The following is a 70,575-nucleotide window of genomic DNA, read 5'->3' as shown; positions in this document are numbered from 1 at the left end:
GTGGTTGCAGATGCTCTGAGTAGAAATTAGATGTTTGCTTTACGAGCAATGAATACCCGATTTTCATTGTTAGATGATGGTTCAATCTTATCTAAGCTAAAAGCTAAGCCGATGTTTCTGCAACAGATCTGTGAAGCTTAGAAAAGTGATAATGAGTTGCAAGCTAAACGGGTACAATGTGAGTTAACTTCTAATTTAGAATTTCAAATAGGGCTTGATGATTTCCTGTTATTCAGAGGTAGAGTATGTGTACCGAAGAACTTAGAACTTGTATAGAGAATTTTACATGAAGCTCATAATGGTATTATGGCAGTTCATCCGGGGAGTAATAAAATGCATAATGATTTGAAAAAGATGTACTGGTGGTCGAGAATGAAGCATGATATTTCTGAATTCTTATCTAGATGTTTGATATGTCAACAAGTTAAAGGTGAACATCAGATACCTTTAGAACTGTTATAGCCAGTGACGATACCGGAATAGAAATGGGAAAGAGTTACCATAGACTTTGTATTAGGATTACCCCTATCTCCGAAAAAGAAAGATGTCAATTGGGTAATCGTTGATTGTTTGACAAAGTCTACACACTTTATTCCAGTACGTATGGATTTCTCCCTAGACAAATTAGCAGAGTTATATGTTTCTGAGATTGTTAGGCTATATGGAGTGCTAGTTTCCATTATTTCAGACAGAGATCTACGGTTCACATCCCGATTCTGGGAAAAGTTACAGGAAGCTCTAGGTACGTAGTTGTATTTTAGTACCGTATTTCACCCTCAAACTGATGGCCAACCAGAGTGTGTAGTTCAGGTTCTTGAAGATATGCTTCGGTGCTGTCTACTAGAATTTGAAGGTGATTGGGTCTGCCTTTAATTGAATTCGCATATAATAATTATCAGTTAAGTATTAAAATGGCACCGTATGAAGCTTTGTATGGTCATAAATGTATAACTCCATTGTATTGGACTGAAATCAGTGAGAAAAAGATGCATGAAGTTGATTTGATTCGAGAAACCGAAGAAAATGTGAAAGTGAACCAAGATAGCTTGAAAGCAGCTTCTAATAATCAGAAATCCTATTCGGATCTTAAACAGAAAGAAATAGATTTCAAGTTAGCGACAAGGTATTCTTGAAAGTTTCACCTTGGAAGAAAGTCTTCGGTTTGGTCGTAAAGGAAAATTAAGTCCATAGTTTATCGGGCCATATGAGATCACTGAAAGAATTGGATCTATTGTGTACCGATTAGCTCTGACACCAAAACTTGACAGAATTCACAATTTTTTGCATGTATCCATGTTACAACAATATCAATCAAACCCTTCACATGTTATCTCTCCAACGAAGGTTGAGATTCAGCCTGATATGACTTATAGTGAGAAACAGATCAAAATTTTGGCATGTGAGGCGAAAGAACTGAGAAATAAAAAGGTAGCTTTAGTAAAAGTCCTCTGGCAACGACATGGAATCGAAGAAGCTACTTGGGAACCTGCGGAAACAATGAGAAAGTAGTATCCGAACCTCTTTATTGGTAAGATTTTCGAGGACGGAAATTTTTTAAGGGGGAGAGTTATAACAACCTGTTTTCAGTGAAATCAGAACAATGGTTTCGGGACCACAAATCCGAGTTCAAAAGAAAAATTATTTTAATATTATTGCATGGTCTGCATTATGATGGGAATGTCGTATGAAAATTTGTTAAGAAAATTTTACTGATTACATGTTTAATTGATAAAAGGACTAAATTGAATGAAATGCAAAAATTGAGCTCTAGTAGCTATAAGTATCAAATAGCTATGGAATTCAAAATTAGAGGTCTTTATATGGCAAATAGACCATTAATAGGAGTTAGTAGATAAGTATGATGATTCATCATTGGAAAATTTAATAAATAAAAGGACTAAATTGGAAAGTAAAAATAATAAATGATGATAAATGATTAAATAGGTATGTATTAATAGGAGTTAGTAGATAAGTATGATGATCATCTTATTTTATCATCTTTCCCAAATTAAAAACATGGAAACCCTAGCCATGAGAACTTGAGTTCTAGCAAACTTATCTAGCTCAAATAGGTATGTATTCTTGTCCTGTTTTTAATGACTTTTATATTTCTGAGATCGTAATAGCTTAATCTAGCTATCTCGGGGATTAATTTGTAAAGTTATTAAAGTAATATGGTTTTTCCATGGATGAATATAGTTGAATTATGAAGTTTTATGGTATAAAATGAAAGGTTGTTGATAGATAAATAACTTTTGTAAAGGAAATTTTGATAGAATTGTGATTTAGGGACTAAATTATAAAGATGTAAAATTGATGAAAAAATTTTGAATTTTATGAAATACATGGGTTTTTATTGTTACATGTAAAAATCGACTAGGCTTGGAACAAATATTAAATTGCATGAATTTTATTTTCTGAGTCTAGGGATAAAATGGTAATTAATCTAAAGTATAGGAGCAAAATGGAAATTTTTCCTAAGATGTGAATTGGATTGAATTGAATATGAATTGTATTAAATTGAGCTAAATTTATTCATATAGATCCGGATAGATCAAATATGGAGTTAAATCGAGGAAAAGAGAAAGTAGCGGATTAGTAACTTTTGCGTATACAAACATTATCGAGGTAAGTTCGTGTAACTATATTGTATAATTATATGATTGAATTGAATGTTATGTATGTGAATTATGTAATTGTCATATATGAAAATCAATCACATATCCGACAATGGACATGTATGAAAATCAATCACATATCCGACAATGTTCGATAAATATTAAGTCTCATTGGAACAAATGAAATTCAATGGATACAGGGTTCCTGAATTGGTTGTGGTCCTGCATATGTTGCAGACACACCACAGCTCGAAAGAGTGTCCCGTTATTAGCTCTTATGAGCTTCCTGTTATATGGTTCTTGCGAGTTACCCGTTAATAACTCTTCGGAGCATCCCGATCGGTTGTGATCCTGCATATGTTGTCTCATACCGCATCTCTTATGAGCATCCCGATATATAGCTCATCAGAGCTTTTCGATTAAAGGCTCTTTGTGAGCTTCCTAATCAATTGCTCCTTAGAGCTTCCCGATATTGGCTCGCTTAAACTTCGCGATATATGGCTATCCAGAGCTTCCTGATTAATAACTCTTCAGAGCTACCTGTTATTGGCACGCATGAGCTTCCTGATTATGGCTTTTATGAGCTTTCCGTTATACAGCCTGGATAAGCTTCCCATTATGTGGCTCACATAAGCTTCCTATTATATGGCTCGAGAGAGTGCTTCCCGTTTATGTGCTCGTATGAGCATTCTTGAATATGAATTGATGAATTACAGTTTTGTACACTTCAAGTGTACTACCTGTGTATCCATCGATATTTCAAATAAATTCAACAGGTAAAGTTCTGACATGGAATAATCTGAACTTGAAATGAATTATTATGTAAATGTATATGTTTTATGAATATATGATGTGGAAAACATATGTATATGAAAATTTTTACATGATGAGCTCATCCTTGTTTCTTGATATTCACATGAAGTACATGACTAACATGTTTCTTGAGGTTATATGTGTTTCGAAAACTTTCCAAATTTCTTTGGATGAATTTTGCATGTTTACTTTAAATGTAAATGAATGGTAAGTTAATTTCCCATTATATGAACTTACTAAGTATAATATACTTTCCCTGTTTTATTTACCTCTGTTTTATAGTAATTCGGAAGCTCGTTGGGTTGAAGCTTGGTCGAGATATCATCACACTATTAATTGACTTATCTCAGTATATTTAGTAAATCAACTTTGGTTATAATAACATGTATAGGTTAATTTCGCCAATGTTGGCATATAAATATTTTGGTTGTAACTAGCCATTGGAATGGCTTGTGATGGACATCTTTTGATGTAAATATAAGAGGCTATATCATGTTTGATATGTGTTTGAAATGGTTGATTGATTGAATCAGATTGGTATATTAATGAGTAAATTGAGTTAGCATATTTGGTAAAATATGCATATATGCGAATTTGGTAAGTTTGTATACTTAGTTATAAAAGGTATTATATCATGTATAAGACTTGATTTCAAATGGATTCGAATGTCTTATATTGACTTGAGACTATGTTTAAGTGTTTATGTAGGTGGAAGGCAAATTTGGGTGAGAAATATGGCTTAAAAATGACTTTATTTTGTCCATACAGGTAGAGACACGGGCTTGTGTCTCAGCTGTGTGTGACAACAGCCTAGCACATTGGCGTGTGACTTGGCCGTGCATCCCTGGTATCTTTAAAATTTCAAAACAGAATGCTCAGAATTTATCACACTGCCTAACACATGGACGTGTGGCTTGGCCATGTAACCCCTGCATCTATTTAATGAAAATTATTATGTTCACACAGCCTAGTACACGGGCGTGTAGACTTCGCCATATGACTTAAGTCAGAGAGTTATACAGGTATGAACACGGCTTGGGATACGGTCGTGTGCCCTACGTTGAATGCCCACACGACTTGAGACACGTGCAAGCCTCTTGACTATGTGAGTCACACGGCCTGACCACATGGGTGTGTGTCCCTTGTATCTTGGAAAAATTTTGAGATTTTGCGAAAAATTCTCTGAGTTCCCGATTTAGTGCTGACTTGATTCGAAGGTGTAATTTCGAGTCTCGAGGGCTCATATAAGGGACAATATGATTGATTTATGATTGATTTCTGAAATGAATGTCAGGTGATTTGAAATGTCTGTATTTGATCTGTAAATTTCGGTAATGCTCTGTAACCCTGTTTCGACAACAGATATGGGTTAAGCATGTTATGAGTTCGTAACTTGATTAAATTAATTAGTTGATGTTTTTTTAATTTACTATATATTTATGTATGTTAAGATCAATTTCATTGGCTTGAAAAATGAATAAGATCATAGTTGAAAGACACTATAGCATTATAACGGGAGTGAATAAGACTACAGTTGAAAGATACTATGGCATTATTGTAACACCCTTAACCCGTATCCGTCGCCGGACTGGGGTTACGAGGCATTACTAAACATAAGTACAATTCTGAACATTCTCAAATTAACACAGGTCATACTCATATATATACATGTAAACCATGTAAATAATTATATATTAAACATGCATTATAAATATATTGTAAAATCAAACTTTACATTTCTTAATTCTAAACGTGCACATATTTAACCAAATAATATTATCACAAGGCGTTTATTCCTTAGCAAATACATATATACATATATCATTATAAATTTCACAATTTATACCAACCACATAAGTATCATATATATATATACACACACGTATACACTTTCATTATAAACCAAACCATAATGACAAGCATATTTCGCTTACATTCTCATATACATGTGCATATATATATAATCAACATCTTGCTAAAACTCATATAATTCTTATAGTTTACTATTGCACAAATTACTATTCATTTGGTCATTTATCATTGTCTCATTTACAAACCATATTAAACAAAACAATCACAATAGATATTCATTATTTAACTTAATTAACCATACCTATATATTTAAACATTTAACTACTTTAAGTACACATGCATTTCCATGCAAACCGAACCAAACTAATCTATGCATATTCGAACATACACATGCCTCATTAACATTTTTAATCTGTTATTAACCAAACCAAGTTTCATTCATTAATATATATCATATCCTATATCATGCATATCTAAATATACATTAAACAAGTTTAACATCTGAACTCATGTTTATAAATGACTAAACATACACCAAATTCGAATCATCTAACCATTTTTATTCAAATTTATACACACCATAACCGAATTATCAACCACAACCAAGTCCACCAATCATTTTCAAACTATTTTCAATACATATAGCACCAATCAAACAAACACCATTCGTTCATTTCATATAACGTTATAATCAAAACGGAATAAACCATTACCAAACATAACCATATCCAAACTTAGAAGTTAATCCATATTCGCATGGCTCAAATTATACATACCAAGGTTGAACAAAATACATATTAGCCTATACATGCCATAAGTTCAAAAATAGACTTTTAAAAGTACCGAAGGTTGACGATAATGTGGATGACTTCGATAATGATCCCTGAGCTCGTAACTTACAACCAAAATCTATAAAACAGAGTAACAAAAACACACAGAGTAAGCTAACTAATCGCAGTAAGCCTTAAGCAAATTAAACAACTAAAATGATTAAATCAAACATTTCAAACAAGCCGAATTGTATCATTAATGTTATACTTTAACATAAAGAAGTTACCTTGGCCGAATGTTCAAGGTCAATTATAACACCATGTAAATACTTACCTATATAACCAAATATACAAGGTTCAATATATCATTTCATAAATACTTACATGTATGGCCGAATACAGAAGGTTCATTATATCATCACATATGGTCGAATATACAAGTTAGATAGAATATCACATGTAGCCAAAATTTACAAATTTAATATATATCATCACATATGTACATAACTATGTGGCCGAATATATATACAAGGTCATTTAGCTCAATTTTACTTGCTCACTTTCCATAACAACTTGAAATATTATAAGCATAGACTTGAAAATAATTCACCGGCATAAAACCTACTAGGCATAAGCCCGAATCACACACCTGCACAAGGCCTGTTAGACCCAAGGTCTGATATTTATTCACCGGCACTAAGCCTGCTAGGCACAAAGCCCGATCAAATTCACCAGCACAAGGCTTGCTAAGCTCAAAGCCCAAATATCACAATTATAAAATCATTCCATAACAGTTCATATATCGAATCGTCCAAATATTCCATGTAATTCATACAACTTTCAGAGGTTTTAACTCAGTCGAATTAAACTCAGCCACATTAATTCAATGTTAAACCACATTCGGCTATTGTACTATACAACTATAAAATTTGAATCATCATAGTAAACCATTATATATTCGAATTAAACTATGTTTAATTGCTTAAAGACTTACCTCGGATATCGACGGACGTTAAAAACAGGCTATTCAATTATTTTTGCTTTTCTCTGATCCAAGTCTGATTTTTTTTGTTCTTGATCTATATAATTCCAAAAAACCTCATTTAAAGACAATTTCATTCAATTTAACCTAACAACACATAATGGATAAATTACCATTTTACCCTTGATATTACATACTTTTACAAATTAATCCTAATTGCACAAAACACAAAACACACAAAATCTCACCACATCATAGTTAGGCCGAATCTTCCTTATACTCATACTAATCCATATATTTCATTTATTTTGCATTTTAGTCCTTTAATTTATTATTTTTGTAATTTAGTCCTAATAATTGAAAATCATCAAAAACTCCAATACAAAACATATTAATCCAAGCATATCTTTCATAATTTATCATCAAACATCACAAAACGCAATTATTCATCAATGGCATAACTCAAAATGTTCACCAAAATAAAAAATTCAAGCATGGGTCGAGTAGTACTCGAAGCAACGATATCAAAAACGTAAAAATTATCAAAAATCGAGCTAGATACATACCGTAATCAAGCTTGTTAATGGCTGAACATCACAAAGCTATATTTTCTTTCTTTCTTTCTCAAGTTTCGGTAAAAAAAAGAATTATGCATGCTTATTTAATTTTTATGTTTTATTATAACTTATTATAATAACCATTTTACTTAAATAACCTTTGTAATAAAATAATAAACCATGATTTATAAGGCTACTACCGTCCAATGCATATTATCATGGGCAATTTGCAACATAAATACTCCATATTAAAAAGCCACTAACAATTCAGCCTTTATGATTTAAACTATCAAGTTTTCATTTTACGCGATTAAGCCCTTTTATTTAATTAAGCACACAAACAATCAAATTTTTATACGAAACTTTCACACATGCTAATTCACATATAATAAACACAGAAAATAATATTTAAATATTTTTCTGACTTGGATTTGTGATCCTGAAACCACCATTCCGATTAGGGTCTAGATCGGACTGTTACAACTCTCCCCCCTTAGGGATTTTCGTTCTAAAAAATCTTACGGTAAATAAGTTCAGATAACGTTCTCTCATTACATCTTCTGGCTCCCACGTTGCTTCCTCAACTTCGTGTTTATGCCACAATACTTTAACCAACGAAATTTTCTTATTTCGTAATTCTTTAACCAAAACCGCGATGTAAACCTCGAATCTCTATCTAAAACAATAGATATAGGCACGTCATATAACCTCACGATCTGAGAAACATACAATTCAGCCAGTTTATCAAGCGAGTGATCTGTACAAGCCGGAACAAAGTGAGCAGATTTAGTTAATCTATCAACAATAACCTAGATTGCATTTTTCTTGCTCGGTGTCAACGGTAAACTGGATACAAAATCCATCGTGACTCTGTCCCATTTCCATTCAGGTATCATGATCGGTTGAAGTAATCCAGAAGGTACCTGATGCTCAGCTTTTACTTTCTAACAGACTAAACATTTCGATACAAAGTCAGAAATGTCTCGTTTCATACCTTGCCACAAATAATGCTGTTTCAGATCATTATGCATCTTCGTACTACCCGGATGAATAGATAATCAACTGTTGTGAGCTTCATTCAAGATCATCTAAATCAACTCTGTATTTCTCGAAACACATATTCGGTTTCTGAATCTTAAACAGTCATCAACATCAACTCGAAACTTTGAATCCACATTTGAATCACATTGAACCCCGTTCACTATCAAATCATTGTCGATTTTCTGGACTTCACAAATGTAACACCCCTACCCGTATTCCAGGCCTAGAATAGGGTACGAGGCATTACCAAACTTAATATGATCAATCATGTAAAAATCGGCCATAAAATTTCTTCTAAATTAAAAACTTTCATACATATGTTTAATGCCACTTATATGGGCCTACGGGGCCCAAAACATACATTCAGGGTCGTACACTTCATATAAATAACAAGAAACGTGTATGGGCTCAATTCTCATTAAATTTCTCATATATATACAGAATTTCACGTTATGTATTCATACAACATATATTAGCCATATCTCTATAATCTAAATATATTTTCATAACAACTTATCTTGATTTCATACTATTTCATATTTAAGCTTAAATAACCAAAGTATTTGAAATATCATCTTTATGCAAATAGTATACATGAGGTATATAATTCCATAATTATGAATAAACACATTTATCAAACATTTTCCATATTCATATATCAATGTCTCATGTCTCTATATATTAATAACCGTCATTTTCATGAATTCCAAGTTCAATTTCATTATTATTTGTCTCGTGTTCAATTTATTCCATGTCGGAACTTTATTCATTAAAACATTTGAACTATCAATACATATGGACAGTACATTCAAGATGAACAATTATATAATCACAAATGAATTCATTTATCAACCAAGTTCTATACTCATATCTTATCAACTCGTACTTCCTTGTATCATATAATTCCATGTAACACTTACCAAACTTTGTCAAATTAGTGAACGTCTTACAGAATTGAGTACTTCGTTTTCTCGATGCCATAGTTCAACTATGGTCTTACATAGTTCAACTATGGTCTTACACATCTTCACATAATGATGCCATAGCCCAGCTATGGTCTTACACATATTCATATATCGATGCTATAGCCCAGCTATTGTAACACCCCCTACCCGTATCCATTGCCGGAATAGGTACGAGGCATTACCGGAGTTTATTGAACATTTTTAGATAATTCTGAGTCATTTATTATTCATATTTTGAAATAATCATAACGTCTCTCTATTGGGCACTTGAAGCCCCAAACATGCATTAAAAACCAACCGGAATTAAATCGGGATCATAAAAAATTTCGTAAAATCTTAAATATTTTCATCTAAGTACTTATCATTTCAATGCTTCTTATAATTAAACATGTTACCATTCAATCAATAGCTTGACACTTGTCTAAGCGTCAAACAACATCATTGTTAGTATACTTGCACATATTTCATATAAATTCAACATTAATATACTTATTTTCTCGACATGTCATGCTTGAGTTTAATAATTGCCTTTACTTACATAATTTCCTTGTATCAACATATCAAAGATAATCATATATGTACATGTCATGAAACATATCATTCTCTTACCGTTTCTTCATAAGTATATATCAATCATTTCATTATATCAATATTTCATGCTCCATCATTTCCATTTATTTTATGTATATTTATTCCGGTAAAGTTTATATCAAACTTAATATAAATTATATCTTATTCTTATTTCGTTTATCTATCTTCATAATTATTTCATACAACTATTTTGTACATACATTTCCATATATGACCAGTTCTTGTAAACATTTTACACAACCATTTCATATAACCATTCGTCATCTGATACATACTACCTGAATATCAATTGTTCAATAGATGTCATCGCGTCTCCCATCCGTGGTCTTATTTATCTTTGACATGATGCCATAGTGTCTTTCAACTATGGTCTTACTCATTTTTTGTCAGGTTGCCATGGTATCTTTCAACCATGGTCTTGTTCATTTCATGTTACATTGCCATGGTATCTTTCAACCATGGTCTTACACATTTCATATCATGTTGCCATGGTATCTTTCAACCATGGTCTTACACATTTCATATCCTATTGCCATGGTATCTTTCAACCATGGTCTTACACATTTCATATTATGTTGCCATGGTATCTTTCAACTATGGTCTTACAAATTTTATATCCTGTTGCCATGGTATCTTTCAACCATGGTCTTACACATTTCATATCATGTTGCCATGGTATCTTTCAACCATGGTCTTACACATTTCATATCATGTTGCCATGGTGTCTTTCAACCATGGTCTTGCACATTTCATATCATGTTGCCATGGTGTCTTTCAACCATGGTCTTACACATTTCATATCATGTTGCCATGGTGTCTTTCAACCATGGTCTTACACATTTCATATCATGTTGCCATGGTATCTTTCAACCATGGTCTTACACATTTCATTTCAGAAAGCACACTTCCGCGAACCTCATCCTTACAGCTGGATTACCATTCCAGGCTAAATCCCTTGTAATATAAACTCATAGAGTATTGTCGAGATTACCAGTCCAGGCTAAATCCCCTGCAACGACAATTACTCTAATGAGCTTGGATCTGAATTACCAGTCCAGGCTAAATTCAGACCCTAATTCGGATTACCCATCCGTGCTAAATCCATTTTACACATATTCTTCGGGAGGGCTATATCAGAATAGGATTACCCATCTAGGCTAGATCCTTTTTACCGTCAATTCATTTTCCAATGATCCATCGAATTCCATTCCATTCAATCGGGATTTATTTTCAATTTATATCGAGTATTATCAATATTTCATCAATTATCATGAATTGAACATTCAAATCATATTTTCATCACATAACCACATATTTCAAGTATTTAAAAATACAATTCAAGTTACACAAACTTACCTCATTGCTTGTTTGTGTTTATAATTTCATTAATCTGATATATTTTCTTTTCCACGATCAAGTCTCGTATTTGAGTCATCCAGATCTTTATAAATAAATTTGATCATCATTTTCATTCATTTCATATTCTAATGCATTTAATTAATGCTCTAGGCAAAATTACCATTTTGCCCCTAAACTTTTAATTAATGATGATTTCATCCTTAGCGTCAGGAAAATAAGATTCTTGCAAATTAATCCTTATTTCCAGCTATTATTCTCATACATATTGATAACAGTCCATGAATTCTATAAAATATCTGAATTTTCCATAATTTCAACTCTTGTCAATTTAATCCCTAAAACATGTTTTCCCCCGATCTTGAACTAAATTAATAATTTCATTCAATTTTATAATTTAAATAATAAAATAATCCATTTCATGGAATTTGGTCATTTCTGACATTTTTATAAAATTACCCATAAAGTTTTACTTTTATTTAATTTAGTCCCTGAGCCAAAAATATGCAAATTAGCCATGCTAGATGAATATTCATACATATTTTCCTCCTCCTCCTCTCCATTCCACATCCTGAATGTATATACACACTTGTAAGTAACATTATCTATAATTTTTATTATTTACTTTTATGAATATTCAAGCTGTCTATCTGCGTCATAATCACTAAATTATTTATATCTGGAGATATAGAACTCTAAATTAAGATCCGATAATTTTTCCTGAAACTAGACTCATATATATTATTTCCATAAAATTTTCAGAATTTTTGGTTTATCCTATAAGTACAGTTTATTCTTTAAAGTCACCCTTATTCTGCTGTCTGACAGTTGTGACCCTTCTTCACTAAAAATTAATTATCTCCTAAAAAAGAATTCGAATGATGTTCCCGTTTGTTTCTATTGAAAATAGACTCATTAAAGGTTATAAATATATAAATTCAAGCCCATAATTATTTTTATCCAATTTTTTATGATTTTACAAAGTCAAAATAGGGGAACCCGAAATCATTCTAACCTTGTCTCAAAAAATTCATCATATCTCATGATTTACAATTCCATTGCTTACATCATTTCTTCTATAAGAAACTAAACTTAATAAGATTTAATTTCATATTTTATTCATCCTATAATTAGATTTATAAAATTTTTGATGATTTTTCAAAGTTAGACTACTGCTGCTGTCCAAAACTGTTTTAGTACAAGATATTAATTACCATGTTATAACATCCTTATTTTCTTTTTCTACACCATTTCTCATCACTTTCTCTTATTTTCTCTTCACTAAAATATCAAGAATATATGACCTTATGTAAGAAAACTCTACTATTACATTATTTCCATGCTTTGTCAATAATTACAAACTTAAAAACATATTGAAATCTTGATGTACTTACCTTGTTCTATTGATACTAATCTTTAACTTGATTTTCTCTCTCTTCCAGCTTCTATTTCTTGAATCCAACTTGATATTCTAACTCCTCATGGTCTCCTTAACATTTTTCTCTCTTAGTAGCTATGGAAATTCTTTTGATTTCTAGGTGAAAATGGTGAATTTTTGGTGGAAGGACCAAATTGTAAAGAAAGAAACTTCTTTTCTTCTTCCTCTCTCTCACGTTGGTTTGCATGGGAAAGAAAAGATGATGATTCTTCATATTTCTTTCTTTATATATCCTAAATAAAATAATAATAAATAATAAAATATCATTTAAAAATCAATTTAAAGTATTAATAAACTAATATTTATTTATTTAATTTATCTAAAATATCTCCAACATCATCATTGTCTCTAGATTTCTCTCTCTTCCAATTGAACATTTTGCCCTTAGTGATCTTTTAAAATTTCATTCTTGAGTCATCACTTAATTTGGTAAAATTGCAATTTAGTCCCTCATAATTATTTACCTATTCAATTTGGTCCTAATTCATTAATTTTCCTTGGTTTCTAGATCACTCCACCCTTAAAATATTTGCACTATTAGTCCTTCAACTTTCCATATTTACATTTTAATCCTTCAAATTTTGAGTATTTACTCTTAGGCCACAAAACTTTTCTCACTTTTACAATTTAGTCCTTTCTTAAATTAGTATATCATAATATACTTCCCAGTGACATAACTCAATTTTTCCTCTTCTTGTCACTTTATTTCTTTATTTTACTATATTAAGGATAATATCTTACTGTAGAAATTTTCAGGGTGTTATAGCTATGGCCTTACACGAAATCACATATCACATATCGATGCCATAGCCCAGCTATGGTCTTACACGTAATCACATATCACATATCGATGCCATAGCCCAGCTATGGTCTTACACGAATCACATATCTCACTGATGCCATATCCCAGATATGGTCTTATACAGTAGCATATATCACACCGATGCCATATCCCATATATGGTCTTATACGGAAATCACTTGTCACTTGTAGCCGAAGCTACCACTGTTCACTGATCAGGTAGCCGGAGCTACCACTTTTCACTGATCAGGTAGCCAGAGCTACCACTTTTTGACTGATCAAGTAGCAAAAGCTACCACTTTTCACTTGTCATTTGTCCTTGATCAGATAAGTGTAGCCGAAGCTATCACTTATCACTTTCATTTGTCCTTGATCAGATAAGTATAGCGGAAGCTATCACTTATCACTTGTTGCCATGGTCCAACCATGGTCTTTTCCTTCAATTCATCTTGTCACTGAACTGAAATGCTCAATTTGATCATTTATTCAATTTTCATGCTTTTACATTATTCACGATTTTATCATCAATACATATGAAATAACACATCATGAAATTCATAAAATTAACAAATAATCACTAAAATTTAGCCATATAAACTCACAAGTTCAATTTTTGTATTATAACGATAATCATAATTTCATAATAAATATTCCAAATAAAACATTATATCACTTCTAATCCAACACTTATCGATTATAATCGGGCATGTGATCAATTTATACACGAGTCATTCATATATTTTTCCTGCTCCTCCTCTCCATCCACATCCTTGGTATAAATAACACACTTGTAAGTAACCTTATCCATAATTTTCACTAATTACTTATGTGAATATTCAGACTATGCACCCATTTCGTAGTCACTAAATTATTTATATCTGGAGCTAAGGAACTCAAAATTAAGATCTGCTAATTTTCCCTAAACTAGACTCACATATCTTTTTACCATAAAAATTTCATAATTTTTGGTTGGGCCAATTAATACAGCTTATTCATTGAAGTCTTCCCTATTCTGTTGTCTGACAGTTCCAACCCTTCTTCACTAAAAAATAATTATCTCTTTGTACAGGATTCTAATGATGTTTCCGTTTGTTTCTCTTGAAAATAGACTCATTCAGGATTCTAAACATATAAATTTAAGCCCCTAATTATTTTTATCCAATTTTTTATGATTTTACAAAGTTAGAACAGGGGAACCCAAAATCATTCTGACCTTGTCTCACAAAATTTATCATATCTCATGATTTACAATTCCATTACTTACATCATTTCTTCTATAAGAAACTAGACTCAATAAGCTTTAATTTCATATTTTATTCATCCTCTAATTACATTTTTACAATTTTTGGTGATTTTTCAAAGTTAGACTACTGCTGCTGTCCAAAACAGTTTTAGTGCAAAATGTTGATTTCCATTTTGCCCCAAATTTCACAATTCATACAATTTAGCCCTTGCTCAATTAACCCCTCAATTAAGATAATTTTCTCAATTAATACTTTTCCTAGACATTATAAGTTATTTCATAACTATTGAAATTCATAATTTCTACATAAACTCTAACTTCAAACTCTTTTACAATTAGGTCCCAAACATTCACTTTCTATTCAATTCTTTCAATAAAATCAGCATATAAACAATTTAAAGCTCTAATTCCATGCCAAATCATCATATACTTCCAGAAAATATTCATAGAAACTTTCAATTTCTTTCATAGAATAAAAAACTAATGAATTTAACAAGTGGACCTAGTTGTAAAAGTCACAAAAACACAAAAAATTCAAGAAATAATCAAGAATTGAACTTAATTGAAGTAAAAATATGAAAAAAAGCTTAATGGAACTCTTCCATGGTGTTTTTGCTGATGAGAATGCAGAAAAATAAAGAGAAATCTAGATAATTCCACTTTAGTCCTAGCTTTATTAAGTAAATTTTGCAATTTTCTAATTTTTCCCTTAATTCTTCTTATTTTCTTGCTGATTTCATGCCTTGCCGTCCAGCCCAAAGAGACCTTGGGTCTATTTCCCTTTTAAACCCTCTTTCTTTTATCATTTAAGCTATTTAATCATTTCCCAAAATTTTGCATTTAATACAATCTAGTCCTTTTTGTTCAATTAACTATCAGAACTTTAAAATTTCTTGACGAAACTTTAATACTGACTTATTAACACTCCGTAATTATTTATAAAAATATTTATGGCTCAATTTAAAATTCTCGAGGTCTCGATACCTCGTTTTCGATTCTAATTATTTTAATATTTATTTTTAGTACACTATTCACTACTTCAAAATTTTTCCTAACTTCAATTTTAAATTATACTCACTAAATTAATAATATTTCCTACTCATTTATCGGATTTAGTGATCTCGAATCACTGTTCCGACACCACTGAAAATTAGGCAGTTACAAGAAATCTGCTGAATAAATAACGGTCTTGCTTTTAACTCAGCTATTATCGCACCATCATCTGACATAGCTATATGTGCATTCATTGCACACAAAGCAAACAGTGATTTTCGGCTTAAAGCATCAGCAACAACATTAGCCTTTCCTGGGTGATAGTCAATTACAAGTTCATAGTCTTTCAGCAATTCCAACCATCGACGCTGTCTCAAATTCAAATCTTTCTGAGTCATCAAACACTTCAGAATACTTCAGACTTTTGTGATCGGAATAAACATGATATTTCTCCTCGAATAGATAATGACGCCATATCTTCAATGCGAATACTATAGCTACCAATTCTAGATCATGTGTTGGATAATTCTTTTCATGCGGCTTTAACTGTCTTGAGTTATAAGCTATAACTCTGCCTTCCTGCATCAAAACACAGCCTGAACCATTTAAAGATACATCACTAAAGATAACAAATTCTTTACCCGGTTCTGGCTGAACTAGCACTAGAGCTTCGGTCAAAAGGGCTTTCAACCAATCAAAGCTTTTCTGGCACTTTTCTGACCACTCAAACTTAACATCTTTCTGCAGCAACTTCGTCATCAGAGTTGCAATCATAGAGAAACCTTTCACAAACCGTTTATAGTAACCAGAAGTCCTAGAAAACTTCTGACTTCAGAAACGTTTCTCGGAAGTTTCCAATCAAGTATTGCTGAAATTTTGCTCGGATCAACCCGAATACCTGATACTGAAACAACATGTCCCAGAAAGCTAACTTCATGTAACCAAAACTCACATTTACTAAACTTCGCATACAACTATTTTTCTTACAAAGTCTGTAACACAAGTCTCAAATGCTCGGCATGTTCGGTTTCGTTACGGGAGTAGATCAGTATATCATCAATGAACACAACCACAAATCGATCTAAATATTGTCTGAAGATCCGATTCATCAAATCTATAAAAAAACAGGTGCATTAGTAAGTCTTGCATAACTAGAAACTCATAATGTCTATACCTCGTTCGAAAAGCAGTTTTTGGCACATCAGAGTCTCAGACTCGCAACTGATAATAACCTGATCTCAAGTCTACTTCGAAAACATTAAATCCCCTTTTAACTGATCGAACAAGTCATCAATCCGTGGCAACGGGTATTTATTCTTTATAGTCACTTTATTTAGCTGATGATAATCAATACACATTCTCATAGTTCCGTCTTTCTTTTTCACAAATAAAACTGGCGCACCCTAGGGAGAGAAACTCGGTCGTGCAAAACATTTATCTGTTAACTCTTGCAACTGTACTTTCAACTCTTTTAATTCAGTAGGTGCTATCCGATACGGAGTTACCGAAATCGGAGTCGTCCCCGGTACTAACTCAATACCAAATTCTACCTCTCAGATAGGTGGCAAACCCGGCAATTCTTCAGGAAACACATCCGGATACTCGCACACAACTGGTACAGATTCAATCTTCTTTTCAGTTACTTTACTATCAAGCACATAAGCAAGGTAAGCTTAACAACCTTTTCTCACATACTTCCGAGCTAACATCAAATATATTACTGCTAGAACCATTCAGATCATTAGATTCAATCCGAATAATCTCATTGTTCTGACATCTCAAATCAATGGTCTTTCTTTTGCAATTAACAATAGCATCATGTAAAGTCAGCCAATCTATACCCAAAATTATATCAAACTCATCGAAAGGTAACAACATCAAATCGGCCGAAAAGGATGAATCTCGAATCATCAACAGGTAATTTTTACACACTTTGTTAACCAAACACACCGACCCAGGGGGTTTGATACTCGAATCACAAGTTCAGTAGACTCAACAGGCAAAGTCTTACTGGATACTAATGTTTCACACACTTATGAATGAGTCGAACCAAGGTCAATTAATGCAATAACACTAGTATAATAAAGAGTGAAAGTACCGGTTATAACATCTAGAGAAGAAGCATCCTCACGAGCGCGTATAGCGTATGCTCTAGCAGGTGCACGAGCCTCAGATTGAACCACTGTATCTTTCATCCTTCTCTGACTGACACCTACATTACTCGAATGTCTGAGTGGTCTGCCTCGCACTGACGTGTTATTTGGTCTTGCATTCTGAACAGTGTTTTGCTCGGCTAACATCGGGCAATCTCGAATAAAATGATCCATCGATCCACATTTAAAACAAGACTGATCATGCAATCTACAATTTCCAGAATGCCATTTACCACAATGCTTACACTCGAGTCTGTTCTGTTGATCATTGCCAACACTAGCAATCGAAGTGGCTCGTGAACCCACAGGAGGTCGGTCTCAATCTCGTCTAGAAAAGTCCAAAGTAGCTTTAAATTGACTAGAACCATCTCTGAACTTCTTTGATTCTGAGTGAAAAGTCTTACTCGATGATCTTTTACGGGAATCTATGGCTTCAAAATTAGCTTTTCTTTTCTCTTTCCCGAGCTCTTCGGCTTTGCAAGCTCGCTCAACAAGTACCATGAACTCTTTAATTTCAAATATACCAACTAGTAATTTAATGTCTTCATTTAAACTGTCTTCAAATCTTTTACACATGATATCTTCGGTTGAAACATATTCACGAGCATATCGACTAAGTCTCATAAATTTTCGCTCGTACTCGGTTACGATCATACGACCTTGTTGCAATTCCAAAAATTCTTTGTGTTTCTGGTCAATAAATCTCTGGTTGATGTATTTCTTACGAAACTCAGGCTAAAATAATTCCCAAGTCACTATCTCTTTTAGAACCACCAATACTATTGTTTTCCACTAGTGATATGCGGTATCTCGTAATAAAGATATGACACACTTTAAACATTCGTCCGGAGTACAAGATAGCTCGTCAAACACACGGATAGTATTATCAAGCCACAATTTAGACCTCTCAGCATCATCATCATCATTAGCTTTAAATTTTTCGGCCCTATGTTTTCTGATTTTATCTATAAGAGGACTGTTAAATCTCATCGGATCAATCATCGGAGGTACCACAGGTATCAGAGATGGATTATTCGAGAGTAGAGGTTGTTGTACAGCTGGATTAGTTCGAATATACTGAGTAAACCATTCGTTCATCATTTGATAGAAGGCTTGCTTAGCCTCCCTCTCATGGCTAGTCAAAATAGGTCGAGATTCAACTGGCATTGTCATATGCGCGGGAGCAGGCGCCACGCTCTCAACATCATCAGCTACAGCTCTATCGGGATCCATTTACTATATGAAAGCATATTTTCAAATGTTAGAAGTCATCACACTATCGCAGTATAAAATATGGCATGTATAGCTAGACTCACACACATTACGTTACTCCTAGAACCGACTAAATCGTAGCTCTGATACCAATAAAATGTAACACCCCTAACCCTTATCCGTCACTGGACTAGGGTTACGAGGCATTACTAAACATAAGTACAGTTCTGAACATTCTCAAATTAACACAGGTCATACTCATATATATACATGTAAACCATGTAAATAATTATATATTAAACATGCACTATAAATATATTGTAAAAATCAAACTTTACATTTCTTAATTCTAAACGTGCACATATTTAACCAAATAATATTATCACAAGGCGTTTATTCCTTAGCAAATACATATATACATATATCATTATAAATTTCACAATTTATACCAACCACATAAGTATCATATATATATATACACACACGTATACACTTTCATTATAAACCAAACCATAATGACAAGCATATTTCGCTTACATTCTCATATACATGTGCATATATATATAATCAACATCTTGCTAAAACTCATATAATTCTTATAGTTTACTATTGCACAAATTACTATTCATTTGGTCATTTATCATTGTCTCATTTACAAACCATATTAAACAAAACAATCACAATAGATATTCATTATTTAACTTAATTAACCATACCTATATATTTAAACATTTAACTACTTTAAGTACACATGCATTTCCATGCAAACCGAACCAAACTAATCTATGCATATTCGAACATACACATGCCTCATTAACATTTTTAATCTGTTATTAACCAAACCAAGTTTCATTCATTAATATATATCATATCCTATATCATGCATATCTAAATATACATTAAACAAGTTTAACATCTGAACTCATGTTTATAAATGACTAAACATACACCAAATTCGAATCATCTAACCATTTTTATTCAAATTTATACACACCATAACCGAATTATCAACCACAACCAAGTCCACCAATCATTTTCAAACTATTTTCAATACATATAGCACCAATCAAACAAACACCATTCATTCATTTCATATAACGTTATAATCAAAACGGAATAAACCATTACCAAACATAACCATATCTAAACTTAGAAGTTAATCCATATTCGCATGGCTCAAATTATACATACCAAGGTTGAACAAAATACATATTAGCCTATACATGCCATAAGTTCAAAAATAGATTTTTAAAAGTACCGAAGGTTGACGATAGTGTGAATGACTTCGATAATGATCCCCAAGCTCCTAACTTACAACCAAAATCTATAAAACAGAGTAACAAAAACACACAGAGTAAGCTAACTAAGCTCAGTAAGCCTTAAGCAAATTAAACAACTCAAATGATTAAATTAAACATTTCAAACAAGCCGAATTGTATCATTAATGTTATACTTTAACACAAAGAAGTTACCTTGGCCGAATGTTCAAGGTCAATTATAACACCACGAATACTTACCTATATAACCGAATATACAATGTCCAATATATCATCTCATAAATACTTACATGAATGGCCGAATACACAAGGTTCATTATATCATCATATATGGCCGAACATACAAGTTAGATAGAACATCACATGTAGCCAAAATTTACAAATTCAATATATATCATCACATATGTACATACCTATGTGGCCGAATACATATACAAGGTCATTTAGCTCAATTTTACTTGCTCACTTTCCATAACAACTTGAAATCTTATAAGCATAGACTTAAAAATAATTCACCGGCATAAAACCTACTAGGCATAAGCCTGAATCGGCACAAGGCCTGCTAGACCCAAGGTCTGATATTTATTCACCGGCACTAAGCCTGCTAGGCACAAAGCCCGATCAAATTCACCAACACAAGGCTTGCTAGGCTCAAAGCCCGAATATCACAATTATAAAATCATTCCATAACAGTTCATATATCGAATAATCCAAATAGTCCATGTAATTCATACAACTTTCAGAGGTTTTAATTCAGTCGAATAAAACTCAACCACATTAATTCAATGTTAAACCACATTCGGCTATTGTACTATACAACTATAAAATTTGAATCATCATAGTAAGCCATTATATATTCGAATTAAACTATGTTTAATTGCTTAAAGACTTACCTCGGATATCGACGGACGTTAAAAATAGGCTATTCAATTATTTTTGCTTTTCCCCGATCCAAGTCCGATTTCTTTTGTTCTTAATCTATATAATTCCAAAATAACCTCATTTAAAGACAATTTCATTCAATTTAACCCAACAACACAGAATGGATAAATTACCATTTTACCCCTTAATTACATACTTTTACAAATTAATCCTAATTGCACAAAACACAAAATACACAAAATCTCACCACATCATAGTTAGGCCAAATCTTCCTTATGCTCATACCAATCCATATATTTCATTTATTTTGCATTTTAGTCATTCAATTTATTATTTTTGAAATTTAGTCCTAATAATTCAAAATCATCAAAAACTCCAATACAAAACATATTAATCCAAAACATATCTTTCATAATTTATCATCAAACATCACAAAACACAATTAGTCATCAATGGTATAACTCAAAATGTTCACCAAAATAAAAAATTCAAGCATGGGTAGGGTAGTACTCGAAGCAACGATCTCAAAAACGTAAAAATTATCAAAAATCGAGCTAGATACATAACTTAATCAAGCTTGTTAATGGCCGAACATCACAAAGCTATATTTTCTTTCTTTCTTTCTCAAGTTTCGGCAAAAACAAGAATTATGCATGCTTATTTAATTTTTATGTTTTATTATAACTTATTATAATAACCATTTTACTTGAATAACCTTTGTAATAAAATAATAAACCATGATTTTATAAGGCTACTACTGTCCAATGCATATTATCATGGGAAATTTGCAACATAAATACTCCATATTAAAAAGCCACTAACAATTCAGCCTTTATGATTTAAACTATCAAGTTTTCATTTTACGCGATTAAGCCCTTTTATTTAATTAAGCACACAAACAATCAAATTTTTATACGAAACTTTCACACATGCTAATTCACATATAATAAACACAAAAAATAATATTTAAATATTTTTCTGACTTGAATTCGTAGTCCCAAAACTACCGTTCTGATTAGGGTCTAAATCGGACTGTTACAATTATACTGGAAATGAGTAAGATCATAGCTGAAAGACGCTATAGGATCATGATTCAAACAAGTAAGACCATAGCAAAAAGACGCTATGGCATCATGATTTAATGTGTAAGACCATAGTTGAATGACATTATGGTAACATGACAGAAATGGATAAGACCATAGTTGAAAAACACTATTGCATCATATCGGAAGTGTGTAAGACCGTAGCTGTAAGACGCTATGGCATCCTTTGCACAATTGTTTATTAGGTAATAGGCATAGGATGTTAAAAACATTATATAATATATGAGATGGATGTTTTGAATTTCATAGGTTATTGATGAATGTTAAATGTATAAAATGAATTGGGTATATAAAACAATTATATGGAATGAGATATTGTATGGAGAAATTTATATGAATTATTGAAACGAAATGTGATTTGCAAAATGATTATGTGTTAAATGTGTAATATGAAATGATTACATGAGATAGCTATTCGAAATGGTTATATATAAAAATAATATATGAAATGATTATATGAATCGATTATATAGAAATAATTATATAAAGTGTTTATACGAAATGTTTATATAGATAGATCTATAAAATGGGACATTTGAAATGAACGTTTAAAATGGGAAATGTTAAATGAATAGATGTTGAATGAATTGTATATCTAATGTGATTACTTGTATAAGTTTTATAACATGTGAAATGTTAAATGAATAGATGTTGAATAAATGGTATGTCAATGTGTTTACTTGTATATGTTTTATAACATGAAAAGGTTATAAGTTTAGTATATGTGAACTCACTAATCTTGTGAGACTTATGATGTGTATAAGTTATGAATGAACTCATGATAATGATATTGAATTATCTTGTAAAATGTTTAAATTACATCCTTTTTGGTAAGTTAAAATTTAAGTTTATTACTAACTTACTAGGTTTTACGTAATCTTACCTCGTGTTGATTTTTCTTCCTTGTATATCTTCAGATACGAGTTTTCGATTGAATTGCTTTTGGAGATCACACTATCCAGCAACTTAATTGATAACTAATGGTTCATTTTGATCCGGTTATAAGTGGCATGTAAATAGGATTTTGGTATATCTATATGTTATAAGCATTATGGATATGTTTTGTATCAATTGAAGTATGGGTTATGTTTATTGATGTGGATCTTAATTAATATTTTGGTTGATTGTGGTGTGAGATGGCAATGGTATGTCTATATAAGTGTTTTTAACCATTTGCTAAATGCCTTATGGTAGTTGTTTGATATTTGGTTCATTGGATGTGTATCAAATAGATGTATATATATGTTTGATTGGTTTACAAGGTAGGAACATGTGTAAATTGAATATGTTTTGAAGGAATGAGAATAGTTAATATTTGTTTGGCTTGGCACTATATTTGTTTGGCTTGGCACTTAAGGAATGTGCAATGTTTTGGCTTGATTAAGAAGTCAATTTAGGTGCAAACGGCCTGGGACATGGGTTGTCACACGACCGTGTGTCTTAGTGATTTTTAAGTGTAGGATTTTTCACACGGCCGTATGACCCATGTCTACACTTTTTACTCGAAATTTCGTAGAAGTTTCAATTTAATTTAGATTTGATCCCAATTTGTTTTAAATGTTCCGTAAGCTTGAATTAGGTTTAAAATTAATTGAAAAGCATGGACATGATTTAATATGAATTATTTAGTTGAGTTTGATCGAATTATGAAAAAATTCTAAAGATTATTGTCATAATATCTTATAGCTGAGTTAGGCGACTGAACCGGATGTAGAGTGTTACACAAACGCATCATTAATTTCTACACCTTTTTCACTTTCATCTTCTTCTTTTTTTTTGCTTCAATCAATACTTAAAAAATAATATTTTTTGGTGACTAAAATGATAACAAATTAAAAATTAAATGATTAAAATGAAAAAGTAAATATGATGTAACATGTATAATTAATATCCCACTATTAGAGGTTTAACCTTGAAAAACTAAAATAAAAGAATCTTAAAAATTGAGTGATAAAATTAGAAGAATTTTAATTTGGCAGACTTAAAAAGATTAAAATGGCATTGGTAATGGACCATAGTCCATGGGATATTAGTTTCTTACAGTGTAAACCGGGGGACAAAGAAAGTTAAAACTATTATCCTTTTCCTCCATTCCTACCAGTTTTTGACTCTCTGGAACTGGAGCCGAACATGGAAATGAAGGCAAATCTCTCACTCGACTTAATCGCCGACATCCTCAGCCGTTTACCCGTTAAGCATCTTCTATGCTTGCGATGCGTTTCCAAGCTGTGGCGATCTTTGATCGGCGATCCCGATTTCATCAATCTGCACCTCCGCCACTCCCTCGACTCCCGCACTAACCACACCCTCATCCTCAAAACACCGATCTTCACACCGCCGATCTCGCCTCCCTCGGCCCTTTCGCCAAGCTGGAACACCCTTTGATGAGCTACAACCATGGCGTCGAGATCCAGGGTTCTTGCAACGGCTTGCTCTGTATCCGTAACATAGTTGAAGACATGGCTATTTGGAACCCTTCCACTAGGAAGTACCAAGTTTTACCTTATCTCGGTTCTTGCAAGGGTTACGTCTGCGGATTCGGGCACGACCCGATTGCCGATGATTACAAGGTGGTTAAAATTATTCAGCTGGGTGGGGCTGATGGTAAGCCTTTGGAATCGGAGGTTAAAGTATGCAGCTTGAAGAGAAATAGGTGGAGGAAAATTCAAGATATCCCTTGTGTTTCTTCCTTCCCTGTAGCCAATGGGGTTTTTGCTAGTGGTACTTTACACTGGATTCTCACTCAAAAACTTGATCTTTCGGAGGAAAATACGATTGTTGCGTTGGATTTAGCTACTGAAAGTTTCAGGGAAGTGCCTCAACCGGAGTGCGAAAGAATGATATATCAATTGAATGTTGGAGTATTGGGAGGATGTTTATGTGTGGTAGCTAATCATGGTGATGCTCGAGTTGATCTTTGGGTGATGAAAGAATATGGGGTGAAGGAGTCTTGGACTATACTATTTTCTCTTGCAAGTGAAGATGTGGTTGGTTCATTGAGGTTTCTCAAGCCTCTGGCTTACTCTAGCTGTGGTAATCAAGTTTTGTTGGAACATGATAAGATAAATCTTTTCTGGTATGATTTGGAAAAGAAGAAAGCTGGTGATGTCTGGGTCCCTGGTATGCCCTTTTCCTATGAAACTGAGGTTTGCTTGCAAAGCCTTGTTTCACTTAATGTCAAGAGAAGGAAGCAAAATGGAGAGGATAATAGGGATATCAAAAAGATGTAAGCAACTCTCACTTTGCCCCTTCTCCAGCATCTACTTGTTGACAATAACATATCATTAGATGATTTACAGTAGGGGTTAAAGCTTTCAGTTAAATGGAAAAAGGCCAATCTAAGTTTCTTGTCATAGGAGATTCTGTTTTATGAAACTTCAATAACCCTGTTGGTTTGAACCTAAAACAGTGAAGCCTTATGAAGGCAGTAAGGCTTTTACCATTGGCATGCCGAAGTATGAGCAAATGGGGCTCCGGCATGCAAGTAATTGTATATTAATGGCAGTATGATTGCTTTGGTGCAACTTATTCTCATGGATGTTTTCTGGATTTTTTTCAGGGATGATTTCCTATCAGAGGGGTTCAAATTAGTGTTATAGTCAAGTGGGAAAAACAAGGAAAAAGGTAAGCAGGAATAGCAAATGTACCATGATTTCCACACTGCTGGTTGATATTAATTCTTGACTGTTGCATGTTTGCTTTATATTCGATGCCGGAGTTAAAGTTGTTTATTTACTATAGACACTTATGTGCATGAGTTGCTGCAGGATTGTTGGCCCTTGGTTCCTAGATGAAATTGTCATAAGGGTGCAATTTAGTAAATTACTCATCAACTCTATTGAAACATCAAGGTCTCCATTCTAGCCATTTTTAATTTTCTTCTGATTCCTGTTGATTTTACCTTGTTATATATTTTAACAAAATCCTTGAAAGCAAGCTGACTTAATGGTTTTTGTAATGTCACAAATATATACATAGTTTCTTTCTGATTGTTGATGTGCTTGCAAGTATGGAATCAGGATAACATTGTGATCCTGGTTGAGTAGCTATGCTGAACCTGATATTTCGAGTTCAAGAACTTTTTTGCTGTTTGTGATCCGACTCATAGTTGCATATACAAGTTCAGTTTTCTGGCCTAGTTTCGATGGTTTTGGTAGTTGAATTAACATGATATGGCTTAAGCATTCTCTTCAAACCTCATCAACTCTAACTAGTATTAAATATCTATCAGAATGTGCACTGGTCTTCTGGAGTGGAAGGTACCAAAAGTCCTATCTTGGTTTCTTACCAGCTTAAAGTCTGTAATTCTCATATCACCTCCAAAGGCAATTCAAAAACATTCTTGAAAGCGCATCTGTCATTACTTTCACTCCGATACCGTGTAGAGTTTGACTGCTTTTGAGCGAGGAAGTGACGACATGCTATTCGAAGAAAGACAAGGCTTGAGTTCCAATTCTCTTAGGGTTCTAGAATTAATGCAACTCAAAGCTAGGTTGTAGTAATCAATCAGATTGCTTTCTTTTACTTTAGCTCCCGAGTTTCTGGCTCTGTTATATTTTTCCGCAGCATGTGTTGCTGGGTGTTTTTTGGGTGAAATACTATTGTTTAAAGCAGAAGGATTGATGTTTGATAAAATTTTAGACCTTGTTAATATATATAGATATATGCTTATCTGTTAATGCAGCATTCTTGTACTTGGTAAACAATGACCAGAACCAAAATCAAGTATCATGAAGGACCAAACTTCAAAGTAAACAATTGAATTTTGAGCTAAATAGAAATAATACCAAAGAAATATCCTTTCAAGAATATCAAAAACCCTAAACCATGTGATCACAAATCTTAAAAAGACATGTCACTATGTTCCAAAAGCATTTTCCTACGTAAAATAGCTTTTTATGTGTTGTGTGTGTATGTAATCATGTTGGCCATAATTATTAGTGAAAAGCCGAACTGATATTGAACTACTTAGCTGCTAAATCGCTTTGGGACATTTGACTTTGTATGCTGCAATTTTAGAGTTTTTGAAGGTGAAATAATCAATGGCATGGGACAAGTAACCAGTTACTAGGCCCTCCTTAGCTCACTCATCTCATCTCTCTCTTTTTCCAAGAAATAAGGGTAAAATAACAAAAAGAAAAGTAATCCACTCGGTTTAGGGAAACTGCAAGGTAACCAGGCAGGAATTGCTTGTTTATATAAAATATAAAAAAAAATGGTCTACAAAGTTACAATTTTGCTGCCGACTAATTCAAAGGGTACGTTTTTTTAAAAATTAAAGCTTTCCTCCATTCTTGCTAAAAATATTATTCATAATAATTTATGTAATACTTCAAAACAAAAAATATTATAATCAGATCAATCAAGAAAAAAATATCAATAGACCCCAGAGATCTACCACGTTAGTAATAAATACAAGTATCTTCTTCGTCATCTCGAATTTATTACTATCATTTTTATCTGGCGATTTAACGATAATTTTATATTGAAAAATCTCATATATTTGCTTGAACATAACTAAAAATTAAAAATAAAATATTTATTTTTTTAAAAAAAATACATACAACAAAACAAAACTAAATTAAAAAAAAATGGACTATTAACAAAATAAAATCACAATAATATCAACTGAAATTAAAAATAAAATAAAACTGAAAAAAAACCACAACAGAGTTAATTTGAAATAATATATGTAAGATAAATACATAAATTAATTCAAACTTAATATTGAAGATAAATAAAAATATTTATATTTAAAATTAAAAATGAAAAAAATTGTAAAAGATTAACTACTGAACTGGGTGAGGTAAATACCTTGAAAAAAAATCACAAATAAAAACGGTGCAACCGTCCACATCAGATAATTCACTGCAATACATTTTTGGTAATTTAAGTAATAAAGAGAAATAAATAAAAATAAAAAAATATAGCGTAAAATAACAGCCTTTGCAGCTAAGGTGATGACGGCTGTATGTAAGCAAGTGGTATAGGCGAACGAGAGCGGATCATTGGCATTCAATTGCTTTTCCTTTTAATCTCCTTTATTCAATCTTTACAAAAGCAGAAGGGTAAGGGTTTTTCATCTGTTTTGGTTCGAGGGTTTTTTTTTTTGTTTTTACCCATATATCTCTCTCTATGTGCTCTCCCCACCGCAGCAGGCTGGGGGCTTCCACCGTCCAATGTCTCTTTTCCAATCCGCCGCCGTTGATCAACTCTCCAACGGCTACGATCACCGCCTTTCCTCTAAGCGTAAGTTTGACGATTATGCCTTTTCTTTCGACGAGGAGGATCCTTTAGTCCCCGTCAGGATGCGAAAAGACGATCATACCCATCAAGGCGCTTATCCGATTACGGCCGTTCATCACTCGTCCAAAGCGCCCGCTTCCTCTTTCCCCACCTCCCTCGTCGATTCTCTCCCTTCCTCCTCCGATGTTCCGTCGTCGTCCTCCTCGTGTTCCTCTTCCCGCCTCCAATTCTTCATCCGGATGATCTCCGAAGGGAACACCATTGTCGTCCAGGCTAATTCGGAGGACACCGTGAAATCCCTACACGAAAGGATTCAGGTGATGACCGGAATTCCGGTGATAGAACAGCGTTTAATTTATCGCGGGAAACAACTCCAGTGGGAGCAATCCCTAGCTGATTGTTCCATCCAAAACGACGCCGGACTCCAACTCGTTGGCCGTATGCGGTCGACGGACCACCCACAAACCTGGCAGGTCATGGACGACATGATCTCCGTTATTTGCCGCCTTTGCCGAGGAGAAACACCCCCTTCCCCGACCAAACACATCAAAGACTGCCTGACCAACTTTTTTACGATTGCTCCAAAGGACAATAATGACTCCGGCCCTGCTCACTTGCAGATATTTATGGCATCTTCGGCTCCTGCCGCTTTGGTAATGCTTTATATGTCTCCTATTAAAAAGAATAAGATGTGTGCTGATGATTCAATAAGGCATATATTAACTCAATATAGGAGTGCATTACCAAAACATTTGCATTCTTATTGTGCACCTATACTATTAGAGTTCTGCAAGCTCCTCAGGAAGGTTGTTAGCGAAGATAGTTTGTATGAGGCGTGCCGGAGTGCACTTGGGATGTTGTTGGAAAGTGTTGGCACTTCCAGGGGTTTAATGCTGCCAGAGGTTAAAGGGTTGATTGTCATACAAGATATTTTCCCCTTTGTTAGTGAGTTGGCTGATAAGATATCTAAGAACTTGGAATCCAGTGTAGATTCTACCAGTAGTGGGGAACCATTATCGAGTGATGTGAGGGATTTCACAGCGTTCTTGAACCCTTTGCGGTCTACCATTCTTGAGAGAGTGGCGTTCCGGATTCCCATATCAGTTAAGTGGAAAAAGAAGGATAACAGCAATCCTCCTTATGGGGAAGCAGTTGAGTTTCTTCATACTATATTTAATGATTTGTTGGGTAAAATGGAAAATTGCCTTATCAGAGTGGAGGAAAACTTAGCCGCAAAGGGAAGCAGTGAAGGTGAATATCTTAGTTCAGAGTGGTCTCAGTATCTTGCCATTTTGAAGGAACTGAATGGCATCTCAAAACTTTATCAGGGAGCTGAAGAGCAGTTTTGGATGCTTTTGAGGAATAGAAAATCTTCATTATGTGCCTTAATTATTAGGTTTGCAAAGCGAAATGAAGATAATCGGTGGCTACTTGAGCACAAGGATGTCACTGATTTTGAATCCAGAAGGCATTTGGCCATGATGATGTTTCCTGAGGTAAAAGAAGATTATGAGGAATTACATGAGATGCTCATTGACAGGTCTCAGTTATTGTCAGAGTCATTTCAGTACATTGCTCATGCTGACCCTGAATCACTGCATGCTGGTCTATTCATGGAATTTAAAAATGAAGAAGCTACTGGCCCTGGTGTATTGAGGGAGTGGTTTTTCTTGGTATGCCAAGCTATATTCAATCCAGAGAATGCCCTTTTCGTGCCTTGCTCAAATGATCGTAGAAGATTTTTTCCTAATCCTGGTAAGATTCCTCTGAACTTCTTTTTCTTACCATCCTGCCTGACTATGATATATTTCATAATCCTTATTTTGCAAGAGAGATGGGGCTTTTCAAAGCTTATCATGGCAGATGAAATAATTTCAATTAGCAATTAATATATTACAAATGCTGTTTACTAGATTTGTTCAACATTTGTGCTTTTTAGCCACTTGATGTAAGTAAGAACAGAATGAAGTTTACAGGGCCGTGAAAAGGAGAAATGATGACTCTTTTAGGCTTGCTTTTAACTCTTCTCTATGTCTGTGTTCCCCTGTTTTGATTATAAACATGAATTCAGGTAGTAGAAATGGAAATTTCTCGAGGACTGTCTTTGCAGCTAGTACTGGTCGAATTGGATGTGTGCAGGCTCTGGCATGATTGAAAGCACCTCACATGTTACACCATCTCAGTTTGAAACTCTCCCAAAAGTTAAATGTTATCACTATTAAACATAGACACAGGCAAATACTAGCTTGAGATTTGGTATGAGAAAGAGGCAGAAGAGAGAATGAGCTAGAATGGAAAACAATGAAATGGGTGTGAGAGAGAGAGAGAGAGAGGCAACCCAAGATGAAAGTAAGGCTTTGAATCTGGTGGAAAAGGAAAATTGCGAGAGTGAGATGCACATTAAGATGAGAATATTTGATGCTTATCTAGATTTCTTTAATTGTTGACCAACCACCATGCAAGATGGAACTTGTCTGCGTCTCCATCAGATATGTAATTAACTTCCAAGACATGGGTTCGATTTTTGGGCATTGCTCTTGAAACCTAGTTCTACTTTTTGCTTCTTGCTTGTTTGAAATATTTATATAATGAGATTCCTTTGAAATGTTCATTTATTATTAATTATTGTCATTGTTGTTAAAGCCTTGTATGCAAAAATCTTATGATACCTCATGAGTTGTGCAGATTTCCTAATCACTCTGCCCAGGTATTTGTTGATTATGTGTTTTCTTCTGTATGCAGCATCTAGAGTGGATCCTTTGCATCTTGAATATTTCAGATTTGCTGGCCGTGTGATTGCATTAGCATTGATGCATAAAGTGCAAGTGGGTGTTGTGTTTGATCGTGTATTTTTCCAACAATTGGCGGGAATGCATATCTCTTTGGAAGATATACGAGAGACAGATCCATGCTTGTATAGCAGCTGCAAGAAGATTCTGGAGATGGATGCTGAGTTTATTGATTCAGATGCTTTGGGATTGACATTTGTCAGAGAAGTTGAGGAGTTAGGATCCAGGAGACTTGTTGAGCTGGTTGCTGGTGGGAAAAACATTGTTGTAAATAGCAAGAATAGGCAGGAATATGTTAATCTTCTTATTCGGGATCGATTTGTAACGTCCATTTCTGAACAGGTAGACCATTTTTCCCAAGGTTTTGGCCATATTCTTTCTAACTCAAGGCTGCAGAAGTTCTTTTTTCAAAGTTTAGAGCTCGAGGACCTTGATTGGATGCTATATGGAAGTGAAAGTCCCATTTGTATTGAAGACTGGAAGGCACATACTGAGTACAATGGCTACACAGAAAATGATCCTCAAATAACCTGGTTCTGGGAGGTAAGGACACAGGATTTATTTAAATCATGCTAAGGTCTCGGTATACCTTCTTTTTCTTTTTATTTTAAAAAATAAAGAAGGAAAATCTATATCTTCCTATACTTTTTCGTGCACCTTATCACACATTCGTAGTCTTGTTTAAAAGCAGGGACCATATGGATGTATCTCAAATTGATTACACATTAATGGTACAACTAGTCAGAAAATTGTATCAGCAGCCTTTACTTCTGTACTACCTTTTTTGATGGTTTGATTTGTTGCAAATCACAATCCAAGTTTTACGTATTTTGAGTAGATACTTGCATCTTGTATATAAAATTCTGAACTGCTCTGGAATAGTGATCGGGAAACCACCTCAGTAGGCAAAGAATAAGCCCATAATGTTCTCGGTGTTTATGAACCAATGCTTAAGAAGTAGATGGTGCATGATTTAGTGGAAAGTATCCCTCATGGATGAAACTGTTGTTTTATTATTGTATTAGCATTTAGCTTTTGTCTGCTTGGAGAATGTATAATTACCAGTGTCAGATTATTCAGGCTTTGACATTAACCTTAAGTAATGATTATAAATATATGAAATCAAAGTGATGTGGTGGTATAAGTGCAATGCTTATGGTTTGTCTTATTGCTTAGTTCTATGAACCTATATACCTTTACTATTTCTCCTAAATTTTACTTTCTCATTTTCCGATGATATTGCAGATTGTTAGGGAAATGTCAGCAGAGCAAAGAAAGGTACTTCTTTTCTTCTGGACCTCCTTGAAGCATCTTCCGGTTGAAGGCTTCCGAGGTTTGGCCTCTCAGCTTTATATTTATAAGTCCTCGGAGCCCCATGAGCGTCTTCCTTCTTCTCATACCTGCTTTTACCGGCTGTGTTTCCCACCATATCCCTCCAGGGCCGAAATGCAAAAACGGCTTAATGTCGTTACTCAGGAACATGTTGGCTGCAGCTTTGGTACCTGGTAGTAAAACATGAATCACATTTTGACACAGAAAAATTGGCACTCAGCTTGTATAGGTTATAGGATAATATCATCTGCCTAATCATTTAGACTTATGTAAGAAGGTGAAGTAGTTAATTTGTGTTTTCCTTGATGAGGTGTCATTGCTTCTTCCCTATTTGTTTATATTTTTGGGTTCTCTCTCTAGTGGAACAACTGTTTGTATAAGTCTAGCATAGCATGAATAAGGCAGGGGCAAGATTGAAGAATTGCTCTCTTCCCTGGACTTCTTTGGCATCAGCATTCATGTAATTACACAGTTGGGCAATGACATCTAGACTCACAGAACAGCCTCTAAATAGTGTTCTTTCTTTGCATGTCTCAGGTTTTATTCTTAATTGCACAATCTAACTTGTTTATTTGTGATGTTATATGGATCCATGAACGTAACAATATGTTTGTGAATTTCGATTTGACAAATACGATCAAGATGGCAATGGTAAACAAGTTTAAAAATTTGTTACTCCGAAAGGGGCCTCTTCACATCGTGGTGAAAGAGTGGGAGAGGGGCCAGCATGGTGGCGACAGGGAGAGAAGAACTTGATAATTTTAACAAAAAGAAAAAAAAAGATTGGAGATTTAAAATAAGAACACCGAGGAAAGAAGAAAATACTTGGAGACAGGGAGTGAAAAGAATTTAACGAGGCAAATGATTAAACAAAAATAGATATTTATTATGCAAATATGGAGATCACATCTCATCACACCAGTATCAAACTCATCATATAGACTCTCTTGGGACCGAAAACCATACGTGCGTGCATGCATGCACACATGCATACATACATCCATACCACTTCAAAATGGAAAACCTATAGTTTCTTCCATCAGCATGTTGACCCCTGGACCCAAAAGGAAGTTCAATACTAAATATCAAACCCCAAAGCAGAAAAACAACCATTAAAGAAAAAGAAAGCCCTCATCATCCCACATCCGACATAGTAATCATAAATAATAGTAGTATGACTCCGCCAACTATGACATACAGCCTATAGAAAAAAGAAGCTCCTTTAAGCTTTTGCCACCTTACGTATGGTATTGGTCGCTCTATTCTTCAACTTTCTCAACAGGAATCTCTTCAGCTTTTTCATCTCCCTTTTCCTCCTCCGCTGGTTTCTCCTCCACCGCTGCTTCCACCGCGGGTTCCTCGGTCTCTACTTTGGCCTCCTCTGTAACTGTTTCTGTCTGCACCTCCGGGGTCTCATCCTTTACCTCCTCCTTTGCTTTCTCCGATTCCTCAGCAGCCTTCGCTTCTTCTTCTACCACTTCTTTGGTATCGACTTCAGCTGGAGCTTCGGCTATGGAAACTTCGGTTTCCTCCGCAGCCGGAGCATCTGATGTTGTCTCCGGCTCAGCTTCTACAGGTGCGGCCGCTGGCTCCTCTTTTGGCGTTTCCACAACCTTGGTTACCTCTGGTGTTGTCTCGTTCTCTGGCAATGTTGTTGCAGCTGATTGAACCTGGAAAAACCAGAAAATAATTCCCTTTATTCTTGGATCAAGTTCATAAAAAATCTTTTAATTAATTATTGAGATAATTGAAGCCAATGATCAACTGAACATATTAAATGTTGTTTTCAAGTGCAAACTATGACAGTTCATAATCAGTTGATCATCCATCATTTGTTTTTGTTCCATTACTGAACGTTAAGGGAAAAACATTGACGTTTAATACCACAAATACTGCAACAGCTATATAACTAAAGCTTAACATTGCAGATTCAGATCTAAACTTTCGGGTTTAAATCTTGTGGATTACAGACAACTTTGTCTACTGTTTAGATATCCAACCCGACTCCATACATAACTCTATTGCAGAGTGCAGGGTGGAATTATTGATGATCTATGATATAGGGTTCTATAATGTTTAAAAGAAAAACAACAACATTATAAACCGAAAAAAACAGCATTACAGTTTGATTACCTCAACACTGGCCATTGGGGAAAATGGGAACTTGAAGAAAAGATTGAATAAAATATACAGAGATAGAGCAAGAGGTGAATGTATTGAGTGTAGTGAAAGAGAGGATGAATGTGAGAGGTATATATAGAGGTGTAAAAGCTTGATTTTAAATTAAAGAAATGGAGATAGAGAGAGGCATTGGAAGAATCTTTGCAATTTGGCACCTCATGTCACTGACACTCAAAACGACATTACACCATGGTCTAGTTGTAAATTATTCTACTTTTATTTCTTCTTTTTCTTAATAAAGTTGGTATCTTTCATTACACAAGATTTGTTGGTATTAAAATTAACTGGAAATGAATTGGTAATGGCAAATGGTGGAGGCCCATTCCTCACATCAAACGTCATATCTTAATTCTCTGTATACATACACAACATATATATATTCATGTTGTTGGCTTAATTTGCTATGGTATTCATGTTACTTCTTTTACTTTAGTTTGTTCAATTGGGTCCTCCACCTGACCCCTTCATGAATACACTGAACCTTTACATATAATGCAAATATTTATGGCTATAATTATGATTGTAAAGTTGAATGTCAATAATGAAAATAAATCATAAAAAAAATAGAACACAGAATGTGGAAACCCTATTAAAAAAATCATGGGCAGAAGAAAAAAAAATTTACTATGTTGAATTTAAATAGTACAAGAGAAATATAAGTTATGTTTATTTATAAGTTTTTAAAATTATATTTTAATAAAAGTTAAATAAAAGTAATACAATAAAATTAAAATATCACATTCTAATAAAATCGATGAATTAACTAATTAGACATTGATAAATGGTGTAGACGTGAGCAACCCGATCCCCACCCAAATGAAAAGGCAACAACAACACAACAGGAGCCGAATGAGAGAGTGTAGGACGGTGTCAAAGCGGGGCCACATGCAACAACTGCCATCATTGTCACTCTCCGATTTGATATGAAAAATTTTGGCTGCCGTGTGGCTGGCTTTTCCACCCCCGCCATGATTTACCCCATTCCTCTTTGGGTCCCATGTTGCCTATGCTTTCCTAGTGGACCAATCCTCACACTTGCCACGCATCATCCCTTCTTTCATCATGTTACCCTATAAATACACCCTTCATCTTACCCTTATACTTAGTGTAGTTGGTATCTAAGTTTTCAGCATTAGATTAGTGATTGAATTAATTTGATTATTGATTTTTATTCAATCAATTGATTAAATAAATTTTAAAAATTCATAAATTTAAAGAAAAATCAATTCAATTAATTTTTAACTCGATTGTAATGATTTATGAATTTAAAAAAATTGATCGGTATTGATGTTGCTTGTAAATAAATTGATATAATTTTTAAGATTGTAAATTCGAATCAATTTAATCACTTAATGGTTTTTTTTTTGAATAGGAGGATAAAGACATGGTGAGAGTCACAAAATTAAATTTTCACTTGTCTTTGAATTCAATTTTATTTGAATATTGATGGTAAAAAAAAATCTCAACTCTAATCCGACTTGCGCTAAAATGTTACATATTATTTCTTGACTTTAATGAAGTGGTGATTAAAACTCTAATTTAACACTTGTTTGATGTGGTTTCGAATTGTGTTACTTTCATTCCTTATCTCTAATATTATATTGATTATTTTACGGTTACCAACTTCAAATGATTATTATTAAAGATGGCTTCCCTTTGAATAGAATTTTATTTTTATGTATAATTGTTATACACCAATGATCACCAACCCGAAATCTAGGTATGATCCAGGTTGTCTACCCGCAACTCGGCCAAGTCCAACTAGATGGATATGCGCGAGGCGTATAGTGAGGGAACAACTAGGGGAGCTCGCGATATTAGCTCACACGGGCTGAGGGGAGTTCGCGGTCCCAGCGCGCATATATACCAAAGGAGTTAGCATATAGTAGACTGCAAGACCTAAGAGGCGACCCAGATAGTAGACCGCAAGACCTAAGAGGCGATCCAGAACGGCACACGTGTTCAGCATGCCCGAGGCCTACTCAGAATGTTAGTCCTATGAATAGTGAGGTCAAATTCATGAACAGTAGAATCAAATCATGAATAATAATAATATGTATAAATAACCGGATATTCTCTTTAATGATATACACAGAAAATTATTCAATAATAATTTTAGGGTTTCAATATTGGGAAAAAAATGAAAAAGGAAGCATCGAGATGGGTTCATCGACTTGCAAACAATTAAATGGTTTGAAAATCTTTTACGATATAGTATTCAGAATTACTCTGTAAAGCCAAAAGGAACATGATCATGATTCTAATCTAAAGTTTTTTTAAGACAGTGTGGTGAGAGAGAGGAGGGTGCCCCAACTCAATTGGACCCACGACAGGGTTTGGGGTGTTTTACAAACTGGAACAGCCTACGTGCAATGTAATGTTGGAGTTCGGACAACCTAATTCCAATCTGGATTCTAGTGTTTGGTTTGCATGTCACTCATTTATTGTTCATTATGATAAGTTTGGTGTGGTATAGGGGTAGGCAAAACCCCCATCACGTCCTCCATTCTTCATGCATGTATATAGGAATATAGAAAAACTTAAAAAAATTCTCTGTATTGAATATATATCCGTCTCCAACATTCACATTTGAATTTGAGTAACATAAAATATAATTATTTTGTTTAAAATTTTTATGATGATATTCTTATCATTTTCATGGCTCAAGGTTCCGGGATAAAAAAAATACAAATATTTCAATTCACTTTGATCTTATAAAACGAGATAAGGTGAATTAACATTTTTCATTGATATATATATTTTTTGATACAAATAATCTCTCCTCAATCTTTAAATAAGATGATAAATACAATTCGGCATATTCAAACCTATGTTCTCTTACATTGACAATAATACCGATGTTAACCGAACTAAAACTCAGTTGACTTCGTTAAAAGTGTTAGAGTTAAAATTAAAATTCCCTTGCTTTAATATATATATATATATATAATTTTATAACTATTTTATAAATTTAATTATAATTTCTCAATTTTATAAAAATTTATAACATCTATTTAATTTTATAATTTTTTTTATATTTCTATTACAAATTTTTATTTTTTTAAATTTTATAAACTTAAATATTTAGTTTAGTTTTGTAAAAGTTAATATAATATATATATATAAAATTAGGATGAGATTAAAATTAGAGCTGGATCCTAAATATTAAACAAAGTTAAAGTGGAATGAACTTAAGTAGCGGGAGAGTTAGAAAAAAATTGTGGGTGGAATTAAATTGTATATTTTTATATTATAGTAAAAGTGTAATTTTATCATTATTAAATTAAAATTTTATATACTATAAACGGTCTAAATTAAAATTTTACTATTTTAGGGAGATCATAATGCCACTAAACTTAAATATATTTATTTTTTGAAAGTAAAAATTAACTTATAAAATTATGAAAGAGCTGAAAAGTAATTTTATTATTTTTAGAGGTGATTCTTAGTATGATTCAAACTATTGTCCCAATCCTGTTTGGCATTGAAAAAACATCATTTCCTTCGCCATCATTCATCAACATCATCATCCATGCTCATACCCAATGGCTGGCAGATAATGAAACATACTTTTCCCAATAGTTGCAGCCCAAAAAAGAAAAATGCTTTATCAGTCAAATTATATTCCCTCTCAACGAAAAATAAATAATTTTTTTTTGACAAAAGTATCATGGAGGTACTTGTATTAAAAATCGAATTATATTTTATTGTTTTACTAAAAAAAGTTAAATTAATTGTTGTATATTGTCCTTTTGTTAAATTTTTTTTATCTATTTTAACTATTAAAAATCGATCCATGTATATTAAAATGAGATACACTTGGCATACAGAGGCAAATCAAGGGACTGGCAGGGGCCCCTAATGGAAAATTTTCCACTTTCACCCTTTAATATTTTTAATATCTTAATTTAGTAAAGGTAAATTTATATTTTGTCCCCTTAAAAATGATAAAATTTTGATTTAATCATTTAAAAATTACATTTTTACTATCATAAAAATTACAATGATTTTCTGGTTTCGCCTCTGGTGGCACACCATGTGTAACTATTTAATTGTTCTATCAATCATGCCAATTTTTAAAAACAAAAATTAATAAAATATTTAACCAAAAGAACCGATTTACTATTTGATGTAACATGTAAAAATTAATTTATCTATTCTGTTAATAAAAAATATATAATTTAATTCGTAATACACAAATCTCTATAATAATTATATCTAGGATTAATTTTGAATCTTGAGACAAAAGAAAATTAAATCAAAAGTGGTTGGCCAAGGGTCGGCCAAGAGTGGTCCAAAGAAAAAGAATCATAGTCATTAACTTTATTGAACAACGACTAAACGATAGAGAAGAAGGTAGACAGACAGACAGGTCAGCTGCTGTTACCTCTTTTTACTTGTTTGATCAAAATTTGATCTACGCCATGAAAGTGAGGCTTTTGATGGACCCAACCAAAGTGTCTCAAGTTTGGGACCTCCACTCAAAAAAAGGTCAGCTGAATCATTGCAATAATGTTTCCCAGTCTTGATAGAATTGGGACAATATACGAAATTCCCCTCATATGTCAAGAAATTCACAACACATGATATATAACCTAACCCTATGGAAATAGTCATCTAATCAATCAATAATGATGCCTAATACCTTTCTTTTTTGTCCTTGCCAATCCTCCAATTTGTAGAGATTTGAATTTCCATTTTTCGAAGGTAGGTAATGGCAACAGACTCAATGATTGTATTTTTGCAGGTATTTGATTACTGTGTTGATGCTTGGAGTTTGCCAAAGTTGTTTATAGAATATGCTTTCTTACTCAACGTTTATGTTGATGTTGAGGTTGTGTTATTTAAATTCCTGTTAAAATAAAATATAAGTGGCAAAAATAGGAGATATGTGAGAGTAAATGTCGAGGTTACTGCATTTCGGTATAAGTTGCATAAGTGGAATTCATATAAAAATTTACTTTCTCTATTTGATATTTGATTAGAATAAGGTGTTTTAACATTACTGTATTATTTCTATTAGGTTTTGATTAGAATATTATTTTACAAACCTATAAATAGACATAGTTTATACTCCTCTTATATCATTCGAATTTAATATAGTGAATTTTCTTCTCTTCTGCCCGTGATTTTTTTCTGAAAGAGTTTTCACTTAAAATTCTATGTATTCTATTTTCTCTCTCTCTTTTTTTTACTATTTATTGTTATTATTGATGTTCAATTTTCATAGTTTACATATTATTGTGCTTCATTACTTACAAGAAGTGTCTACTTGCATTTCCTTCTTGTTTAAGAGTGTCTGTCAGATATGCTTGTTACAGTGTTTCTACTATCATTTTAATTAGATTTAAATAAAAAAATTTATAAAATTTTATTAAGATTGAAATATATGTATGACCAAAACAACAGTTTGGTTGATATTGATTGAAGTAAAAGTGAGATTGAGTTGGTATGATTTAGTGATTTTATTTGACCCCATTAGCGGCAAAGCAAAAGATAAAGGGGACACAATGACCATGAAGAAAAGCATGGGTAGAAAGTCCAATCCCAAGGATTCTCAGCACCTAAATATCAAACATCAAAAGCATGGAAGCCCAGGAAGGCAAATTTAAATATGAAAAACATCCTAAGCCCTTTGCCTAAAATGTCGGTTACTCATTATAATGCCTCGTAAAGAAGAAGACAATCATGAAGTTTCAATGAAGCATAACAGTCTCAAACGACCAATTGTGCCTTAACTCGATTAATGTCAATGCAAGAGAACTTAAGTTTGAAGGTAAAGTGCATTGTCTTTTTAATTAAGAGTTGGAGATGAACTATAGATAGTTCTAGATATTATATCATAATGAATAATAATGAGATTAATGTTTAAAAAAATAACACTCTCATATGAAATTAAGGATCATCAATAGTTAAGCAGATTAGTTCCTTTTATTTTAAATAATGGATTTAATTGATTAACTTTCAAAAGAATCCAATCAATCAATAAATTTGGGTTGGATTGAATTTGTAAATTGAGTAGGGATTAATTTAAATTATATATTTATTATATATTATAAATATATTTTTAAAAATAAAATATATATTCAATCGATTAAATCAATTAATTTATTTATGAAATTCAACAATCGGTAATCTATGGACTTAATTATTTTAACTAATATCTTATTATAACCATTTTCTACTTACCCCTAAATGAGAAACTACTTTAAACATGTGAAACTAAACAATGGGCCAAGAACAGATTGATCAATTAGTACACATTAGTTAAAGATTTGTGTGAATGCCAACATTTTTTATTATGAAAACCAAACATATATAGTATTAGCATTCATTATTGTTGTAGGGTGAAGAGAGTATGGTGCCGGTGATGAAGTTTGGTCCAAAGGTGGCAAGAGGTTCAACGAACAATTATAGTTGTTTGGGGTATTATTTTCATGGAATGATGTATAGTTTCCCATTTGAAATGGTTTTACATATCCTTATGTATGCATAGTCACACCCTTTCACCATCCCCACTACGTAGGTTCGGGTGGGCACTTTAACATTGTTCCTATGTATCCGTATCTTGACAACATCTATTATTAACATTGTTCCTATGTATCCGTATCTTGACAACATCTATTATGATAACAGAAGAATCTAATGAAATTGAAACATGTATGTGTTCAAGTGTGAAATTTCGAAAGAATATGTTAATACATGGGTAATTTTACTAGACATTCTCAAACAATGGTCCAAATTTTAAATTACTCCTCAAACTTCAGAATGTTGTAATTGAGTCCTCAAAGCATTAAAATGGTATCAATCAAGTCATTTTGTTGGACTAGCTATTAGCTTGGATATTAAATGTTAGCTCAAATAAGACGTATATCATATTTAAAACACATGGATTAAATTGTAAAGACATATGTAGCTACTACATGACAACTTAGATATAACATGTAAGAGAAGGAAATAGTTCTAAAAAAAATATTAATGACAATACCGGTTATTTGTAATACGTTGTATCTAAGTTGTTCATATGATAGGTACCAACATATTTACAATTTGGTTTAGTTGTTCTAAATAGAATCAAGATTTAACACCTAAATTGACACCTAGGCTAATGGAAGGATATGGTTGATACAATATTTTGATACTTTGAGGACTCAATTAGAACATATTTTGAGTTTAAGAATTAGTTTAGAATATGAGTGTTAAAAGCATTTAATGAAATCAATTTGTGTGTTCGAACCTATGTCCTCTAGGTTGTTCCAACAACAACCTTAAACCTGTAATGACCCAAATTCCCGGGCACCGGAAAAACGAGTCGTAGGGCCTCCGTCTTAGGAAATTAAGTCCGTAAATATTTATTAAAAAAAATTATGAGGATAATTATGAGTTAAATTAGAGTTTAATTAAGTGAATTTAATTTAATTAAGAGTGACTAAGTAAAAGGACCAAATTGAATAAAGTGTGAAAGTTGAATTATAGATTAAAAGAAAATAAAAAGGACCAAAATGGGAATTATGCCATTTGTCCTAAGTGAGGCGGCATAAACATAAAAATCTGAGATTTTTATGTGTTAAAATATATATTAAATTATTATTATTAAAAGTAAAGTAAATAAAAAAGAAATAAAAGAAAAAGAAAGATAGAAAAGAACAGAGAAGCTCACGAAATAGAGAAAGAAAGGAAAGGAAGAAAAAAAAAGGGAAAAATTGGAGAATTGAAGCTTGAAAGTTAAATTGGTAAGTTAATTAAGCCCTTTCCTTTCTAATTTTGGTATTTTTGAAGCTTTAGAGAAAGATTTTCTTGAATTCATGAGAAAATATTGAAAATTAATGAAGGTTTGATTAGGGTTTATGTTGAAGAAATGATGAAATTAGGGATTAATTTGATAAAATTTTTAATTTGAATTGAATTAGGGACTTTATTGTAAAACAAGCCATAAGTTTTGAGTTTTAGCAATTAAATTGAAAGAAATTCGGAATTATAGAAAAATGATGAAAATTTGATAGTTATATGAATATTTTGATGGAAATTGAATAGAAATAAGGTGTGAATTGGTGTTATAAACTTGGTTATTAGCATTTTACATCAAAACAGTTTTGGGAAGTAGCAATGGTCTGAATTTGAAAATTCAGTAAAAATTGTAGGAATTGAATTAGAGGATGAATAAGATATGAAATTAAAGCTTATTGGGTCTAGTTTCTTATAGTGGAAAAAGTGTAAGCAATGAGTTTATGAATCAAGAGATATTTGAAATTTTGTAAGACTGGCTCAGGGTGATTTCGAGACACTCTATTTTGACTTTGGAAAACCATTAAAAATTGTAAAAAAAATTATTATGGAGTATAATTTATATGTGTGAACTCCAAATTTAGTTTTAAAATAAATAAATAAGAACCTTATTCGAGTTCTGTACAATGAGATAATTGATTTTTAGAAGAGAGAGGTCAGAACTGTCGAATGGAGTAACAGGGGAGTGTTTAATGAATAAACTGTACTAATTGGCTACACCAAAAATTCTAAAAATTTTATGATGAGAAGATATATGAGTCTAGTTTCAAGGAAAATTTACGTATATTAATTTGGAGTTTCGTAGCTCAAGATATAAATAATTTAGTAACAATGACTCAAATAGACAGCTTAATGGTGAAATTATATATCTAAAAAAAATGGTCAAATTTTCATGTTTATACTCATGAATTAAATTGGATTGTATTATATTAATTAATTATAATTATGCTAATTTTCGTAGCAAACAAAGGAATTGAGGCATCCAATACAAAGGGGAAAGAGAAAGTAGTCGAGGAATAGCTCGGGGAAAATCGGTTTGTATTATCATAATTTATAGTATTTATTATTGCATATTTAATTGTAATATATATATATGAATGTGCGTGAAAATGACTTGAATGTGAATTGTTGATTAGTTGTGATTACATTGAGAAATATAAGAGAATTGATTGAAATGTGAAAATGTTTCGAAAATGGAAATATGATCGAAACCCTATTAACTAGTCGGGCTTAGTGGATATAATTGGCATGCCATAGATTGGAAGTGTTCAGGGATTCTTCGACCTCGAGTCGATGAGGCACTAGGTGTGCCATAGATTTACTTCGGATAGTTTCGATGAGGCTTTGGTAGCCACATTGCTTCGGCTTGGCCGATGAGGTACTTGGTGTGCCATAGATCTGATTTACTTCGAACTATCCGATGAGGCGTTGGTCGCCACTCTGGTGTGTTTGGTTGGATCCGCGTATCCACCTTGGTCCGAGTCAGGTTAATAGGGCCTATAAGTGAAATGAGCAAAAATTATCTGAATCTGATTATCTGAATTATCGAATGAAAGGTGAAAGAAAATGATGATACGAAATGTGAAAAGAAATTGTGTTGTGAAGTTGAAAGCATGAACTTTATGTTTATGAATTATGTATACATGAAAGTGTTATGAATTAAGTGTTTACATGTTGGTGAAAATTTTATAATCATTTGAATGACATTAATATGACATGAATTGGCATATCCAATTGACTACTTGTGCATTTATGTTTTGAACTTGATTTGATGTTATGAATTCAATTATGATAATACCACTGAGTATTTTCAATACTCAGCGTACGGTTGTTTTCCGTGCGCAGTTTAGGTAAAATAGAGTCCGGTTCTGCATTCAAAATCATCTCCGACTCCAGCTCATTTTGTGGTAAAAATCTTATCTTTTGGTAATGTGACATGTACTAAGTTTTAGGTGGTCATTTGTATATATATAATGTTTTGAATGTAAAAGATGGTGTATAAACTTTAAGGAGTTTGACGTATAAAGGGACGATTCCTAAGTTTATGAAATGAATGGTATATAGTTACATGTTATGTGGAAGTGAATTGGATTGGTTTGTATAATTGTGTTTAGTGTTTCAGGGAGGCCTGTAGAGTTAGGATTCGAATCCTAACCCCACGAAAGGTTCATATTAGGTCCGTAGAACCTCGATAAGGGTAATTAACCTTATTTTGAGTATAATTTTGTGTTTATTTTCGATTTGTAATAATAAAGTTTGTCTGTTTTTGGTAATGCCCTGTAACCCTATTCTGGGGACGGTTTGGGGTTAAAGGGTGTTACATTTAGTGGTATCAGAGCTATAGGTTTAGCCGATTCTCGGATTAAAATCGAATTCATAGGTGAGTCTAGAAGTACATGCCACATTTGAGTTGGAATTGAGTCGGGATTTTTGAATGCTAACCTATTTAATTGTTTATGTTTTATAGAGATTAAAGATGTCAGATGATCGATCAATTGATTTAAATGAAAGTGAATCAGCCACACCTAGTGTGAACCCGTTTATAGACCAACCTCCCGAGGGAGAAGAAAAAACATTAGGGAAAGAGATGAAAAATGTAGAAATGAACCTGATATGTTAAGAGTTTTAGTTGATGCTCTCCAGCAAGTAGCGGAAACTGTACCTGCTACCACATCTATACCTATTCCTAAACGGGCCCCGATTAAGGAATTGAGAAAATACGGTGCCACAAAATTTTCGGGTCTGAAAGGTGTTGATCCATCAGTAGCTGAGAATTGGATAGAAGCGACAAAAAGAATTTTACAACAGTTAGAGTGTACTCCCCGAGAAAGTCTATTGTGTGCTGTATCTTTATTACAGGGTGAGGCATATTTATGGTGAGAATCTGTTATCCGACACTTACCGACTGATCAGGTATCATGGAATTTATTTTAGAAAGAGTTTCAGAAGAAATATATCGGGGAAATATACATTGAAAACAAGAAACAAGAATTTCTGACTTTGAAACAATGTGAAATGACAGTAATAGATTATGAACGGGAATTTTCAAGACTTGGTAGATATGCATCAGAGTTTATACCGACTGAAGCCGATAGTTGTAAAAGATTCTTACGAGGACTAAGAGAAGAAATAAAAGTGTTACTGTTATATCAGCGAATTACTGAATTTGTTGATCTGATTGAACAGGCTAAGATGATAGAACAAGTTCTGGGGCTTGATAAAAAGACTGAACCTTATAAATCGGTTTGGAAACGTACGGGAACTATAATTTCGAATCCATTACCGAAAAGATTCCGAGACTCTAGAAGTGGTTGGAGATCTAGCTTCAGATCAGATAGAGGAGGAAAGAGTCAGGGGAAGCAAACTACAGTCTCTACTGGTAGTGTAAGAGGTCCATCTCGAGATACTATTATTTCAGAATGTGAGCATTGTGGGAGAAGACACAGAGGTGAATGTTGGCGATTGACTAGAGGATGTTTCAGATGTGGATCTACAGAACATTTTATTAAAGACTGCCCGAAAGCTGATAATACTGCACCTGCGACATTACAGAGATCAGTATCTACTGCCAGAGGCAGAGGATTGGGCAGAGGTGGTTTTGCATCTCCAGAAGGTAGTGCTAGAGGAAGTAGTGATGTTGTTACACAGCAGTCGGAGGCCAGAGTTCCAGCTAGAGTTTATATGGTCAGAACTCGAGAAGAGAGGGATGCACATGATGTTGTAACAGGTATATTCTTATTGTATTCCGAACCTGTTTATGTTTTAATTGACCCTGGGTCTTCGCATTCATATGTAAATTCAAAATTGGTTGAATTGGGAAAATTAGAATTTGAGATGTCTAGTGTAGCAATAGAAGTGTCAAGTCCGTTAGGACAGACGGTATTAGTAAATCAAGTTTGTCCGAGATTGTATAACCAACGGGCATCTCGGACAAACTTGATTTACTAATACCGTCTGTCCTAACGGACTTGACACTTCTATTGCTACACTAGACATCTCAAATTCTAATTTTCCCAATTCAACCAATTTTGAATTTACATATGAATGCGAAGACCCAGGGTCAATTAAAACATAAACAGGTTCGGAATACAATAAGAATATACCTATTACAACATCATGTGCGTCCCTCTCTTCTCGAGTTCTGACCATATAAACTCTAGCTGGAACTCTGGCCTCCGACTGCTGTGTAATAACATCACTACTTCTTCTAGCACTACCTCTTGGAGATGCAAAACCACCTCTGCCCAATCCTCTGCCTCTGGCAGTAGATACTGATCTCTGTAATGTCGCAGGTGCAGTATTATCAGCTTTTGGGCAGTCTTTAATAAAATGTTCTGTAGATCCACATCTGAAACATCCTCTAGTCAATCGCCAACATTCACCTCTGTGTCTTCTCCCATAATGCTCACATTCTGAAATAATAGTATCTCGAGATGGACCTCTTACACTACCAGTAGAGGTTGTAGTTTGCTTCCCCTGACTCTTTCCTCCTCTATCTGATCTGAAGCTAGATCTCCAACCACTTCTAGAGTCTCGGAATCTTTTCGGTAATGGATTAGAAATTGTAGTTCCCGTACGTTTCCCAATCGATTTAGAAGGTTTAGTCTTTTTATCAAGCCCCAGAACTTGTTCTATTATCTTAGCCCGTTCAATCAGATCAACAAATTCAGTAATTCGCTGAGATATCAGTAACACTTTTATTTCTTCTCTTAGTCCTCGTAAGAATCTTTTACAACTGTCGGCTTCAGTCGGTATAAACTCTGATGCATATCTACCAAGTCTTGAAAATTCCTGTTCATAATCTATTACTGTCATTTCACCTTGTTTCAAAGTCAGAAATTCTTGTTTCTTGTTTTCAATGTATATTTCCCTGATATATTTCTTCTGAAACTCTTTTTGAAATAAATTCCATGATACCTGATCAGTCGGCAAGTGTCGGATAACAGATTCCACTATAAATATGCCTCACCCTGTAATAAAGATACAACACACAACAGACTTTCTCGGGGAGTACACTCTAACTGTTGTAAAATTCTTTTTGTCGCTTCTATCCAATTCTCAGCTACTGATGGATCAACACCTTTCAGACCCGAAAATTCCGTGGCACCGTATTTTCTCAATTCCTTAATCGGGTCCCGTCTAGGAATAGGTATAGATGTGGTAGCAGGTACAGTTCTCGCTACTTGCTGGAGAGCATCAACTAAAACTCTTAACATATCAGGTTCATTTCTACATTTTTCATCTCTTTCCCTAATATTTTTTCTTCTCCCTCGGGAGGTTGGTCTATAAACGGGTTCACACTAGGTGTGGCTGATTCACTTTCATTTAAATCAATTGATCGACCATCTGACATCTTTAATCTCTATAAAACATAAACAATTAAATAGGTTAGCATTCAAAAATCCCGACTCAATTCCAACTCAAATGTGGCATGTACTTCTAGACTCACCTATGAATTCGATTTTAATCTGAGAATTGGCTAAATCTATAGCTCTGATACCACTAAATGTAACACCCTCTAACCCCAAACCGTCCCTGAAATAGGGTTACAGGGTATTACTAAAAACAAACAAACTTTATTATTACAAATCGAAAATAACCACAAAATTATACTCAAAATAAGGTTAATTACCCTTATCGAGGTTCTACGGACCTAATATGAACTTTTCGTAGGGTTAGGATTCGAATCCTAACTCTACAAGCCTCCTTGAAACACTAAACACAATTATACAAACCAATCCAATTCACTTCCACATAACATGTAACTATATACCATTCGTTTCATAAACTTAGGAATCGTCCCTTTATACGTCAAACTCCTTAAAGTTTATACACCATTTTTTACATTCAAAACATTAAATATATACAAATGACCACCTAAAACCTAATACATGCCACATTACCAAAAGATAAGATTTTTACCACAAAATGAGCTGGAGTCGGAGATGATTTTGAATGCAGAACCGGACTCTATTTTACCTAACCTGCGCACAGAAAACAACCGTACGCTGAGTATTGAAAATACTCAATGGTATTATCATAATTGAATTCATAACATCAAATCAAGTTGAAAACATAAATGCACAAGTAGTCAATTGGATATGCCAATTCATGTCTTATTAATGTCATTCAAATGATTATAAAATTTTCACCAACATGTAAACACTTAATTCATAACACTTTCATGTATACATAATTCATAAACATAAAGTTCATGCTTTCAACTTCACAACACAATTTCTTTTTACATTTCGTATCATCATTTTCTTTCACCTTTCATTCGATAATTCAGATAATCAGATTCAGATAATTTTTGCTCATTTCACTTATAGGCCCTATTAACCTGACTCGGACCAAGGTGGATACGCGGATCCAACCAAACACACCAGAGTGGCGACCAACGCCTCATCGGATAGTTCGAAGTAAATCAGATCTATGGCACACCAAGTACCTCATCGGCCAAGCCGAAGCAATGTGGCTACCAAAGCCTCATCGAAACTATCCGAAGTAAATCTATGGCACACCTAGTGCCTCATCGACTCGAGGTCGAAAAATCCCTGAACACTTCCAATCCTATGGCATGCCAATTATATCCACTAAGCCCGACTAGTTAATAGGGTTTCAATCATATTTCCATTTTCGAAACATTTTCACATTTCAATCAATTCTCTTATATTTCTCAATGTAATCACAACTAATCAACAATTCACATTCAAGTCATTTTCACGCACATTCATATATATATATATATTACAATTAAATATGCAATAATAAATACTATGAATTATGATAATACAAACCGATTTTCCCCGAGCTATTCCTCGACTACTTTCTCTTTCCCCTTTGTATTGGATGCCTCGATTCCTTTATTTGCTACGAAAATTAGCATAATTATAATTAATTAATATAATACAATCCAATTTAATTCATGAGTATAAACATGCAAATTTGACCATTTTTTTTAGATATATAATTTCACCATTAAGCTGTCTGTTTGAGTCATTGTTACTAAATTATTTATATCTTGAGCTACGAAACTCAAAATTAATATCCGTAAATTTTCCTTGAAACTAGACTCATATATCAAAATCTTATCTTTTGGTAATGTGGCATGTACTAGGTTTTAGGTGGTCATTTGTATATATTTAATGTTTTGAATGTAAAAGATGGTGTATAAACTTTAAGGAGTTTGACGTATAAAGGGACGATTCCTAAGTTTATGAAATGAATGGTATAGTTACATGTTATGTGGAAGTGAATTGGATTGGTTTGTATAATTGTGTTTAGTGTTTCAGGGAGGCCTGTAGAGTTAGGATTCGAATCCTAACCCCACGAAAGGTTCATATTAGGTCCGTAGAACCTCGATAAGGGTAATTAACCTTATTTTGAGTATAATTTTGTGGTTATTTTTGATTTGTAATAATAAAGTTTGTCTGTTTTCGATAATGCCTTGTAACCCTATTCTGGGGACGGTTTAGGGTTAGAGGGTGTTACAGAACCTTTATACTCGATGGGTTTTTGCATCACTCAGTGTGAACCACCACCATTGTACACTCTTAACACCTTGTATAACTTAATTATGATAACAATTGGCAACGTCTATAAGAAACAAACAAAAAATTATGTCTTTACTTTTACGGAGTTATCACCAGTAGGAACAAGGGGACCAAAATACCATCCATTATCAATATCAAAGTGAACCTGGACATTGAATTTAAAGCAATGTTGTAGAAGCTTATCATCTATCCTATCCATAATTTCAATGATGGAATAATAATCATACCATTTCAGTCTCCCTCATTACTCATTGTTGCGCGGAAGCGTCTAAAAGAGAAATTATTGTACTGAAAAATCACATTAAGTTCAATTCTCAAGAAAAAGAGGTGGATCACCAGGATCACTTAAGTACCAGGTCTTTCATAGCCAGAATATTCCTCTATCGTAATTTAATAGCACAATAAATCACTACAATCACACTCACAAAATATATAGAAATAAACAATAAAGAACACTGGAATTTTAACGAGGTTCAACAAATTTTTCCTACGTCCTCGGGCACTACCAAATATATTTCACTCCAAAAAATACAAGTGAAAATTTACAAATAGGGAGAGAGAACAATACCTTACGTAGATAATGACAAATATGGGATGTTAAAATGAGAAATGGTTAGGCCTATTCATAGTTGAGGTTCAACTTGCAAAGTCCCTATATAATTAGGGACCAAAATTGCAATTATCCTATGCCAAATTTCAACCCAACTTTCGGTGCCTTAAATTTTCTGATTTTCGGTGCTAAAATTCTGACACCCATATCTTTGAAAAATCAAAGACATGAGTAGCTGCCAATACTCATCAAGATGAGGGGTATTGTCAAGGTCCAAGAGTGGGAGAAGATTTTCCCACGCTGCAAGTTCATGACAATACCACCCCAAACCTCCATATTCAATGGTTCTCTACACTTGGCAAATGTAAGGGTGTTTTGTTGGAAAAAATGGTTTAGAAAACAGTGACAAATGCACAATGAAAGTTTAGAATTTTTTTTAAAATCGAACCTGCTGATATTTATAATAATAAATACTGGACCAAATTAGTACATGTGCTTTGAGTGAGGAGATTTAGGTCGTTTCTTAGTTTTCTACCAAACAATTTTCTCTTCTATCCTCAAACCCTAGCTTACTTAGAGTGTAGGCTCTAACTTCACAAATCGATCGCACAGAATGAAAATTTTAATTAATTTTCAATGGAAGAACTAATTTCTCTCTATTTGAAACCAAAAACTTGAATTTTCAAGAAAACAGAATTTATTCTTTAAATAAATTGCCACTATTTTCTGACAAGTCATATTACTCAAAATATGAATAACTAGCTTAATTTTGGCTTAACCCATGGCTCCTATTTATGGGAAAAAAGTGCAATATTAGTTTGATCCTTTTGCATATTTATACATTGTACCAATTTAGTTTTGATTTTAAAAAATTGAACCCTCAACATTTTCACATTGTATAATTCGATCCTTTTATATAGTTTTGCTTTTCTTTGTAATCCTTTCCAATGTCATCCTTGTGTTTGATTCAATGAAAAAAATGAAAAAAAAGGAAGCAAAACAACCCAAAATTTGAAAATTAGCCAATTAAATTGCTTGGAAATATAAATACCCACTTCATTAGTTCAATCCAATTGTAAGTCTAATAGCTTAAAAAAATTAAAAAAATTAGTTTTGATTTGCTTCGTCAATGGTGGTCAGCTCAAGCTAACAAAAGGAAAAATGAATTGGTTATCATTGAGAGATATCAAGTTCTTAGTCATTTGAAATATAATAAAAGTAATGTATTTGAAGATTGTCTAGTTTAAAAATAAACGAAAGTTTTAAAATATATATATATAATTTTGCTTTTATTTCTAATTTACACATTGTATATTAAATTATATTTTCATGTAAAAAATAGGATAAAATTAAGTAATATGTAAACGTTGAGGACTAAATTAATTATTATTCTAATTTTAAGCCCCTCATGTCATCTGAAAAGAATTTAGTAATAGTTAGATAATTATGGGTATAGTTTACCAAAAAGTAAAGATTTTTGATAAAATAGAAGATAAGTTTTGCTCAAAAATCAAACTCAGGAAATTTTATCAACGGAATGCTTGAACACAAGATGTTTGCATAAATTGGTTGTTAAACTTAAAGCGACTTCTTTTATTTGGATTGAAATTTTAAATGGTGGCCGAAGTCCAACCTCTTAGGAACAGATCAGGCACAAATGGAAGCCCAATTTAAAACAGGCCTAAGCTTCCACCATTTACCTAATCTGTATTCATTAGGGTTGGATTGGATAATCAAGTTTCGACGCCGGATCTTACCGCCTTAGAAATTAGTTACCCGAACTCTGTTACTCTTTTTCTCCCGTCGTTGTGTCCTTGAAACGTCGGCGATTGGCCACAGTTTGCACTGAACGATTAACCTGAGCTTTTTTCCTTTGACTAGAAATTTTCTTTCAGGTTCGTCGTTAAACTCTTCTTCTAATTTCTTTAAAAAAATAAAAGAAATGTATAGTATATTTTAGTCGCTGATATTTTGTTTGAAATTTTATCTAATCTCCTTTGTACTTAAGTTTCTTTGCTATGTTGCTATGTTTTATTTGGTACTCAATAAAAACCCTAGATAGTTGGCTATGAATTTTCCTGCTTTTTTTTTTCTCAGCATCCAAAAGTATAATTCTTTTTTTTTATCATTTATTTTAGGTGAATGATTGCAGTAGAAGATCTCATGGGAATTTAGTTTAATTGATGAATGCTACTGTGGTATAACAGCAGAAATTGTGAGAGTGAAGGAGGGGGAAAGAAGATGAAAGCAAAAAGGGAACATGGTGATAGTGTAGACGGGGAACGGGACTTAAAACGGCAGAGGGTTGTGGATTCACCATCTTCACCTCCTGAAGAGCCACTTGTGCCTTATAATGACGATGAAGATGATGAAAGGAGGGCATTGAATCACATAGGCAGCAGAGAAGAAGATGGTCACAGAGTTGAAAGTGAAGAAGAAGATGATGATGATGAAGATGATCCATATGGGCTAGGATCAACTCTAGGGAGGTCAAATCGCCAGGTTGAAGTGCGTAGAGACTGTCCTTACCTCGATACTGTTAACCGCCAGGTAAATAGCTTCATTGTAACTACTCAAATTTGAATTGATTATGTAATTGTTCAATTACTTAAGATTTTCCAAATGGTTATTTAATTTTGTTTGATAGGTTCTGGATTTTGATTTCGAGAAATTTTGTTCGGTCTCTTTGTCGAATTTGAATGTGTATGCGTGCCTGGTCTGTGGGAAGTATTACCAAGGAAGAGGGAAGAAGTCCCATGCATATACTCATAGTCTAGAAGCAGGACATCATGTCTACATCAATCTTCGAACAGAGAAGGTTTACTGTCTCCCTGATGGGTATGAAATTAATGACCCATCACTGGATGATATTCGCCATGTTCTATACCCAAGGTTTGGTCATATCTTGCTTGATTGCTTTTACAGTTTTACTTGCTTTTCTCCATTTCTCTTTGTTCTTCATCCTCCCTTTTCTTATTTTATCACTGCAAGGCATGTGCATGCACATTTGCATTATATAATTCTCTGGATATCTGGCTTGTATGTAGAATGTGCCTGTAGTTTGCTGTAGCTTTTCTAGCTCGCAGGAAGTTCATGTTTTCTTTACAACTTTAGCTAACAAATTAAAAGGATATCCTTTTATCCGCATTGACTTTTACTGGTTGATATTCGCAAATGATTGCCTTTCAGCTTTCAATTTTCCTTTGTGAAAGGGTTTCTAGACTTTCAAGCACTTGCACGTCCATATATGCAGGTTTTCCAGAGAACAACTTGAACAACTTGATAAGAACAAGCAATGGTCTAGGGCACTTGATGGTTCAGATTACCTTCCTGGGATGGTAATAATCTTTGTTCTAAAATTCAAGGGCACATTTAATATAAGCTTTTGATTTTTTTCGTCCTTTTGTGTTAAAATTACCGCTTTTTTGTGCTAACCTTCAGGTTGGGCTGAATAATATTCAAAAGACTGATTTTGTCAATGTCACCATTCAATCTTTAATGAGAATTACTCCCTTAAGAAACTTCTTCCTTATCCCTGAGAATTACCAGCACTGTAGATCTCAACTTGTTCATCGGTTTGGAGAACTCACACGAAAGATTTGGCATGCTCGAAACTTTAAAGGACAGGTTAGAACATGCTTATATTATTGCAAAGATTATTGTTCTGGAACACGTTGTGTTTATGGTTTTTCAATCACTTGTGTCAACAGGTGAGCCCACATGAGTTTCTACAGGCAGTTATGAAAGCAAGTAAAAAACGGTTTCGAATAGGCGTGCAGTGTGAACCAGTTGAATTCATGTCATGGCTTCTTAACACATTGCATGCAGATCTTAGAACTTCTAAGAAAAGTAGCAGCATCGTCCATAAGTGCTTTCAGGTTCTGATTAAAACCTTGCTCTCATTGTTTCATGCTTTGGCATAATCTTCTGCTTATTTTACACATTGGTATTCAATAGGGGGAACTGGAGGTTGTGAAAGAGACTCAGAGCAAAGCTATCGGTGAGAAGAAAGAAAGTGATGGGGAACAGAATGGAGCATTAAAGATTACAGATGGTCAAATTGAGAATAATAATGTTGCGGCTGAAACGTACAGAATGCCCTTTCTGATGCTTGGTCTGGATTTGCCAGAACCACCACTTTTCAAAGATGTGATGGAGAAAAATATAATACCTCAGGTATTTTATGTCTTCTGTGGGTATTTTTCTTTCCGTTCTGTCATCCATCTAGGCAAGTTATGATCTGTGATGCTTTTAATGTATTGAGACTAATTTCTTTAATGAATTTTGTTTTAGGTACCTTTGTTTAATATACTAAAGAAGTTTGATGGTGAGATGGTAACAACTACTGTTCGTCCTCCAGCAAGAATGAGATATCGAGTCACCAAATTGCCACAGTATTTTATACTTCATATGCGCCGATTTACTAAGAATAATTTCTTCAGAGAAAAGAACCCAACATTGGGTGAGTTTTTTTTTTTTTCATTTGGACATATTAGAGTTTGATCGATCCATCTCTGGATCGTAATCATTATGTCACAGGATGTGACTTGGTTTTTGTCACTTCGTACTAACTTATGTTTCTCATTTGCAGTGAACTTTCCAGTGAAAAACCTCGAGTTGAAAGACTACATTCCTTTGCCTGCACCAACAAAGGAGAATGAAAAGTTGCGCACCAAGTATGATTTAATTGCTAATGTCGTTCATGATGGTAAGCCTGACGAGGGGTTCTACAGAGTCTTTGTACAGCGGAAATCGGAAGAACTATGGTAATTTTCTAAATACTTCCTCTCTTTTTTTATTTTAGTTTGTTGATTTATGTGAGTGAAATGCTACATACAGGGGATGATGCATCTGAAATTTACATTTTGCAGGTATGAAATGCAAGATCTGCATGTTTCTGAAACACTTCCTCAGATGGTTGCATTATCTGAAGCTTATATGCAGATATACGAACAGCAACAGTAGGATAGAAAATAGTGTATGATTACTTGGTTTTGGTTCTTCAAGGCAAGATTTTGCAAATGGTTGGTGCGGTATATAGGTGAAAATATGCTGCTTCTGTCTTAACACTTGTATTTTGTATGTTTGGAGGAAAAATAAACTTGTTTTCAGTTTTCTTCTGCTGTTAGGCATCCATTGATCTCTTGAAAATATTCTGGAATTCAGTACGTTGGGATTTGTGGTGGTGTGTTAGATGGTGAGAAAGAGGGATTGTAATACTAGGAAATAACGATTTTGTGAGTTGGCATTAACAATGCCTTGCACTCAACAGAGGGATTTAGTTGCCAGCTCGTTTGGAGAAGAATTCATCACATGTAATTTGTATTTCGCCAAAGCTAGGAAGATCCTCTAAATCTGTATCACCAACTTTAAATGACTAACTGAAAATATAGACAAATAAAAATGTGACAAACCTTGGGAACGCCCACATGCTATAGTGACGTTCAGTCTTTTTAAATCGAATACGTAAGGTTAATATCCAGCAACAATATGGTATTATTATCATCGTTTCTTACTCCCATTTGATATAATCCATCAATGGCGAGCGAGGGGATAAACAAGTTCATCAAGCTTTGGCTCTACATAATCATTTCCCTATGCTACTGCTACTACATAGGTAGAACCAAGAAAACCCCTAAAGGAATTGTACGGCTTCTTTGTTTATTGCCAGTTATGTGCCTATTCCTCGCCATCCCACTCAACATCTCCTCCATACATTTCGCTGGTACCACTGCTTTCTCCATCTCTTGGCTTGCTAACTTCAAGCTTTTACTTTTCGCCTTCGGCAAAGGCCCTTTATCATCCCCATCTCTCTCTGTACCTCGTTTCATTGCCCTTGCTTGTTTCCCTATCAAAATCCAACAACACCCTTCACATCTAAATGCCTATCAAACACCTACAAACTATGCAATCAAGGTTCTGCTTTTTGCCTTTTTGCTTAGTGTATATGACTATACGCACCATATCCACCCTACGATCTTGTTGGTTCTGTATTGTTTTCATGTATACTTTTGTCTAGAGATTATCCTAGTAACGGTGGCGACCTTGACTCGAGCCTTGTTGGGTCTCGAGCTAGAGAAACAGTTTAACGAACCCTATCTCTCCACCTCGCTGCAAGATTTCTGGGGTAGGAGATGGAACCTCATGGCAACTAGTGTTCTACGACCGACGGCGTACGAACCTGTCCGGAACACCGCTGCCCGTTTCATTGGTCATAAATGGGCTCTGCTTCCGGCGGTTTTCGGGACTTTTGTGGTGTCGGGAATCATGCACGAGCTGATTTTCTATTACCTGGGACGCGTGTGGCCGACATGGGAAGTCATGCGGTTCTTTCTTCTCCATGGAGTATGTGTGACGGCGGAGATCGTTCTGAAGAACGCGTTTGCGGATAAATGGCCGTTGCCCAGGGCGGTTTCTACGCCGTTGACGGTTGGATTCGTGATGATTACTGGTAACTGGCTATTTTTCCCACCGCTTCTACGGTGTGGGGCTAAGGAGAGGGCGCTTGAAGAGTACGCGGTGCTAGGCGCGTTTATTAAGAATGTCACTACGCTAACCTTCAGCTCTTTCCAGTCACAATGATTCTGGTGCGTTATCTTTGAGATATTTGAGATGTTTGGTGCTATTCTTAGAATAAAAAGTTTACATGTCATAAAATTCTGGGTTTTTAAGTTAATTTTTTAAATCTTTTTGATTCATTTTCAAACTCACTGTTGGAACAATTTAGTATTAGAGCCACAATTACAATGGCAAAACAGTGGTCAGCAAAAAAGTGGCAAATAGAAATATACAATGAAGTACACATTGCATTATCTAGTTATCCTGTCTGTCAGTCTTGTCAATTAGAGCGTCCATGATACTTTTTATCAATTGTAGATGAAGTATTGAAGTAGTATTATTTACATAAGTTACACACAAAAGTATTTTCAAAGGGAAACAAAGTAGCTGCTCATAAATACCAGGCGGGCATGGCAGCTAACTGGCAAAGAAATAATTTTCTACACACACATTGCTTGAATGAATAAATCAAAATGTATTAATCTAAAAGCTGAATAATCACATTTCTTCCATTTTAATCTATCTCCATCTCTTCTTTTCTTTACAGCTATTAAGTACCAACATTCACTACTTTCTATACATATAAAGCGTAAGGTTATAAATGTTTTCAAATCAACTGTTGTCAAGGTAGATTACCCGAGCATGGATCCTTGTTAAGTTTCTGGCTCTGAATGCTCTTTGCGAAAATGCTTTTAAGCCTGCATGATTGTTTTAGTATCAGTTTATAGGTAGAAGGATTATCCCATGCTACAAAGGAAAATCTGTCACTATATTCCCCCGCTCCTTCAACTAGTAATTGCCAAATTAAGGCTCCTGCCCCAGCTTGTCTCTTCTTTGCCAACTCGTAAATTTTTTCATACATGGTCTTTAAAAGAATATCCTTGTCTGCTAATCCTTGGTTGTCTGCATGCACCAAAGTGCCAACTTCCGTAAAGATAACTGGTTTTTTAAGCACATGATCCCCGTCACTTATATGAGAATCCACCCACCGGGAAAGAAAACGAGCCTTTGCTTCCATATCATCATGGGGTATCCTACAATGTATGTTATAAAGGGATAAATATTGACATTTATAAATAGAATGGAAGATAAAAATGACCAATGAAATATGCACTTAGGTGATCTGTGACACTAATTTGAGCATCATCGTAGGAGTATTTTCCATTGGCCTAAGTAGACCAAATGAGATAATGGGAAACAATCGCTGCTGGTAACCATAGCAGAAAATTAATTCGGACACTTGGACACAGTATTTTTTAGAGATATTATCATATCATGCTGCAAAATAAAATTTAACAACCAGCTATCAGGGTATGCATGAACCGAAGCAAAGTCAATGTTCTCAATTGCTGAGTTCTGTATAAAGTCTGATCCAAGTGAGGCTGCCCATTCCCCAGGATTAACTTCCAGTCCCTTAGTTGTATTCAGGCCATAAAACCCCTCAAGTCCAACAGTCACTAGATGTTTCTGATCCAGACTCTTGACAAAAGCAGCCATCTCATTAAGCCATGCCTGTACTCCATGCTAATAGACAGTATTAATAAAGTTATAATAGATGCCAAAACAAAGGGGAAAAAATGAAACTGATAAATTCACATACATTATTTTAGAATGAGGAGTTTCCAGACTAAGGCTTTGCTTGGTAGAGTGGAAAGGAAATTGGAAGGATGGAAATTGAAGGGGTAGAAAACTAGAAGGATGGAAAACATAATTTCATAGATTTGATTGGCAGGAAAGATGGATTTCTTTCCGTCCATTGCTTAGTAGAGTTAAAAAATAAAAGAAAAAAAAATTTGAAAAATGCATAATTTTGAACTAACATACACATCTTTCTAATTTCTCTGCTCTCATCCTTCCAATTTGGAAGGATTGATTTTTATTCATTAGGGTAAAAAATATCATCACTTCTATTTTCTTTCCTCTCACTTTTCTTTCCAACCAAGCACACTCAAGCTATACTAGATATCAGAATATTGAAAATAAATGGAAGGTACAACAATCTACTGATGTTCAGAGATTAAAAGAAAAAGAAGAAAATCTCTCAATTACTCTTCAGGTCTTCAGGCCAAATGATTACAAACACATAGTAGCACAATTATGAAACAGCAAGTTCTATAATTCACCTGAAGAATGGGAGCAGAGGAACTGGATGAAGGGGCTCATTCATCAGCTCCCAAGCAAATATTGCCGGTTCCTCAGCATACTTAACACCACTCAAGGAATTCTTTCTAGACAAAATAGCCTGTGAAATACAACATCCAATGTTAACTTGATACGATTGCTACAGCCAAAGAAGAAGCATACATGTGGGTGAGTAAAGCCAATAACTTTCTTATCATACAATCAAATCTTTCCATTGATCTAAAAGTAGTGGAAATTCACAGAACGATGCTTATAAGTCAGCTCTTTCTGAATGCTTTCAGTGCTGAGTACCATTATCATCCAACACAACCTATTGGATAGAAAGTTATAATGCCAAGGATTAAACCTTAGCTTCATCTAAGGCATATTTCTTTTAAAAAAGCAGATTTGATGACCCGATCTCAACAACATCTAGCAATTTGAAGATTGATAAACTTATAATGCTCCAAGGGTCATGGCCAAGTACCTTGACATAGGCCTTGTAGTAATCTTTAATCATAGGGTGTGAAAAAAATGAATCAGTTGAAGAAGAAACATTATGTCCAGCTTCTTGTGCCCATCTCACATACTGAGCTTTCCCACCAAAGTTACTTAAATTGTTCACCAAACTTAGAATCAACCTAATCCCATGCTTCCTTGCTTCAACAATCACATAATCCAATCCCTATCTCATTACAATGCAACATAAGAAAAATTAAACGAAATAAACAAAAAGGTATTTAGAAAACAAGCCAATGGAACCATAAAACATACCCGAAAGACTCGTTCGTTAAAGACACCAGGAGATATCTGCAAGGCATTAGGTTCAACACCATCGTTGAAAGCCCAAGTCCTGCAAACAGTCAACCCCATTTCCGCCCCTTTCTTGAGCATCTTCGACACCCTTGACCTGGAGGGACCAGCCCACACGCTCTCCTGCATTAGCCAATAGGAGTTCCAGCCGTTGATGTAGAACGTTGACTGGTTCTCCAGTGGAGCGCGGGGGTTGACGATTATGAAATGCGTGGAGTTTGCAGAAACGAAATCCATATGGGATTGCCATAGGATGGGAAAAGTAATGGGATTACTGCCCAAATTGAAGTAGAGGAAAATGGAAAGTAGAAGGATGCCCAGCAAAGGATAAAGCTTCTTGTCTCTCCAATCTGATGCCATTCCGCTGTAGCAGGCGGTTGGTAGCTGGTCTGTAATTGTGGCTCCTTTTATTACTTCCATTTGCCTTTTTAAATTTAAATGCTTTTTTTATTTTTTTATATTAATTCTTGGTATTCCACGTTCATCTCATTTGCGCCGACCATGAGTTATACTCTGCTCTTTGTTATCTACGCCACGTGTAACCTTGAAATTACATTAGATCATATGCCCCACCAAGTTGATATAAAATTTTAGACTTAATTTTTAAGTTCAACTAAAAAAATATATTTAAAATTCTGTTTAAATTTAACTCATATTAAAAATGTTAAACTCGAATTTGACCTAGTTCATCCGTATTAAATTTTTTTAATTTATTTTTATATAAAAATAAATTTAAAAAATATAATATATTAAAAATACTAAAAACACTAAGATAATTGTAATCTAGCAAACAATTTCGTTTAAAATAATAGTCAAATTAATAATAATACAAAAATTATACAATATACAAATAATAATAATAAAATATTAATAATATAATAGTGAAATGATAATAAAATAATAAGAATGAAGTTGATTTGAGCCGGGCCCAAGGCTAACCTTCTTAAAAAATGAACATTATTTTTGTCCAAACCCATTTATCAAGTCATTATTTTATTTAAAACTTTTTATTTTTCAAACATTTAAGTCTAGACGAGTGACTCAACTTATTATCAAATCTATTCACAATACACTTTATATCCTTATTTTTTGTACCATAAAATTTCAATACCTCAACTTTTTTAACTATGCATGTAATTTTAAGTTTTTAATTTTATATGCATATAATTTTGTAAACAATACCTTAATCTTTTTATCAATCATCAGGAGGATTTGTTCGCTAAGCAAGCTTGGCGAATCCTTATAAAGGAGTAAGGTATTATCACAATAAGAATTTCCTTTCTATCGAACAATCACCATCTTACTCTTGGATTTGAAAATGTATACTCAACATAATAGATATATGCAAATTGGGGATTGACATTTAAATATGAAATGGGAGGGATTTGGGTCTTAATAGGAGTATTAGGTGGGGTTTATTTGAAAATATAATCTATTACAAAAACAAATCTATTAACATTGATTGGGAAAAATAAATAAATATGAAATCGTGTAGTGGACGTCGTCCCCCAAGATTAATATAGTCCTTCAATTCGTACACCCAAATATAGAAAATAAAACTCAATTGGTGTTACTCTTATTAAGAAATCACAGTAGGAACAATAAATTAACCATCTATTTAAACTAGTAACAAAAGAGTTAAACGGTTAAAAAGTATAAGTAATTTTATAAAAAACCCATAACAATATCTCCACTAAATCCTCAATACTTTTGATAAGTCAATTTTATAAGTAGGGAGTAAATTATTCGATAGTTAAATATAGATGAACTTGACTCTAAAGAAATTAAGAAGTTTCAGTTGAATTCCCATACATTTTGTGGGAAATTATTTTTGAAAAGGATAATCCAAATTCAATATATACCTTAGCCTTTGAATCACATTTACTTTTTGACCAAAGAAGGAATAAAGAAAGATGTTATTGAAGTTTCATTAAGATTATTGGGAGCAACTCTAGTAATTGGAAAGATGTTCGCTACTTAAGAAGGGCAAGGAGACATCGATTTTGGAGTAACAACTTTTAACTAGAGACATAGAGGAAACTTGACCATTGTATGCAATCTAAGCTTGTCGAATTACAGCTATAAGACATGTATTATTAATTATGAAAGAGAACTAGATATAAGGGCAACACTACTCATTTTAGCATTGAAGAGATTAAGGTTTTAGTAACAAACAAGTTTGATAGAAAAATGCAGCAAGAGGTCAAGCATTGGATGAAGATATCAATCACTACATATTATTTCTTCAGTTAACTTTGATTAATTTTAAGTATTTTCGTGTGTTTAATTAAGTGATCTTACACTAAATCATAATAACTATCATAAATTCATACTTGAATGCCCTCTGCTGTGGAGAAAGTATCGCCACAATACCATTAAAGACGATTGTTACACTAGAGACATTTTTAATATGAATCTAAATTAAACCTTATCAATGAGACAATAATATAACGAAAGATTCCATTGAAATTATTACATTTCCTTCTATTGTGCGTCAACCATTATGTCATTAAGCACATCATTAGTCCAGTCAGTATAAAACTAATTATAAGAGGGGCTTTTTGAAGGCTTAATTAATCGTTAATTTTTTATTAAGCCACCCCGAAAAATACAATGAAAAAATCATAAATGCGACACGTGTCCTCAGAGCTTAACGTTAGGGAAACGCGACTCCTAAAACCTTGATTCTGTTCCCTTTGGTTTCACCGATCAAAATCCCCTTCTCATAAATTTTCTCTCTTGAAGATTTCATGCCTACCCACCTTTAATCTCAACCAACGGAAGAGACTTGGCGTGCGATTTGACTGTTCCAATTTCCTTTTCAACGTTCTATTAAAACCCTAGCCTCTTCCTTTTGCTTCTATCGGGGGAGAAGGGAATCATGTCTTTCGATCTCATGCTGAAGCCGTCCTGCAGCGGCTGCGGATCCTCCCAAGATCTCTACGGGAGCAACTGCAAGCATATGACTCTCTGCGTCTCTTGTGGCAAAACCATGGCCGAGAACCAAGGCAAATGCTTCGAATGTGGCGCCATTGTCACCCGCTTGATTCGAGTTCATTTCCCAATCTTCAAATCTTCTTATTCTAATTCCTCTTTCGATAATAGCTTAATAGCGATTGGGTTAATTGTTGGACATAATTTTTGGAATTTAATTTAATTTCGGGGTTATTTCTTTTTGGAATTTAGGAATACAATGTTAGAGCAAGTCCTAGCACCGACAAGAACTACTTTATTGGTAGGTTTATGACTGGGTTGCCCAATTTTTCAAAGAAAAAAAATGCTGAGAATAGATGGTCTCTGCAAAAAGATGGGCTACAAGGACGCCAAGTTACTGATGCTTTGCGGGTATTAGATTTATCCTTCTTCATCTGTTTCTTGTATGTTCCTAGCTTTCACCTTAAAACGGGATAGCTATTATATGGTGTCTGCATACTCCAAATTCCTGAAAAAAGGTTGAGAACATTGGCAAGTAAATTTTTAGAGAAAGTTCTATGAAGTTTTTTCTGGATTCTGTGACGCAGACCCATATTTTTTATTTTGGCATATCATGTAATTGTTGTACAAGTAAAGTAAAAAGTAGACTGAAGCAGTTTTTTGCTATGTTGCGGAACAAAAATTGATAATTGCAAGAATATAGCAAGTATCATTTTTCATATTCTAAGGAGGGAAATTTTCCTGAACTTGGAATGATTTAATTATGCCCTTATTGACTTTGATGCTGAATTTCATTATTGCTGGCTCCTATTTTTTCAGGAGAAATATAAGAACAAACCTTGGTTATTGGAGGATGAAACAGGTCAGGCTCAATATCAAGGTCAACTTGAAGGTTCACAGTCGGCAACTTATTACCTGCTTATGATGCAGGGAAAGGAATTTGTAGCTATTCCTGCTGGTTCTTGGTATGAGTGACATATTATTGTTGTTTTGACTACTTATCACTGTTCCAACCACTCATTGCACTGTTGTTCTATAATATCGCTATATTTGAGTCTTATTAGTTTTTTAATTGTGAAACTCTTTGGCAGGTACAATTTTAACAAGGTTGCCCAGTATAAGCAACTTACACTAGAAGAAGCTGAAGAAAAAATGAAGAACAGGAGGAAGACTGCAGATGGTTATGAGAGATGGATGATGAAAGCTGCGAATAATGGCGCTGCTGCGTTTGGTGAAGTGGAGAAGATTGATGAAAAAGAAACTGCTGCTGCTGGTGGGAGGGGACGTAAAAAGTCAACTGGTGAGGAGGAAGAAGGTCATGTATCAGATAGAGGAGAAGAAGATGAAGAAGAGGAAGCTGCCAGAAAGAATAGGCTTGGACTTAACAAAAAAAGTGGTGATGATGATGAAGAAGGTCCAAGGGGAGGTGATCTTGATATGGATGATGATGATATTGAGAAGGGTGAGCTTTTATAATGTTTGTGTCTTGGTGTCTATTTCTTTGTTATCATTCTGATTTGTAGAATATTTGGTATTATTTTCCATGTTGAAGCAGAAGATGAATGAAATTAACATAGAAATAGTATAAATTAACTATTGTGAGAGATAAGGTTGACACCGAAGGTCCCTAGTCTGTCTCTTTTTTTTTTTTTTTATTCGCATGCTTTTGGTTAAGGTGATGATTGGGAGCATGAAGAAATATTCACTGATGATGATGAAGCTGTTGGTAACGATCCTGAGGAAAGGGATTTGGCCCCTGAAGTTCCTGCTCCACCGGAAATCAAGGAGGTATTTTTGATACACTTAATATAACCTGCAAAATAAGGATCACATTACCTGTTAGGATCTTGTTTGTCTCATGTAAGAATAGTTTTAAGCCTCATAACTTCTTTAGACTCTTGAGATTTTGCAGTTTGCACTGGATAGGACATTATTCTACCCACTTTTTTTATTGTTATCATTTTAAATTCTCTATTCAAAGACTACTGCATGGGAATCTAAAACTATACAATATAAAATTTATTGAGAAGGTCACAATAAATATAAATTTCCAGTTTCTAGAAATCATTTACTATACAATTTATTCAAATTTTCTAGGCTCGAGCATTAGTTTGTCTTTGGTGATAGACTACTTTTACTCTCACGGGTTGTCTGCAAATAAGAATCATTTGGATTGTATAGTACCATATTCAGAGTAAAGTTTTGCTAGTTACTGCTTGCATTTTGTGTATGTGTGTGCGTTTTTCCCCACCAAAACAATTTCTTTCTTCTGTTGGTAGAGGTGGCCTTTTTTTATCATTTATACTGGAATCTGGTCTCCTTTGAATAGTAGAAACTATTTTCTGTTTTCTTTCAGGATGAAGACGAGGAGGATGAGGAGCAAGAAGGACTGAGTAAGTCCGGGAAAGAGTTGAAGAAGTTATTAGGGAAAGCTAGTGGGCTTAATGATTCAGATGCAGACGAAGAAGATGATGATGAGGATGTAAGCTTATAGGATACCTAATGGCTTATTGTAATACATTTTTATCTAACAAAAGCCAACAGGATTAACATGTCTCGCTTTTAGTTCATCATTCTTGATGATCATTTTCTGTAGTTATAATGTCTCATCTCTTGTTTATCAAGATGGAACTAACTAATCCCGGCTTGACTTTACACAAACCTTTTGTGGTGTCTACACCAATTATGCTTATGCCTAGAGTTTTTTTTTTTTTGCTTCAGGTGGATGATGATATGAACTTTAATCCTACACCAGCTCCTAAGCAGAAGGATGCACCTAAAGAAGAACCAGCTGACAACAGTCCGATGAAACCGGCACCTTCAGCTTCTGCTCGGGGTACCCCAGCTACATCTAAGTCATCAAAGGGAAAGAGAAAAGGTGATGATACAAAAGCATCAAATGGTACCCCTCTGAAGAAGGTTAAATCAGAACCTGTATGTTACCAGAGCTCCTAATCTTACCTCTTTGCACATGTAGATGTTTTTTAAGAAGAAATTTGTTTCAAATGTTTTACTTATTTTGTGCTTTCTGAGGGGCAGGAGTCAAAAACTTCTGTGAAGGAGGAAAATACAGCTGCTTCGAAAGGCAGTGCGCCTTCCAAGGGCACGTCATCCTCTGCAAAAGCTGGATCAACATCAGCTGCCAGTGCATCTTCTTCTAAAGCAGGTTCAGCATCAACTGCTGGACCTGTAACTGAAGAAGAAATCAAGGCTGTGTTATTACAAAAGGCACCTGTAACAACATCTGATCTTGTCGCTAAATTTAAAGCTAGGTTAAAATCTCCGGAGGTATTCTGTCTTCCATAATCCTTTTTCCTTTCCTGTTTTGTTGGTTTAATATTTATTGCTGTGCTTACTGATCTATTGTCAACTGATCTCTTTGGTTTATACATTCAGTAGGTATCTAAAATTTGTATATAGATTTTATTGTTATTAGATTTTTGGAGTTTCACAATTGTGGGGCCCATGCTTTTAATCTCTGAAGAATGAAACAGTTTAGCATTATAGATATGGTGCTTCATATTAGTAACTGCACAAGGTAGTTCTAGACCAAGAAGGCAAGTTTGGCCCATTAGATAAGCAGATCAATCTAAAAACACCGCGAGATATACTTAGTTTGTTTATGCATTTAATTCTCTCTTTTATTTACTTTTCAATGTACTACTTAAGTGGATAAATCTCTTTGGTACAGGACAAGAAGGCTTTTGCAGATATTCTTAGGCGAATTTCTAAGATACAAAAAACGAACGGGCCTAATAACTACGTCGTGTTGAGAGAAAAGTGATATTTCTATCTGTGTTTCAAGGTGTGCCGTAATAAAGTCTTATGCTTTGGTCGTCAACAGAGAGGGGAAAGTGTAACTTGCATTTTCTAGAAATGGATTTTGCAAGTGGCGAGTTAGAAACAAGAGGTGATAAGGAAATCTGGTCTATCATCCTTGTAAGCAGGCATCTTTCTATGTGAATTTTAAGACAGGTACCTGGACATTGTATACCTACATGGATTTTTCTAGAATTTAGAGTTTGACATTTTGTCATGCTGAATGGGGAGTTTCCTTATTATATTAGCAGAATGGCTAAAAAAATCTCACTCAGTTATAATTTTCAGGTTTAGCCGTTTAGGTGCTGGCATTCCCATGTTGCCTTATCATTCTGTTGGAAACTACAAAGTATCCTGTTATTTCAACATTTCGTCTGAAAACTTGAGCCATTGGCACTATAAAACACATTGCATCATCTAATATATATATATATGCGTATGGGCGTGTGTGTTGGGAGGGATTCATTTACATTGCGCACTTTTTTTAACTTTTTGTAGGGTTATGATTCATGCACATTGAATTTAGTAAAATAAAATCACTTTAAATATATATAAAATATTTGTAAAGGTAGTATTCTCTAGATTGATATCGGATTGATTTAATATGTACTAAATTGTGATTCTTATTTTAAAATTTTTATATAATCTATACTATCGTTTGTTAAAATATAGTATTTTAAAAAAAATTCAATTAATTGATTAAATGGTTGAATTATTAAATTATTTTACCTTGCCTTGTCCAGTTTTGCAAAACTACATTAGATTTATTATAGGATATAGAGCATAGGGCAAACATAAGCTAAAAAGGATGAGTAATAAGCCAACTAAATAGCCATAGAAGTGCAAAGCAAGAGCCCAAGTGATAAAATTGGGAAGTTCCCATAAAGCTGGACTGATGGGGAAGGGGTTGTGGGCGCGGCGGCTATGCTCCAATCAGAGTTGTCTGACTCTGACAATGTCTGTGGGAATTCTGGGCTCTGCAAAGGCATTAACTCCACGTGTAGCTTTAGACCCTTTTTGCAGCTCTCAGGCTTGCTGCTCATGAAGTATCGAATCCCTTCCCCATCCAATTCGATGCCATCTAAGCCCACTGTATATATCCTTATGGGGTTTCCTACATCACACGACTCATATTCATCCTTGCTCTTTACCTCTACGATGCTCTCCTGTGCTGCAGAGGAGGGGAAACCTGCACAACATTTAGTAATAACATTATTCACTAAAGCATGTATGGAAAGTAAGAAACAAAAATGATGGATGAAACATGGTGAGGAAAGACAATAAATTATATTTGACACGATTCATTAATGCTTTGGGAATTACTTGCAGGGGGAATTGTCTTCTGTAAGTTGATGTAACATAGGCATTGCACTCTTTTTCTTTTACCAAAACCATTAGTTAAATGAAGCTGGAAACGTTTTGTAATTAAGAGCCGACTTACAGATTTTGTCTCCGACCCTGAAGATCCTGCCGGAAGACCAAGATGCAACGTCAAATGAAGGGTCCCAGCCACGGTCACCTCCGACCACGTGATGCACTTGTGCTCCGACCCATTTCACACCAGTATTGGCTGCCATAAAAACAAGAACCATCACCATCTTCGTCACCATTGTCATAGTTATTGTCACACAACAGGAAAGTATATGTTGCTCTAGTGTTGCTTAACAAACAAGAAGGGATTCTTTTGAAAGAGAAAGATGGGGTGAAGTGTGTGTGTTAAGCAAGAAAGTTATCACAACAGAGACAAAAAGGGTGGCTTACATCCTCCAGGCAGCTTCCTAGAAACAATGGTGGAATGGTTGCTGTGTACCCACCAATTTTGTTAACACTTCCAGAAACAATTTTTTTCTTAATTCTGATTTTTAACTAATTTTTATTCCAAAATTTCAATTTAACCAGACCAATTAGTTAATTTAAACAGTATATTTACGTACATAACTACAATTATAATAATATTCTTTCGATTAAATAATCATAAGATGTCTAAATTTAAATTAGAATAACTATAGAACAAATCGCATGAGGAACACTCTTACTGACTTCATTAAAATACCCTTTGATTGGTTGAAAAATTGGAAAAGACAAGTCATGGGATAACTACCATTAACCACCATTCTTCTCCAATCTGTTTGCCTCTTTTTTTTTCTTTTTTCTTTAATATAAACAAAAAGAATTCGGTAAAAAAAAAGTCTCGAGCGATTACATTAAAAACACTTAATTAACTCATCTAAGATTAATTCTATACATCAATAACAAATCGTGCATTGAAATTAGTGGTTCTTAAAAGGAGATCAATCCCATGCCACCATTAAACGCAGTTTTTGCCATTTGATTTGTGACTTCGTTTTGAGATCTCGGGATATAACGAAAATAGACTTTTCAGTTCTAGTTTAGTAACCATTTGCTCTTTCAAATATATATTTCTATTTGATTGCATATATAATCATATTTGATTTGATTATGTAATTAATGAATGATCTATCATACTTATTATAAGATATTAACAAAATATAATAATTAATACATTCAAAAATATTTTTTTTGACGAATGCTTAAATAACATATACATTTAAATTACAAGTAAGTATCAACTATGATTATAAATCAAAAGGATATGATGAGCAAAAAGGTTAAGAGGCATTATGTGGGGGAAGCAATGATAATACTCTAGAACGACATATTTTATGTGCTAATTGCATGATTATTTTGAGTATGATCCTACTAATTTGGATTATTTTGTGGTCTTTTATCTTTTAGGGACTAAATTGGAGGCAAGAGGAAATTTAAGGGTAAAAAGTGCAAATTTGAAGATATAATAGGCCAACATGCAAAAAAAAAGAGAAGTGCCAAAAATGCAAACATGGAAGACCCAAGGACTAAAATGCAAAAGAAGAGATTTTATAGCACAAGACTCTATTTTAATTTCAATTATATTAGGATAATTATTAAAGATTTTTATTTAGATTTAATTTTAGGATTTATTTTCATTTATCTTTAATTATCTTTATTTATTTGCATTTATCTTTTAGAATTTCATTAGGAATAGACTAGGTTTTCTAGTACTATAAATAGGGGATAGAGTGGCACATATTTGACATCTCTTTTTCCTGTAAACACTCCCTTTCCCAAAAACTCTATCTTTTGGTTTTCTCCATATTTTCTTCAATAAAAATCTCATTTATATTTTATTTATTTCTTTCCTAAAAATCATGAGCCACTAAACCAATCTAGCCGAAGGTTGTCAAAATTCCCCAAAAAGGTTCATGAGGCTTAGAATCCGCGCT

The 70,575-nt window shown here is 33.8% G+C and overlaps 7 protein-coding genes and 1 pseudogene across 23 annotated transcripts; 5 read left to right on the top strand and 3 right to left on the bottom strand.

Annotated features, from left to right (window-relative positions):
* The first annotated feature begins 24,621 nt into the window (after positions 1-24,621).
* Positions 24,622-27,286, top strand: LOC107961931 (F-box protein CPR1). 12 transcript variants are annotated; one of them, XR_005928849.1, is made up of 5 exons: positions 24,653-25,833; positions 26,167-26,231; positions 26,375-26,458; positions 26,627-26,727; positions 26,839-27,286. XR_005928849.1 is itself a non-coding variant. In XM_041115993.1 (3 exons), the coding sequence occupies exons 1-2, from the start codon at positions 24,992-24,994 to the stop codon at positions 26,204-26,206; spliced, it is 882 nt and encodes a 293-aa protein (XP_040971927.1). In that variant the 5' UTR covers positions 24,625-24,991; the 3' UTR covers positions 26,207-26,231; positions 26,839-27,286. The 12 variants fall into 12 exon arrangements, 5 of the variants coding, with proteins under 5 accessions (XP_040971927.1, XP_040971926.1, XP_040971925.1 ...); XR_005928852.1 differs by lacking the exon at positions 26,627-26,727 and having other exon boundaries at positions 24,622-25,727; XR_005928850.1 differs by lacking the exon at positions 26,627-26,727 and having other exon boundaries at positions 24,625-25,833.
* Positions 27,287-28,429: 1,143 nt separating this feature from the next.
* Positions 28,430-33,503, top strand: LOC107907952 (E3 ubiquitin-protein ligase UPL5). 3 transcript variants are annotated; one of them, XM_041115990.1, is made up of 4 exons: positions 28,430-30,608; positions 31,596-32,185; positions 32,888-32,975; positions 33,082-33,503. In XM_041115990.1, exons 1-4 carry the CDS (start codon positions 28,787-28,789, stop codon positions 33,159-33,161), a joined length of 2,580 nt encoding a protein of 859 aa, XP_040971924.1. In that variant the 5' UTR covers positions 28,430-28,786; the 3' UTR covers positions 33,162-33,503. The 3 variants fall into 3 exon arrangements, with proteins under 3 accessions (XP_040971924.1, XP_040971922.1, XP_040971923.1); XM_041115989.1 differs by having other exon boundaries at positions 28,538-28,675; positions 28,763-30,608; positions 32,888-33,503; XM_041115988.1 differs by having other exon boundaries at positions 32,888-33,503.
* A 336-nt stretch (positions 33,504-33,839) lies between these two features.
* Positions 33,840-35,339, bottom strand: LOC107961933 (major latex allergen Hev b 5). Its single transcript, XM_016898118.2, has 2 exons — positions 35,108-35,339; positions 33,840-34,644 (listed from the first exon to the last, which is right to left on the bottom strand). Exons 1-2 carry the CDS (start codon positions 35,120-35,122, stop codon positions 34,234-34,236), a joined length of 426 nt encoding a protein of 141 aa, XP_016753607.1. The 5' UTR covers positions 35,123-35,339; the 3' UTR covers positions 33,840-34,233.
* Positions 35,340-52,650: 17,311 nt separating this feature from the next.
* LOC107961935 (U4/U6.U5 tri-snRNP-associated protein 2) lies at positions 52,651-56,161 on the top strand. 3 transcript variants are annotated; one of them, XM_016898119.2, is made up of 10 exons: positions 52,651-52,941; positions 53,185-53,596; positions 53,694-53,938; positions 54,300-54,384; positions 54,488-54,673; positions 54,757-54,924; positions 55,004-55,222; positions 55,340-55,508; positions 55,638-55,812; positions 55,918-56,161. In XM_016898119.2, exons 2-10 carry the CDS (start codon positions 53,234-53,236, stop codon positions 56,009-56,011), a joined length of 1,704 nt encoding a protein of 567 aa, XP_016753608.1. In that variant the 5' UTR covers positions 52,651-52,941; positions 53,185-53,233; the 3' UTR covers positions 56,012-56,161. The 3 variants fall into 3 exon arrangements, with proteins under 3 accessions (XP_016753608.1, XP_016753610.1, XP_016753609.1); XM_016898121.2 differs by having other exon boundaries at positions 52,759-52,941; positions 53,257-53,596; XM_016898120.2 differs by having other exon boundaries at positions 52,759-52,941; positions 53,254-53,596.
* Positions 56,162-56,271: 110 nt separating this feature from the next.
* LOC107961937 (acyl-CoA--sterol O-acyltransferase 1) lies at positions 56,272-57,948 on the top strand. Its single transcript, XM_016898122.2, has one exon. The coding sequence runs from the start codon at positions 56,585-56,587 to the stop codon at positions 57,626-57,628; it is 1,044 nt and encodes a 347-aa protein (XP_016753611.1). The 5' UTR covers positions 56,272-56,584; the 3' UTR covers positions 57,629-57,948.
* A 111-nt stretch (positions 57,949-58,059) lies between these two features.
* LOC107961936 (mannan endo-1,4-beta-mannosidase 6-like) lies at positions 58,060-60,973 on the bottom strand (annotated as a pseudogene).
* A 2,225-nt stretch (positions 60,974-63,198) lies between these two features.
* LOC107963099 (transcription initiation factor IIF subunit alpha) lies at positions 63,199-67,718 on the top strand. 2 transcript variants are annotated; one of them, XR_005928845.1, is made up of 10 exons: positions 63,199-63,590; positions 63,725-63,883; positions 64,292-64,437; positions 64,564-64,934; positions 65,148-65,260; positions 65,829-65,954; positions 66,194-66,406; positions 66,512-66,760; positions 67,164-67,447; positions 67,580-67,718. XR_005928845.1 is itself a non-coding variant. In XM_041115987.1 (9 exons), exons 1-9 carry the CDS (start codon positions 63,420-63,422, stop codon positions 67,254-67,256), a joined length of 1,641 nt encoding a protein of 546 aa, XP_040971921.1. In that variant the 5' UTR covers positions 63,199-63,419; the 3' UTR covers positions 67,257-67,718. The 2 variants fall into 2 exon arrangements, 1 of the variants encoding a protein (XP_040971921.1); XM_041115987.1 differs by having other exon boundaries at positions 67,164-67,718.
* A 268-nt stretch (positions 67,719-67,986) lies between these two features.
* LOC107961940 (mavicyanin) lies at positions 67,987-69,121 on the bottom strand. Its single transcript, XM_016898124.2, has 2 exons — positions 68,733-69,121; positions 67,987-68,480 (listed from the first exon to the last, which is right to left on the bottom strand). The coding sequence occupies exons 1-2, from the start codon at positions 68,905-68,907 to the stop codon at positions 68,116-68,118; spliced, it is 540 nt and encodes a 179-aa protein (XP_016753613.1). The 5' UTR covers positions 68,908-69,121; the 3' UTR covers positions 67,987-68,115.
* Positions 69,122-70,575: the final 1,454 nt, after the last annotated feature.

This window comes from Gossypium hirsutum, chromosome A06 (assembly GCF_007990345.1).
Source record: "Gossypium hirsutum isolate 1008001.06 chromosome A06, Gossypium_hirsutum_v2.1, whole genome shotgun sequence".
Taxonomy (NCBI): Eukaryota; Viridiplantae; Streptophyta; class Magnoliopsida; order Malvales; family Malvaceae; genus Gossypium; species Gossypium hirsutum.
This window is presented reverse-complemented; position numbering and strand designations above follow the sequence as displayed.

Coding starts and splice junctions, on each gene's coding strand:
- LOC107907952 (XM_041115988.1), top strand. CDS start 28,787: ATGTCTCTTTTCCAATCCGCCGCCGTTGATCAACTCTCCAACGGCTAC. Junction 30,609..31,595: donor AAGATTTTTTCCTAATCCTG/GTAAGATTCCTC, acceptor TTCTGTATGCAG/CATCTAGAGTGGATCCTTTG. Junction 32,186..32,887: donor AAATAACCTGGTTCTGGGAG/GTAAGGACACAG, acceptor ATGATATTGCAG/ATTGTTAGGGAAATGTCAGC.
- LOC107963099 (XM_041115987.1), top strand. CDS start 63,420: ATGTCTTTCGATCTCATGCTGAAGCCGTCCTGCAGCGGCTGCGGATCC. Junction 63,884..64,291: donor AAGTTACTGATGCTTTGCGG/GTATTAGATTTA, acceptor CTATTTTTTCAG/GAGAAATATAAGAACAAACC. Junction 64,935..65,147: donor TGATGATGATATTGAGAAGG/GTGAGCTTTTAT, acceptor CTTTTGGTTAAG/GTGATGATTGGGAGCATGAA.
- LOC107961931 (XM_041115993.1), top strand. CDS start 24,992: ATGAGCTACAACCATGGCGTCGAGATCCAGGGTTCTTGCAACGGCTTG. Junction 25,834..26,166: donor AATAGGGATATCAAAAAGAT/GTAAGCAACTCT, acceptor GATTTTTTTCAG/GGATGATTTCCTATCAGAGG.
- LOC107961937 (XM_016898122.2), top strand. CDS start 56,585: ATGGCGAGCGAGGGGATAAACAAGTTCATCAAGCTTTGGCTCTACATA.
- LOC107961935 (XM_016898119.2), top strand. CDS start 53,234: ATGCTACTGTGGTATAACAGCAGAAATTGTGAGAGTGAAGGAGGGGGA. Junction 54,674..54,756: donor CTCGAAACTTTAAAGGACAG/GTTAGAACATGC, acceptor TTGTGTCAACAG/GTGAGCCCACATGAGTTTCT. Junction 55,509..55,637: donor AGAAAAGAACCCAACATTGG/GTGAGTTTTTTT, acceptor TCTCATTTGCAG/TGAACTTTCCAGTGAAAAAC.
- LOC107961940 (XM_016898124.2), bottom strand. CDS start 68,907: ATGACAATGGTGACGAAGATGGTGATGGTTCTTGTTTTTATGGCAGCC. Junction 68,481..68,732: donor CAGGGTCGGAGACAAAATCT/GTAAGTCGGCTC, acceptor AATGTTGTGCAG/GTTTCCCCTCCTCTGCAGCA.